Source organism: Echiichthys vipera (genome assembly GCF_963691815.1).
Source record: "Echiichthys vipera genome assembly, chromosome: 21".
In the NCBI taxonomy this organism is placed as follows: domain Eukaryota; kingdom Metazoa; phylum Chordata; class Actinopteri; order Perciformes; family Trachinidae; genus Echiichthys; species Echiichthys vipera.
In genome coordinates this window covers 824,587-896,675 of record NC_139846.1, presented here as the reverse complement: position 1 = coordinate 896,675, position 72,089 = coordinate 824,587, and the positions used below count along the sequence as shown (strand labels likewise).

General features: G+C 40.6%; 5 protein-coding genes across 6 annotated transcripts; 3 read left to right on the top strand and 2 right to left on the bottom strand.

Moving 5' to 3' along the window:
- The first annotated feature begins 15,012 nt into the window (after positions 1 to 15,012).
- Positions 15,013 to 25,353, top strand: mynn (myoneurin). 2 transcript variants are annotated; one of them, XM_083936283.1, is made up of 9 exons: positions 15,013 to 15,036; positions 16,670 to 16,718; positions 17,290 to 17,563; positions 20,892 to 21,835; positions 22,870 to 23,029; positions 23,169 to 23,347; positions 23,458 to 23,550; positions 23,723 to 23,848; positions 24,249 to 25,353. In XM_083936283.1, exons 3-9 carry the CDS (start codon positions 17,298 to 17,300, stop codon positions 24,647 to 24,649), a joined length of 2,169 nt encoding a protein of 722 aa, XP_083792409.1. In that variant the 5' UTR covers positions 15,013 to 15,036; positions 16,670 to 16,718; positions 17,290 to 17,297; the 3' UTR covers positions 24,650 to 25,353. The 2 variants fall into 2 exon arrangements, with proteins under 2 accessions (XP_083792409.1, XP_083792410.1); XM_083936284.1 differs by lacking the exon at positions 15,013 to 15,036 and adding an exon at positions 15,255 to 15,343.
- Positions 25,354 to 26,655: 1,302 nt separating this feature from the next.
- Positions 26,656 to 40,691, top strand: LOC310963282 (uncharacterized protein; the record flags this gene model as incomplete). The annotated part of the gene is made up of 10 exons (XM_083936024.1): positions 26,656 to 26,851; positions 26,925 to 26,989; positions 27,106 to 27,189; positions 28,016 to 28,144; positions 28,249 to 28,344; positions 30,348 to 30,502; positions 30,614 to 30,769; positions 37,464 to 37,655; positions 38,587 to 38,713; positions 40,449 to 40,691. 10 exons carry the CDS (start codon positions 26,656 to 26,658, stop codon positions 40,689 to 40,691), a joined length of 1,443 nt encoding a protein of 480 aa, XP_083792150.1.
- Positions 40,692 to 41,014: 323 nt separating this feature from the next.
- On the bottom strand, positions 41,015 to 48,980 carry lrrc31 (leucine rich repeat containing 31). The gene is made up of 10 exons (XM_083936560.1): positions 48,825 to 48,980; positions 47,751 to 47,921; positions 47,061 to 47,204; positions 45,805 to 45,972; positions 43,650 to 43,814; positions 43,321 to 43,497; positions 43,054 to 43,221; positions 42,789 to 42,953; positions 42,182 to 42,337; positions 41,015 to 42,018 (listed from the first exon to the last, which is right to left on the bottom strand). Exons 1-10 carry the CDS (start codon positions 48,835 to 48,837, stop codon positions 41,630 to 41,632), a joined length of 1,716 nt encoding a protein of 571 aa, XP_083792686.1. The 5' UTR covers positions 48,838 to 48,980; the 3' UTR covers positions 41,015 to 41,629.
- A 1,074-nt stretch (positions 48,981 to 50,054) lies between these two features.
- On the bottom strand, positions 50,055 to 58,328 carry eif2s3 (eukaryotic translation initiation factor 2, subunit 3 gamma). The gene is made up of 12 exons (XM_083935802.1): positions 58,221 to 58,328; positions 56,781 to 56,844; positions 56,565 to 56,692; positions 55,264 to 55,385; positions 55,061 to 55,155; positions 54,481 to 54,639; positions 53,427 to 53,561; positions 53,219 to 53,313; positions 52,284 to 52,428; positions 52,022 to 52,191; positions 51,693 to 51,865; positions 50,055 to 50,422 (listed from the first exon to the last, which is right to left on the bottom strand). The coding sequence occupies exons 1-12, from the start codon at positions 58,287 to 58,289 to the stop codon at positions 50,359 to 50,361; spliced, it is 1,419 nt and encodes a 472-aa protein (XP_083791928.1). The 5' UTR covers positions 58,290 to 58,328; the 3' UTR covers positions 50,055 to 50,358.
- Positions 58,329 to 62,558: 4,230 nt separating this feature from the next.
- On the top strand, positions 62,559 to 71,459 carry klhl15 (kelch-like family member 15). Its single transcript, XM_083936182.1, has 9 exons — positions 62,559 to 62,572; positions 65,269 to 65,377; positions 66,051 to 66,189; positions 67,323 to 67,511; positions 67,597 to 67,821; positions 68,905 to 69,066; positions 69,160 to 69,369; positions 69,477 to 69,667; positions 69,748 to 71,459. The coding sequence occupies exons 2-9, from the start codon at positions 65,358 to 65,360 to the stop codon at positions 70,541 to 70,543; spliced, it is 1,932 nt and encodes a 643-aa protein (XP_083792308.1). The 5' UTR covers positions 62,559 to 62,572; positions 65,269 to 65,357; the 3' UTR covers positions 70,544 to 71,459.
- The last annotated feature ends 630 nt before the right edge of the window (positions 71,460 to 72,089 follow it).

Here is a 72,089-nt window from a genome sequence, read left to right as displayed (position 1 = left end):
AACAAAGAGACACAACATGACAACAAAAAGACACAAAATGACAACAGAGACACACAATGTACACAAAGAGGCACACAATGACTACAAAGAGACAAATGGCAACAAAGAGACACAATGGAATGGCCACAAAGAGACACACAATGACTACAAAGAGACACAACATGACCACAAAAAGACACACAATCAACACAAAGACACACACAATGACTACAAAGAGACACACAATGACTACAAAGAGACACACAGTGATCACAAAGAGACACATGACAACAAAGAGACACACAATTGCCAAAAAGAGACACACAATGACTACAAAGAGACACACATGAAAATAAAGACACACACATTGACCACAAAGACACACACAATGACTACAAAGAGACACAACATGACAACACAGGGACACAACATGACAACAAAGAGACACAACATGACCACAAACAGACACACAATGACTACAAAGAGACACATAATGACTACAAAGACACAAAATGACTACAAAGAGACACAAAATGACAACAGAGCCACACAGTGACCACAAAGAGGCACATGACAACAAAGAGACACAATGGAATGGCCACAAAGAGACACACAATGACTACAAAGAGACACAACATGACCACAAAAAGACACACAATCAACACAAAGACACACACAATGACTACAAAGAGACACACAATGACTACAAAGAGACACACAGTGATCAAAAAGAGACACATGACAACAAAGAGACACACAATTGCCACAAAGGGACACACAATGACTACAAAGAGACATATGATAAAGAGACACACAATGAACACAAAGAGACACACAAAGACTACAAAGAGACACACAATGACTACAAAGAGACACATGACAACAAAGGGACACACATTGACTACAAACAGACACACAATGACTACAAAGAGACACATGACAACAAAAAGACACACACTGACTACAAAGAGACACAAAATGACCACAAAAAGACACATAATGACCACAAACAGACACAACATGACCACAAAAAGACAAAACATGACCACAAAGAGACACAATATGACAACGAAGACACACAAAATGACAAGAGACATAAATTGACAACAAAGAGACACAACATGACAACAAAAAGATACAAAATGACTACAAAGAGACACACAATGACTACAAAGAGACACACAATGAACACAAAGAGGCACACAATGACTACAAAGAGACACATGGCAACAAAGAGGCACAATGGAATGGCCACAAAGAGACACACAATGACTACAAAGAGACACATGACAACAAGAGAGACACATATTGACTACAAAGAGACACACAATGACCACAAAGAGACACAAAATGACCACAAAAAGAAACACAATGACTACAAAGAGACTCACAATGACTACAAAGAGACACACAGTGACAACAAAGAGACACACAATGACTACAAAGAGACACAACATGACCACAAAGAGACACAAAATGACCACAAACAGACACACAATGACCAGAAAGAGACACACAATGGACACAAAGAGACACACAATGACTACAAAGAGACACACGATGTCCACAAAGAGACAAAAAATGACCACAAACAGACAAACAATGATTAGAAGGAGACACAAAATGACAAAAGAGACACACAATGAACACAAAGAGGCACACAATGACTACAAAGAGACAAATGGCAACAAAGAGACACAATGGAATGGCCACAAAGAGACACACAATGACTACAAAGAGACACAACATGACCACAAAAAGACACACAATCAACACAAAGACACACACAATGACTACAAAGAGACACACAATGACTACAAAGAGACACACAGTGATCACAAAGAGACACATGACAACACAGAGACACACAATTGCCAAAAAGAGACACACAATGACTACAAAGAGACACACATGAAAATAAAGACACACACATTGACCACAAAGACACACACAATGACTACAAAGAGACACAACATGACAACACAGGGACACAACATGACAACAAAGAGACACAACATGACCACAAACAGACACACAATGACTACAAAGAGACACATAATGACTACAAAGACACAAAATGACTACAAAGAGACACAAAATGACAACAGAGCCACACAGTAACCACAAAGAGGCACATGACAACAAAGAGACACAATGGAATGGCCACAAAGAGACACACAATGACTACAAAGAGACACACAATGACTACAAAGAGACACACAGTGATCACAAAGAGACACATGACAACAAAGAGACACACAATTGCCACAAAGGGACACACAATGACTACAAAGAGACATATGATAAAGAGACACACAATGAACACAAAGAGACACACAATGACTACAAAGAGACACACAATGACTACAAAGAGACACATGACAACAAAGGGACACACATTGACTACAAACAGACACACAATGACTACAAAGAGACACATGACAACAAAAAGACACACACTGACTACAAAGAGACACAAAATGACCACAAAAAGACACATAATGACCACAAACAGACACAACATGACCACAAAAAGACAAAACATGACCACAAAGAGACACAATATGACAACGAAGACACACAAAATGACAAGAGACACAAAATGACAACAAAGAGACACAACATGACAACAAAAAGATACAACATGACTACAAAGAGACACACAATGACTACAAAGAGACACACAATGAACACAAAGAGGCACACAATGACTACAAAGAGACACATGGCAACAAAGAGGCACAATGGAATGGCCACAAAGAGACACACAATGACTACAAAGAGACACATGACAACAAGAGAGACACATATTGACTACAAAGAGACACACAATGACCACAAAGAGACACAAAATGACCACAAAAAGAAACACAATGACTACAAAGAGACTCACAATGACTACAAAGAGACACACAGTGACAACAAAGAGACACACAATGACTACAAAGAGACACAACATGACCACAAAGAGACATAAAATGACCACAAACAGACACACAATGACCAGAAAGAGACACACAATGGACACAAAGAGACACAAAATGACTACAAAGAGACACAAAATGAACACAGTGGCACACAATGACTACAAAGACACACATGATAACAAAGAGACACACAGTGACCACAAAGAGACACACAATGACTACAAAGAGACACATGACAACAAAGGGACACACATTGACTACAAAGAGACACAAAATGACCATACAGACACATAATGAACACAAAGAGAGAAAAAACATGACCATAAAAAGACACACAATGAACACAAACAGACACACAAAGACAACAAAGAGACACATGATAACAAAGAGACAAACAATGACCACAAAGAGAGACATTACAACAAAGAGACACACAATGGCCACAAAGAGACACAAAATGACTACAAAGAGACACATGACAACAAAGGGACACACATTGACTACAGAGAGACACACAATGACCACAAAGGGACACAACATGACCACAAAGAGACACAAAATGACCACAAACAGACACACAATGACCAGAAAGAGACACACAATGGACACAAAGAGACACAAAATGACTACAAAGAGACACAAAATGAACACAGTGAACACAATGACTACAAAGACACACATGATAACAAAGAGACACACAGTGACCACAAAGAGACACATGACAACAAAGAGACATACAATGGCCACAAAGAGACACACAATGACTACAAAGAGACACATGACAACAAAGGGACACACATTGACTACAAAGAGACACAAAATGACCATACAGACACATAATGAACACAAAGAGAGACAAAACATGACCATAAAAAGACACACAATGAACACAAACAGACACACAATGACAACAAAGAGACACACAATGACTACAAAGAGACACATGATAAAGAGACACACAATGAACACAAAGAGACACATAATAACAAAGAGACAAACAATGACCACAAAGAGACACATGACAACAAAGGGACACACATTGACTACAAAGAGACACACAATGACCACAAAGGGACACAACATGACCACAAAGAGACACAAAATGACCACAAACAGACACACAATGACCAGAGAGAGACACACAATGGACACAAAGAGACACAAAATGACTACAAAGAGACACAAAATGAACACAGTAGCACACAATGACTACAAAGACACACATGATAACAAAGAGACACACAGTGACCACAAAGAGACACATGACAACAAAGAGACATACAATGGCCACAAAGAGACACACAATGACTACAAAGAGACACATGACAACAAAGGGACACACATTGACTACAAAGAGACACAAAATGACCATACAGACACATAATGAACACAAAGAGAGACAAAACATGACCATAAAAAGACACACAATGAACACAAACAGACACACAATGACAACGAAGAGACACACAATGACTACAAAGAGACACATGATAAAGAGACACACAATGAACACAAAGAGACACACAATGACTACAAAGAGACAAATGACAACAAAGGGACACACATTGACTACAAAGAGACACAAAATGACCATACAGACACATAATGAACACAAAGAGAGACAAAACATGAAAATAAAAAGACACACAATGAACACAAACAGACACACAATGACAACAAAGAGACACACAATGACTACAAAGAGACACATGATAAAGAGACACACAATGAACACAAAGAGACACACAATGACTACAAAGAGACAAATGACAACAAAGAGACACACAGTGACCACAAAGAGACACATGACGACAAAGTGACACACAATGGCCACAAAGAGACACACAATGACTACAAAGAGACACATGACAACAAAGGGACACACATTGACTACAAAAATACACACAATGACCACAAAGAGACACAAAATGACCATAATGAGATACATAATGAACACAAAGAGACACAACATGACCAAAAAAAGACACACGATGAACACAAACAGACACACAATGACAACAAAGAGACACACAATGACTACAAAGAGACACACAATGACTACAAAGAGACACATGACAACAAAGAGACACACAATGGAATGGCCACAAAGAGACACTCAATGACTACAAAGAGACACATGACAACAAAGGGACACACAATGACAACAGAGTCAAACAATGACTACAAAGACAGAAAACGACTACAAAGAGACACACAATTACTACAAAGAGACACAAAATGACAACAAAGAGACACAACATGACAACAAAGACACAAAATGACTACAAAGAGACACACAATGACTACAAAGAGACACACAATGACCACAAAGAGACACAAAATGACCACAAACAGACACACAATGATTACAAAGAGACACACAATTACTGCAAACAGACACACAATGACTACAAAGAGACACACAATGACTACAAACAGACACATGATAACAAAGAGACACAGAATGAACACAAAGAGACGCACAATGACTACAAAAAGACACACATTGACTACAAAGAGACACACAATGACCACAAAGAGATACAACATGACCACAAAAAGACACACAATGACTACAAAGAGACACACAGTGACTATAAAGAGACACACAATGTCCACAAAGAGACACAAAATGACCTCAAGCAGACAAACAATGATTACAAGGAGACACAAAATGACAACAGAGACACTCAATGAACACAAAGAGGCACACAATGACTACAAAGACCACATGATAACAAAGAGACACACAATGAACACAAAGACGTACAATGACTACAAAGAGACACATGACACAAAAGAGACACACAATGGAATGGCCACAAAGAGACACACAATGATTACAAAGAGACACATGACAACAAAGGGACACACATTGACTACAAAGAGACACACAATGACCACAAAGAGACACAACATGACCACAAAGAGACACAAAATGGCCACAAAGAGACACATAATGACTACAAAGACACAAAATGACTAAACAAAATGACAACAGAGACACACAATGACTACAAAGAGACATATGATAAGAAAGACACACAGTGACTAAAAAGAGACACATGACAACAAAGAGACACACAATGGCCACAAAGAGACACACAATGACTACAAAGAGACACATGACAACAAAGGGACACACATTGACTACAAAGTGACACACAATGACCACAAAGAGACACAACATGACCACAAAGAGACACACAATCACCACAAAGAGACACACAGCGGCCACAAAGAGACACACAATGGCCACCAAGAGACACATTACAACAAAGGGACACACACTGACTACAAAGAGACACAAAATGACCATAAAGAGACAAATAATGACCACATAGTGACACAACATGACCACAAAAAGACACAAAATAAACACACACAGACACACAATGACAACAAAGAGACACACAATGACCACAAAGAGACGCATGATAAAGAGACACACAATGAACACAAAGAGACACACAATGACTACAAAGAGACACTTGACAACAAAGAGACACACAATGGAAAGGCCACAAAGAGACACACAATGACTACAAAGAGACACATGACAACAAAGGGACACACAATGATTACAGAGTCACAACATGACCACAAAGAGACACAAAATTACAACAAAGACACACAAAATGACAAGAGACACAAAATGACAACAAAGAGACACAACATGACAACAAAAAGACACAACATGACTACAAAGAGACACACAATGACTACAAAGAGACACACAATGAACACAAAGAGGCACACAATGACTACAAAGAGACACATGACAACAAAGGGACACATAATGACCACAAAGAGACACAACATGACCACAAAAAGACACACAATGAACACAAAAAGACACACAATGACAACAAAGAGACACAAAATGACTACATAGAGACACATGATAACAAAGAGACACACAATGAACACAAAGAGACACACAATGACTACAAAGAGACACATGACAACAAAGAGACACACAATGGAATGGCCACAAAGAGACACAGAATGACTACAAAGAGTCACATGACAACAAAGGGACACACATTGACTACAAAGAGACACACAATGACCACAAAGAGACACAACATGACCACAAAGAGACACAAAATGACCACAAAGAGACACACAATGACCACAAAGAGACACAAAATGACTATAAAGAGACACACAATGACTACAGGGACACACAATGACTACCAAGACACAAAATGACCACAAAGAGACACAACATGACTACAAAGAGACACACAATGACTACAAAGAGACACATGACAACAAAGAGACAAACAATAACCACAAAGAGACATACAATGACTACAAAGAGACACATGACAACAAAGGGGCACACGTTGACCACAAAGAGACACACAATAACTACAAAGAGACACAACATGACAACAAAGAGACACAACATGACCACAAATAGGCACAAAATTACCACAAAGAGACATAAAATGACTACAGAGTCAACAATGACAACAAAGACACAATGCGACTACAAAGAGACACAAAATGACCCCAAAGAGACACACAATGACTACAAAGAGACACAATATGACAACAAAGAGACACAAAATGACAACAAAGAGACACACAATGACTACAAAGAGACACACAATGACCACAAAGAGACACATAATGACCACAAAGAGACACACAATGACCACAAAGAGTCACACAATGATTACAAAGAGACACACAATTCCCACAAACAGACACACAATGACTACAAAGAGACAAACAATGACTACAGAGAGACACACGATAACAAAAAGACACACAATGAACACAAAGAGACACACAATGACTACAAAGAGACACACAATGACTACAAAGAGACACACACTGGCCACAAAGAGACACACAATGACTACAAAGAGACACATGACAACAAAGGGACACACATTGACTACAAAGAGACACACAATGACCACAAAGAGACACAACATGACCACAAAGATACACACAATGACTACAAAAAGATACACAATGACTACAAAGACACAAAACGACTACAAAGAGACACAAAATGAAAACAGAGACACACAATGAATACAAAGACACAAGATGACCACAGAGACACAAAATGACCACAAAGAGAGAAACAATGACTACAAAGAGACACGTGACAACAAAGGGACACACATTGACCACAAAGAGACACACGATGACCACAAAGAGACACACGATGACCACAAAGAGACATAACATGACTACAAAGAGACACAATATGACAACAAAGACACACAACATGACCACAAAGAGACAAAAAATGACCACAAAGAGACACAAAATGACAACAAAGAGACACAACATGACCACAAAGAGACACACAATGACCACAAAGGGACACGATATGACAACAAAGACACACAACATGACCACAAAGAAACACAAAATGACCACAAAGAGACACAAAATGACAACAAAGAGACAAAAAATACCACAAAATGACAACAAAGAGACACAACATGACCACAAAAAGACACAAAATGACCACAAATAGACACACAATGACTACAAAGAGACACACAATGACCAAGAAGAGACACACAATGACCACAGAGACACAAAATGACCACGAAAAAGAGACACAAAATGACCACAAAGAGACACAAAATAACCACAAAGAGACACACAATGACCAAGAAGAGACACACAATGACCACAGAGACACAAAATGACCACGAAAAAGAGACACAAAATGACCACAAAGAGACACAGAATAACCACAAAGAGACACACAATGACCACAAAGAGACACACAATGACCATACAGAGAGACAAAATGACCAGAGCATATATATAATAATGTAGTTATTTATCATTTGACAATATTTTATTTTAATAATCTGAATCAGCAGAGTAACACATTTGGAAACACATGTAGTGGAGTAAAAATGACATTTCCTTCCAAAATGTAGTCATGGAGAAGTATAAAGTAGAATCAAATGGAAATACTCTTCTAGGTTTGTATTCAGTATCAAGAGGAACATTAAAGTATTTTATCCATCTAAAAACAACACAACACTATGACCAGGTTATAAAACATGTGTCACCGACTTCTTATAGCCTCAAATTTGATGCAAATGTGACTAAACCACTGGAGGGCAGCAGAATCTTAATCTCCACAGATTTGTTGTTTCTTTGTGATTCAAGTTGAGAAGTTTGGCTTACATAAGATCTACATGTAAAATAAAAATAGCTGATTAGAATTTCCTTATATTATTATGATGTTTTATTTGTTTATTTTGTGTCCCTATTTAGAGAAAAAGGGAAACAAAAAAACAAAGTAACTAACTAGGTTTGTACTTGATATATTTTCTGAACCAAAATAAAGTGAAAATAAAACAATTCTGTGGCAGTTTTCTCCTAGTTTCAACATGGATTTGGAGTTTTTTAAACTGCAGTCTGCAACAAAAGCTGTTACACAGTGTATTACATCAAACTCTTCCTCTGTACTCAGGATCCTAGCTGCATTAATAAGTAAATATCAATATGTTTTATATTTTACTTCTTCTGCATGCAGTAACTGACTATTTTTGAAAAATTATTCTGAGAAATCTGTTCAAGTGTGCACCAATATGTAATAAAGCAGTTATTGCAGCTATGCAAAAAAATACACAGAAATAAAAACACTAAATAAAATACAGGTACTGCAGACCTATAAAAAAGCTTTAATTTCTTCTGTAAGCATTAATGGAAATATAGTTTTATTTTAAAAGTGAAGAGTTCTAAACTCTTCAACCAATGAACAAAAGATGCACCTTGACTTTAATTTTGCTCCTATTGAAATAAGCGAGGTACGTGAGGCTCTAAAACGGATAAACACTAAGAAACCTGCTGGCCCGGATGGATTAGATCCTCATTTATTACATCTCAGATTATAGCAGAACCATTGACATATATTTTTAACCTGACCATTGTAAGTGGTAAAATACCTTAAGTCTGGAAGTCTGCACATGTTGTCCTACTTAGGGTGGCGATCCAACAAACCCTAACAGTTGGGCCTCAGTGCTTACTAAGGTTTAGTAATCAATTAAAGGAGTTTTTATCTAGTGATGGCATTCTAAATGACTTACAATCTGATTTTAGAAAAAAACACAGTACTGTCACTGCTTCAATGAAGGTTTGAAATTATATTATTAATGCAACTGATAAGAAAGAGCATTGTGATGCATTATTTTTAGACTTATCCAAAGCTTTTGACACAGTCGACCACTCGACAAACTTAGGGATGGCCTCTAAAACAGTTAAATGGTTTGAAAATGACTTGAGTAATGGGACACAATGTGTCCAAGCTGACAGTTTATTTTCTGACTTCATGACTATACAAAATGGTGTCCCCTAAGGGTCTATTTTGGGACCTATTTTATTTACTATCTATATAAATGATTTGTGTAGTAATGTCATAAATACAAAATCTCGTTTTTATGCAGATGATACCATTATTTATAGCTTTGCCTCATCTTCAGAAAGTACAATTAAGCACCTTCAATCTGCCTTTAATGTACTTCAGAAAAATCTTTGTGGATTGAGACTTGTAATAAATGTTGATAAAACTAAAATTATCTGCTTCGCAAGACTTAAGACAGCTGTATGTCAGTCAAATGTAAAGAACTTACAGATTATTACTCTCAATAATAAAGTGATTGAGAAAGTCTCAACCTATAAATATCTGGGCTTTTTCCTTGAGGAAAATCTGTCTTTTAAATACCATACTGAGTGTCTTACGAAAAAAGTATAGAAATAAATGTTGTTTTTCTTTTAGTGCTAGAAAAAAGAAATCCAAGCCGTTCTATTATCTGTTATTGACTATGGTGATATTTTGTACATGCACGCAAATATGCCATCTTTAAAAATGCTGGATTCTGTGAACCCTGCTGCTTTAGCATTCATCTCGTTCTGGTTTCCGAACACACCATTGAACTCTGTATGAGAAAGTTGGACTGTCTTATTACACGCCTGTAGAATGGAGCATTGGTATGTTTTTCTTTATAAGGCTATTTCACACCAACTTCCACAAAGAGGACCAACTTAAAAAAAAAATATATATATATATATATACAGTATATATATATATATTTTTTTTTTTTAAATCTTCCCCTCACCCTCCGAGGGTGATTGACCCTCTCTAAGCTCGGGTCCGCTACCAGAGGCCAGGGAGCTTGAGGGTTCTGCACAGTATCTTTGCTGTTCCAAGCACTGCATTTTTCTGGACCGAAATGTCCAAGGTTGTTCCGGGAATCTGCTGTAGCCTCCTCCAGCTTGGGGGCCACTGCCCCTAGTGCTCCGATCACCACAGGCACTACTGTCACCTTTGCCTTCCAGGTTCTCTCCAGCTCCTCTCTGAGCCCTTGGTACTTTTCAAGTTTCTCATGTTCCTTTTTGCAGATGTTCCCATCGCTTGGTATCGCCACATCCACCACGGCTTTCCTCTGTCCTTTATCCACCACCATGATATCTGGTTGGTTTGCCATCCTGTCAGTCTGTATCTGGAAGTCCCACAGGATCTTCGCTTGCTCATTCGCCACCACCTTTGGAGGAGTTTCCCATTTGGATCTTGGGGTTTCCAGTCCATACTCTGCACAGATGTTTCTGTACACTATGCCAGCCACTTGGTTATGCCGTTCCATGTATGCTTTCCCTGCCAGCATCTTGCACCCTGCGGTTATGTGTTGGATTGTTTCAGGTGCCTCTTTGCACAACCTACACCTTGGGTCTTGTCTGGTGTGGTATATCTGGGCCTCTATCGCTCTGGTGCACAGGGCCTGCTCCTGTGCAGCCATGATGAGTGCCTCAGTGCTGTGTTGTAGGCCAGCCCTCTCTAGCCATTGGTAGGACTTCTTGAGATCAGCCACTTCAGTGATGGCCGGTGGTACATGCTGTGTAGAGGCTTGTCCTCTCATGTTGGCTCCTCCTCCAGCACCTCCTCATTTGCTCGCCATTGTCTGAGCTATTCACTGAATACGTCATCCATTGGGGCCTTATCCTTGATGTATTCATGGATCCTGGATGTTTCATCCTGAATACTGGCTCTCACGCTCACTAGTCCACGGCCTCCTTCCTTACGGCTTGCGTACAGTCTCAGGGTGCTGGATTTGGGATGGAACCCACCATGCATGGTGAGGAACTTCTGGGTCTTAACATCTGTGGTCTGTATCTCGTCCATCTGATTATTCCCGCAGGGTATCTGATCACTGGCAGGGCATAGCTGTTTATTGCCCGAGACTTGTTCTTGCCATTGAGCTGGCTTCTTAGGACTTGTCCTACTCGCTTGAGGTATTTGGCAGTTCCACTTTCCCCGTTGCCTGTTCGAGGCTGCCATTTTGCCATTTGCCAGTGGTATTCCAAGGTATTAGTAACTGTCCTCCACGTCTGCTATTGTTCCTTCTGGGAGTGGGACCCCTTCGGTGTGGACTACCTTGCCTCTCCACTTCATCATCCTACTACATTTCTCGAGCCTGAATGACATCCCAATGTCATTGCTGTAGATCCTAGTGGTGTGGATCAGGAAATCGATGTCCCGTTTGCTCTTAGCTTACAGCTTGATGTCATCCATGTAGAGGAGGTGACTGATCGTAGCTCCATTCTTGAGGCGGATTATTTGGCTTAGGGGGTTCAGACCTATGCAGAACAGCAGTGGGGACAGAGCATCTCCTTGGTAGATGCCACATCTGATGGATACGTGTGCAAGTGGCTTACTATTAGCCATTCTGGGTGAGTTCCATCTCTCAGCAGCTTGTTCATTTGTGCTGCAAGGCGCGCATGGAGTGCTGTGAGTCTCTATACCTGAGACTTGTTCTTGGATGTCTGCCGCTGTGATGGTCACTGGGTTCTGTTCAGGGAGGTTGCTGTGCTCCTCTCTCAGAGAGACCATTGTGCACTGTTGTTATGTGCTGTCTCCTTCTCCCATATGCTCTTCCAGAACCGTTTAGTTTCCAGCCTCGGTGGGTCTGCTCTGCTGTTATTACCCTGCCACTGAGTGTACACTTTCGCAGGTTGAGTTGCGAACAACCTGTTTATTCGTCTGGCTTCATTTTACGTTGTGTACATCTGTAGGCGGCTGGCCAGGGCACCTCTCTGGGCTGCTGTCAATTGGCTCATTTCCCTCCGAGTTGCCTTGATCTTAGCCTCCAATCGTCTTTTCCATGGCGGGTATTGTTTCTCATGGCTCCCATATAGCCCACTGCCTATAGTCACTGCCTTGCTCAGCTTTATTGGTTCCATTGGGGCTATGTACCCAATCTCTGTTCGGGGATACTGTGTTTCATCTGACTGTGGGTTTTGATGTAACTATTCAGCCTACAGTATAGCATTAAGAGGATCGAACCCTGGCCCCCCATGTGGAAATCCTATCTCCTACTAACTGAGTGGGAATTGAACCCCGGCCACCCATCTCTCCTACGAACCGAGCTATCCAGCTCCATATATATATATATATATATGTATATTTATTATGTTCAATGTTCCTTGAACCAACACTGCCTTTGGTGAAAGTGCTTTTAAATATTTAGCACCCCTGTCTTGGAATAAACTACAGGAGCATTTCAAAAGCAGGATTAAGGACTTTTTGAATACAATTTGCACATGTACTGTCTCTGAGCACTGATCTGCTATTTTATTTTTAATGTTGTTTTACTTACTTTGTTGATTTTTCATGTTTAGTTGTGTGTTGTGTTGGTTTTATATGTGAAACCTGTATGTTTATGCTGCTGTCTTGGCCAGGACTCCCTTGGAAAAGAGATTTTAAATCTCAATGGGAATATTCCTGATTAGATAAATGGTCATACAAGCTGATTTTGTTTTGCTTAATGATGCTGCTATAGGCCTAGTCTGCTGGGGGATAATCTGAGCGTCTCTCTTCTCTGTCTGTATCAGTCATGTCTCATTAATGCATGTCACTAATTCAACTTCTTCCCCGGAGTTGTTTGTGCTTTGTCGTCTCTCAGGTCTCTGCTGATCGTGGTGTTGCCTGCTGTCGTGGTCCTGCATGATGCTTCCTGCTACTATTATAACTATTACTCATATAAAATATCATTAGTCTTATAAATTGTAACATTTTTAGCCATAAAAACATCATCAGTAATATATCTCATTTTATCACACTGTTATCACTGTTATTACCACTACTCATCACTGATCATATTTACCACTATAATTATTATTGTCATATTCTATCACCTTGACTGTGCTTGTTTCTACTATTCTGCTATATTTACTGCCATAACATATAAGTCATATTAACATTACTATAGATATTATTATAGTTACTGTTATTTTTGTGGCTTCTTGCATCTCTGGAAGTGTGTCTTTGTGTCTGTCTTTGTCTTTCTCTGTCCACCTGTCTGTCTTTTCTCTCTTCTTTTCTTGCTCCCCAATTGGTGCAGACAGATGTCGGTCCTCCATAGAGCTGGGTCTGTCTGACGTTCCTGCCTGTTAGAGGGAAGAGTTTAGACGCCACTGTGTGCACAAGATTGTTGTTGATGTAAATCACAAATAAGTCATAGAGTGTGGTCTATACCTACTTTATAAAGTGTCCTGAGATAACTTTTGTTATGATTTGGCACTATAAATAAAATTGAATTGAGGACGAAAAGTCATTTTGTATAACTTTTATTTATTAATTGTATGCACTTTTGTAATTACTATTATATATATTAGATCTAATTGCATTCATATACAGTAAAAATATACATTTAAAAAAATAACGGGACAAAAACGTAATAGATTAGAAAACAGGCAAACTAACAAAAGATAAAAAGGATGATCTAAATATATCACATTTCATTTGGTTTACATAGTTACATATAAATAAATATGTACATTCTATGCACTTTTAAAGTTGATTTGTAGCCTACTGTATCCTAAAATCAAAGATGAAAACGCTAATTACAGTGGATTAATTCAGAAGGAAATCTCTTCTTTTTATCAGTAATCCCAATATCATTGAGTAAATTCCACATTTGTGTTATAGTAGTCATACCTCACTCTCGTCCAATTGTCCGGGCGTGGCGTTGTTCATCTTGACCCAAAAGAGTATCTCTGCTCATTTTGGTGGTGGGGAAATCTCGCGAGAACTACTGACGTGACGGAATAATGCTTGGAGATCGCGGATATTAAGAAGGTACTTTTTTCCTGCTTCTTTTATTTACTTTGTGCCAGATTAAAAATAGTACATTTACACCTGTACTATAACATAATTGATGACGCGTTTGCAAGTCTCGTCGTTGAATTAACCGTTTCTTACGTTTTTGAGCCAACTTACGTCGACACCGCCGGGATAAACCGTCGAACCTTCGAAATAAGAGCACAATGTTTTCCGCGCTTTTTACCACCAACAAACCAGTTAGCGTCAGCTGCACACATCACCCGCTCTTGTTACAAACTTAAACACTATCAGAGCTTCTGAGGCGGCTTGCAAAGTGCACGACGTATGTATGCATCTACCTGAACCGATAAACCAACATCTCAAGTCATTTTAACCTACCTACGACACTGATGCTAACATTAGCCTCACCGTCAGGCCTACTCAGGAAGCAGGCGGGAGCTTTTATTTTCCAAAACTCAAAGCTTTTCCATCTCAACTGTCAATCAGAGAATTATGTGTTTTCATAAGTGTTTATTATACTTTGTAGGACTAAACATGACTTAAGTCTCCATAGGTAATTGCAGCAATGCATAAATAAATAAACGCATGCCTAGATGTATAAATGAATAAATGCTTAACGTTTATTTGTATATTTTGTTCACCTACATTTATTTATTTCTGTGTCCATATGTATTATATGGAGGACTGAACATGACTGAAGCATCAATGAATAAATGCATACGTACATACGGGAATGAATATATAAATGATAAAATTAATGAATAACGTACAAATGCTTACATTTATTTCAATATCTTTGCTCACCTACATTTATATATTCTATGTCCATATTTTAAAGTATGGAGGGCTAAACATGAGTCTCGATAAATGCATAGATAAATGTATAGCAAAATGCTTAACATTTATTTCTACATTTTTTCACTTACATTTATTTATTTCTGTATTTCTGTGTCCATGTGTTAAAGTATGGAGGATTACACATGACTTAAGTCTAAAAATAAATACATGCAGGAATAAATAAATAAATAAATACATGAAAAAATTCCCTCCTACTTATTTAACATATAGACAAAGAAATACAGAAATAAATAACTAAAATGTAGAAATAAATGTAAAGCATTTATTTATTCATACATTAATTTGAGCATTTATTTATCCATTCCCATGTTTATGAATGCATTTATTTATTGATACTTACGTAATTTTTAGTCCTCCATATGTTACATATGACACAACTTAATACATACATTCGAACAAAATGTAGAAATAAATGTAAAGCATGAATTTATTTATTCTTTTATTTATGCATTTAGTTATTTTTAATTATTTATACATGCATTTATTAATTTATCCCTGTATTTATTTATTTATGCATTTCATTTTTAATTATTTCCTTTTTTTGGTTTCCAAGAAAATAGTTTTGTAATGCTATTTTCGAGGGTTACAAATGTGATAGATGTATTTCCTTGTTTCTTTACATATTTCTTGTTTTTCTAATTTTTGGAATTTACACTTTATAATTATTGTTTTATGATGACTCAATAAACAACATAAAGAAAAAAAGTGTTTATATAGATGGTACCTGTGTTTTTAGTTATTATTATCCATGGATTGTCTTCTGACTCGTTTAATTCACAACTAACTGCAGCAGAGAAAACGACGGTTAAAGAGGAGGGGAAGCAGACACACCACTGAGCGTGAGTTTGACTTTACATGTTTATATATTACGTTTTTCGTGTACTTTAAAGCCATATTTAGTATTATTTTAATATCATATAAATATTCTGTTTTTTAGCTCTGACATTGGATTTTTTCACTAAGTTAGTAATATACACAGATTATTAAGTCTTATTAAATTAAATTTGTATTTGTTTGTTTTGTGTTGTATTGTATTTGTTAAATCAGTTCAAGACCTGTACAGTTATTAGGATAACATATATTTTATTGATCTCACACTTTAAAAAAAAACTTTTTTCTGCAGCTCAGGAGTCGCTGAGTGATAAACAAATATGCAACAAGACAGCATTTAATTTATGCAGATATGTACATGATGGATAATTGCACCCATAATTTGAAAACACACACATGGTGACAGAGGTGGAAGAATAACTCAGATATTTGTAAAAGTAGTAAAAAGTACAGTCCTGCATTCAAAATTTCTCATTATGCAGAAAGTCCTGTGCAGTTCGTGGTTCATGTTTTAAGCAGCTCACGGCACCCCCCAGAGGACAATATCTGATATAAAACAGTGTCATTAATGTTAACCAGCTGCAGAGATGGCTCATGTCACCAACCACGGAAAGCTGCTCCTGCATCGTCTCCACCAGCAGCGGGAGATGGACTTCCTGTGTGACATCACCATCATGGTGAGAGACGTGGAGTTCAGAGCCCACCGTAACATCCTGGCCGCGTTCAGCAAGTACTTCTCTTCCCAGGCGGAAAAGGGTCAAGAGATCACAACCTTGGACCCCGACAAGGTCAGCCGCTACGCTCTGGAGAAGCTTCTGGAGTTTATCTACACTGGACAGATGAACCTCAGCAGGTAAAACTGCGTTATATATACAAGTTAAAGATATCACAAGCTGTGTTTTATATATTGTTTAGTTGTGTTCTTACATCAACCGCAATGTTCAAACAAAAAAACGGCCCGGCATCCCAAGTCTGCAACAAACTGACTTTTATCCAGTTTCTAGTCTTATTTTTACCAAATACTTTTTAGATCTTGGTGGTTTTTAACTCTCCATTTGAACCAAAGTGTTTTAGTCAGCGTCAACTGTGGATCTGAGGTTATCAGAGAAACAAGACCAGCAGCTCTGGCTTGCTGGCAAAAGGAGCTGCGAGCAAACGGTGTCAGAGAAACACTTTTTGATTTGTAGGGGTCCAAGCCCGAGGGGGCTGGGGCCAGCAATGCAAGCAGCAGCGTGGCTCCCAGTACCAGCAGTGCTGGGAACCCTATTGTTTTCACATTGTTGTTTTGCCCATCGGTAAAACTCATACTGCAGCCTACACCGTACAAGTTATGGAGGTGAAACTTTGATCTTTGGTTCACACCCCTGCACGTACGGCAGACACCAAAAATGACAAATGTTTACCAGCAGGCGGCGCTATAATAAAGTTGAATGCCTTTTTGCCTGTAGCTCCCACATCGTACCTCGCACATTCAAAATTCTTAAATTCAGGCGTTCCCTGAACCTACGTGGATCTCAGGATTTCCACCTACTTTCTTTCCGCAGGATTGTGATATATGTAAACGCTACTTTTTCAATCTCCTCATAGACCGAGTGTCCGATCAAGATGAAACTCAGTACACATTATGTTTAGATGGTCTTGGCCAAATGTTATCAAAAGAATTTTAATACTTTTATAAATGCGAAAGTTATAAAGGAACAACTTTCTGTAGATTACAGTCAAAACAGGAAGTGCTGTGTATCTTTCTCAAATTGTGTCTGATTGACACAAAACTTGCTAATCTAGTTTCCTATGTCTTACTGAGGCCTTCAACAAAATTGCACACCAACCAACCACTAGGTGGCACTGTTGTGCAGAATTAATTATATTTTAGCAATTATAAGTCAGATTAACAAGAAACTTAGAACAATAGTTTCTGATGCTCGTCTGAGGCTTTGAGAAAAATATGACATCAATCATTCAGGAGGTGGTGCTGTTTTGAATATCACTCCTACTGGAGCATTAACCATACAAGTTATGGAAACAAAACTTTCAGGGAGGTATAGACTGGTGCCTCCACTGAACACACCACAAATGACACGTCCACCACAAGGTGGCGCTTTAATTAAGGAAAAGCTAGTTGGCCTCTAACTTCCACATTGTATATTGCAAATATAGATTTCTTACATCCACATGTTCTCTGAAAGGCCCTGAATCTTTGGATGTAGACCACGGCACATACTGCTGAGTATTTTTGCACAAAATTGCAAGGAATGAAGAACCTTTTTTTTTCAAACTCCTCCTAGGCTGAGGGTCCGGTCACCACAAAACTTTGGAGGAATAATCCTTTAATAATCTTAATGAAAAGTTATCAAAAGAATTGAAATAGTCCAAAACGTGTATTTTACGAAGAAACAGCTTCCTGTATTTTGTACTCAGGAAGTATTGTATATCTTCGCAAAAATTAGTCCGAAAAACATCAAGCCCGGACTGCTAGTTCTCAATAGAAATTTCAGGCTCTGTGCAAAATTTGAGGTCAATCAGACATTAGTTGGTGTTGTTGCACAAAATTGAAAAATAGACAAACCGTGCGAAAAATAATCAAACCTACTTTTGCGAACTCGTCCAAGGCCAAGAGTCTCATCAGCACAAAATTTTGCACACATAATCTTTCTAACACTACGATCAAGTTATCAAAAGAGGAAAGACTTGGTACAATGTAGTCAAAACAGGAAGTGGTGTGTTACTTTGAAGTAGTTTCCCTGATTATCACACAACTTGGAGAAGTTATTTCAAGAGCTGCACTGAGGGTCTGTGCAGAATCTGAAATCATTGACCACAAGCTGGGGCTGTTATGCAAAATTGAGTAATGCATGCATTGTGTGAACAAACGCAATATCTACTAACTAAAATACCTACACTTTCTTTTCAAACTACAATCTGTGCTGCGTTCAAGCTGCGATTGCATCATGCCCATGGACCTGCAGGTCCGAATTGCATCGCCTCTGCAAGTCGCTAGGTCCGAGTTGCATGGGGGGCTTGGACCCCGTTGATACCTTCTTGCAGGTCTAGTTAACGTGAAAACTACTTTATTCAGTATTTTTACTTGTTTCAGTCACCAGGTCCATAAAGAGACCTCTGCAGATATAACAGATAACAGATTCTGGTTAAAACCTCCTGAACGTCTAGATCTAGCAAGGGTGGGGGAAATCAGGGGAGGTCATCACATGTTTGTGTTATGTTGAAAAGGGGCAGACAAATATAAGAATTGTATTCTTATCTGCTCCTTTCCATTCATGTAAATGTTTAAATGTATGCAACTGTAATTGTGAATTGAATTCATCATTGTGGGTACAATGTAATGAACAGGCATTTTCATGAAAGGAGCAAATAAATACAATACAATACAATACAAAAAAATCTTGGTCCGAACAGCTGAAAAGCTTCAGAAAAACACAGATTCTTAACGTGAAACTACTTAATTCCGTGTTTTTACTGGTTTAGTTTGGAGAGGAGGAGATCTCTGCTGCCTAGATTAATAATAAGAACTGCAACGATTAATGAAATAATCATTTAGTTGTCATTTATTGAAATAATTGCCAGCTATTTTAATAATTAATTAATCATTTTTGAGTCATTTATTAAAGAAAAACAGTCAAAATTCTCTGATTTCAGCTTCTTAACTGAATATTTTCTGGGTTCTTTCCTCCTCTGTGACAAAATATCTTTAAGTTAGGAGCATCTTGAGCTTTGATCCATATTTTATAAAAACAGTTTTTAACATTTTACACATAAATGATTAATTGACGTAATAATTGTTGGCTCAGGGCGGGACAGTGGTGGTTAGCACTGTCGCCTCAAGGGTTCCTGGTTTGAATCCCAGCTGGGGCCCTTCTGTGTGGAGTTTGCATGTTCTCCCCGTGTCTGCATGGGTTCTCTCCGGGTTCTCCGGCTTCCTCCCACAGTCCAAAGACATGTAGGTGTTAGGTTCACCTGTTTGTTTCTATGTGCCCTGTAATAGACTGCCGTCCTGTCCAGGGTGTCAGCAGTTGAAGATTGGTGGATGGAATTGTTTGCTCCATCCATAATCTTAGGACATTTCTCTGTGTTTTGTTTCTGTGTTTGGGCTGAGAGACCCCTTACATATTGTAAGAAATTGTTTTTTAACTAAATGAATAAAAGGTTTGTTTTGTTGTTTCCAGCACCAGACAGGCAGCGGTGCGTCGAGCCGCTGTGTTCCTGGGGATGTCTGAGGCCACCAAGTATCTGGAGGACACCCCGCACTGGTCCGAGCTGAGCGAAACGTCCCCGTCAGAGATGGATAAAAAAGCCGGTCTCTCTCCTAGCAGTCTGGCCTCCCCCGGCAGCCCCAGCTCGCCAGTCCCCCTGTCTATTGTCTCCATTACGGGGGAGTTTCAAGAGGATGGGAAGGCAGAGCTGGGTGAGGAGGACAGAGACTTAGATGAGGGAGAGAGGAGTGATGAAGAGTACACCCACGCCTCCCTAAAGAGTGTCGGAAGAGGAACAGGAAGGAAGAGAGGCAGAAAGCCTAAAAGCTTCGGCGGCCAGGAGGCGGAGCCGAGCAGCTCGACTGACGGAACACTCAAAACCCAGGGCTACAGGGGGAGGGGGAGAGGCCGAGGGAGAGGCAGGGGGAGAGGGAGAGGGAGAGGAAGAGGTGCGATTAAAAGAGAAATTCAGACAGAAGACTCTGACGGGAGCGTGAAGGATTTCGGGGACAAGTCTGAAGACTGGAGCCCGTCTCTGGAGGACGACGTTCCCGCCAAGAAGCCTCGCCTGAGCAGCGGAGATGGGCGGAGAGGGCAAGGCCGGGGGAGGGGGAGAGGCAGAGGGAGAGGCCGGGGGCGAGGCAGGAGGAAGATCCTGGATATGGACGAGGAGGACAGCGACGTGTCTGGGGCCGATGATGACCTGATGGAGGAGGGCGAGCCAGGCGAGCAGGACCCTTCGGAAATGGACGAGATGTCGCTGTCGTGCACCGAGTGCGACAAACTGTTTAAAGACGTGAGCAGCCTGCGCAGACATGAGAAGATCCACAAGGGCCTGAAACCGTTCGTCTGCATCTTCTGCTCTAAAAACTTCAGACAGGCGACTCAGCTGAAAACACATCTGCGCATACACACGGGTGAGCTGACAGAGGGTGAACACATCACCTGTGAGGGGGTCAGGAGGACGGGCACGACTTCTTTTTCTTTAACGTTTGAGGTAGGACAGAAGAAATTACACGAGGGATATGGAAGTAAATCGGTTTCACCGGATTTTGAAATTAAAAAGCCATTTATTTTTTGCTCTGAATATTTATGCATTGAAAATATGAATAAAAAAGTTCTGACGTACTTTAAATGTTAAAAAATTTCGACTTTAAAAATGTCCATATACCAAACTCAGATGCAAAATACAATGTTTACAATTCAATTTTATAAATTTAAAGTTTTCAAAATTCAACCTTAAAAAAATGCAATTTGACTTTGACATTTGTAACGTTTAATTTTTTTGCCTTGATTTTTTGAACCCTAAATCCTAACTCCTTGAACTTATGAACATTGAAAAATAAAAAGTTTTATTCAGAGTCAAAACATTCAAATACATATTTTCAATGCATACATATCCAGTTCTCAAAATTCAGTAGCTTTTTAATTTCAAAATCCAATGATTTACTCCCATAGAGGGATTCTGTCAGCTAACAACAGGGTTCATATGTGGGTTGAAATCCTTGAAAATACTTTAAATTTAATGTTTAATGTGTTTTCAAGGTTTGAAAAGGCTTGAAATTATTTTACTGCAAATAGCTATAGAGTAGAAATAAAAAAGTTGGAGAGCCTGAAATGAGAATGTGACATAATTATTTTGAGTATGTATGTATTCATAGAAATATGGGATTTTCCTATAGCTGTGGGGTGCTGGAAAAGCTTAAAATGGACCATGGAAGTGCTTGAATTTGACTACGGAAAGCCTGTAATGATGTTTTATGTTTTATTTGATATTTTATTATCAGTTCATTTGTCTGTTATTTTTTAGACGTATTCATTAATGATTTATTCTGTAAAGGCTGTAAGAAAATCTAAGTTTCAGACGCACAAACCCCTGTTAGTTTTTATAAAGTGGATCAGGTGGACTCTGAACTACCTCACGTCTCTTGTCTCTGCCATTTTGTTGCAGGCGAGAAGCCGTTCACTTGTTCCGACTGCGACAAGTGTTTTGCTCAGAAGTGTCAGCTGGTCGCTCACCGCCGGATGCACCACGGGGAGGAGAAGCCTTACACCTGCGAGCGCTGCGGCTTTAAGTTCGCAACCTCGTCCAACTACAAAATACACATCAGGTACACAACGGTGCATTAAATGATTCGATGATAGAGAAGCTTTTAGTTTGTGTTCCTAATGTTTGTTTTAGCATTTATCTGCAGACATTGAGTCAGATTATTATTGTTTGGGCATTTCAATGTTCTCTGTTCTCCACAGACTGCACAGCGGCGAAAAACCGTACGTCTGTGACATCTGTGGTCAGGCGTTCGCTCAGTCCAGCACACTGACCTATCACAAGCGACGACACACCGGAGAGAAACCGTACCAGTGTGATCTGTGCGGCATGTCGTTCTCCGTCTCCTCTTCTCTCATTGCTCACGCACGGAAACACACAGGTGAGATTCCCCCCTGCGGTTATTAAGATATTAAGCAGCCAAAACGAGTCTTCTTTTGGCTCAAAGTAGCTGTTCTGAATATATTATATATTATAAATATTGCATTTCAGGTGAGACTCCGTACAAATGTTCACAGCTGCAGTGTGACTCGAGTTTTGTGACGTCTTCCGAGCTGAAGAAACACATGAGGCGACTTCACCCTGGTGAGTTTATTATTACAATAAATACAGTTTACTGGCAACAACACTTGAATACAGTCAATAAAAACCTTGTTTATTTTTGTTCTTGTGTAACAGAACAACTTTTTTTAAAGTAACATGACGCCACTGAAGTAAAAATAAAGAAGTGTGTGTGCGTTTGTTTGTTTGTGTGTAGAGGGGAACAACGGCGTGCAGTGTCTGCTGTGTGGAAACCGCTTTGCTAGTGTGAAGAACATGATCAAACACCAGGAGAAGGCTCACGCTGATGAAGTGCGGCAACACAAGGAGAGAGCCAGAGCAGGTGAGCGTTTTTTTTTGTATTTGTACAGCTATTTTTGTGAGGACCAATTTTAGAATTTTCCCAACAAAGTGAGGACAATAGGCGTGTTTCCACTGGCCCTATAGAGTCATCTCCCGGAAAGTTGCAGGGTCAGAGTGGGTTTACATCGCCGGTGATCAGCTGATCAGTGATACAGCAGCGTGTTCTTCCTGTGTGTGTGTGTGTGTGTGTGTGTGTGTGTGTGTGTGTGTGTGTGTGTGTGTGTGTGTGTGTGTGTGTGTGTGTGTGTGTGTGTGTGTGTGTGTGTGTGTGTGTGTGTGTGTGTGTGTGTGTGTGTGTGTGTGTGTGTGTGTGTGTGTGTGTGTGTGTGTGTGTGTGTGTGTGTGTGTGTGTGTGTGTGTGTGTGTGTGTGTGTGTGTAGTGGTCCTCCTGGCGTCCAGTCATCCCGTGGCATTTGTCCAAGGCAAACTCACGCAGGAAAACAAAGGTATGGCTTCCATCCCGGAAGGCGAGCTCCCAAACCCCGAACCGACCACCCCGGACCCCAAAGCCACAGCGCCATCGGCACACGCCACCGGCAATGAGGCCGCTTCTACCGCTGCCATCCTGCAGGACTTCAAGGCGGAGCCTATTCACCCCCCCGTCACTACCGCCGCCGACCAGGAAACCTTCGAACCCGACCAGGAGCAGAGCATCAACTCAGACACCCTCCACGCTCTGGTGGAGCAGCTGCGGCCACCGCCTTCCCCGGCCCAGAGCCTGGAGCAGATAGTCATCATCAGGACGGTGGACAACGCGGAACACAACCCTCCGCAGCAGTGAGGCCCCAGTGCGCAGCGGCGCCGCTGTGATGGAACATTTTTTACTTTCACACCACTGTCACACACATGCAGGCGTAAACCTATCCACAGGAAATAGACTTTAACGGACATTTGATCTTCTGTAACTGACAAATAATTCTGTTATATTACAAACTTATTTTGGAGGAGAGAAAAAAAAAAGGATAAGGTAAAAGGTAAGGTAAAATATCATCCAAGACCAACAAGATTTGAGTTGTAACAAACGTTTTTTAAAGGGTTTCCAGCTTCAGATAAATCCACTGTAGCTGATGAGTTTCAGTCATTTTCCAGTCTATTAAAGTGCTGGAAAAGACCATGGGAGGATTTTGTGCCGGGATTACACTTTAACAACATTTTCTCTGGTTTTGGTGAGCAGCTGGAGTTACTTTTCTGTTGTAGCTAAATTATCTGATGTAAAGAAATGATTATCACATCTGAATTTTGATGTCAGTACAACTCCAGCATTGTTTTAATAGATAATGTAGTCAGTTGAAGCCCTGTTATCGGCACATGGTATGATTTTTTTTTATCATAGGTGTGATGGTGGCTTTATTCATGTGAACATAACCCTGTTCAAAACAAAAGCTTTTTGTTTCAGTGTAATATAGTTCTTTTTAAAAGCAGCTGTTTTAGGTCTGAGCAAAAGATGTGTTTGTGCTTTAAAAACTAACCTTTGTGTTTTTTTGTTTGATGCTTTCTTTTTTTAAATTTCTGGATAAAATGTCTGTGTTACTTGTACAGAAATGTGAATTACATAAACACGTTCACTGCTGTAGTAAAAACTGAACAAGGAAAGAAATTAAAGAAAAGAAAGGACTATCAGATGTGTGTTTCAGTGATTATTGAAGATACAATGTTGACAAATTATTGATTATAGCTAAAGAAAGTTTTATCTCTTATTTATTTCAGTTTCTGTTTTATGTTGGTGGGTTATACAAGGACTCATTTAGAATGTTTGTTTACGTAAAGCAAAACAGTCCGAGTTTATTTCCTGTTAGTGTATGTAAATGACATAATCTAACAGGAAGTTACCAAGGACCAAAGCTGTTGCCAAGCAATGTAATTCCGTTTAAAAAGGTATATAAGTACGATATATAATTCGTATTATTAAATCAAATAAATAAAAAAGACAATATATTCAAAAAACAATTATCTCTTTTTTTTAACAGTTATTTTCTCTTCTGTCCTTCGTAAGACGCCGTCCTCCCTTGTTGCCATAGCAACTCAAACCTCTAACGTAAAGATGGCCAGCGGTAATATGGCAGGGTTTTACGCTTCTGTCTGCGGAGAACATGAGATAGAAATTAATCCGCATGTTTTAAAAGTGTTAGAGGAGACGACGGCGACGGAGTAAGTGGATAAATGTAAACTAGAATGACTGAAAGTTAATATGTTGAGCTTTAAAAAAATAAAAGCTAACTGTCGAGGCTAACGGGTGCTGCACGTTGATATTGACGTTATCGGTAATTTACTACTTGACTTTATGGATGACTCAACATGACTTAAGTCTCAATAAACAAATAAATAAATGCATAAATTAATGTTTAAATCAATAAATGCTGAAATAAACGAATAAGTGCATTTATAAATGGTACCCCCTATCTTATTAACATGTAGATACAGAAATAAATAAATGTAGTTGAACAAAAATGTATAAATAAATCTAATGCATTTATTTTTTCTTTTATTTATGTATTTATTTTAGCGTTTATTTATTTATGCATGTATGTATTTCTGTATTTATTTAGAACTGAATTTATGCAGTTATTTAATTATTAATTGAGATGTAAGTCATGTTTAGCCCTCCATTATATCTTGACTTACTTCTTGTATTTTTAAATTTTTATTTAATTAAATTTTGTTTTATTTAGTTGCATTGTTAGAAATGAAGCTAGTCAAAAGTAAACAAAGTAGTTAAAATTGTGGCTACCAATAGTACAACTATGCACTCTTAGTTTAGTTTCAGTGTTTTTGCAAGGACTACTAAATATGGAAAATATAACCAGACCTTATGCAGTTCACCTGAAGGCAGCATGGGTTGAATTCAAGTGTTGTTGTTGTTGTGTGTTTGGGAATTACACCTTAAAACTGACAGGAAACAACCGCCTGAGATGTGTTCAGCAACTTGATGACAAAGACGTTCTCGCTCTCTCAAAGTGTCTGACAAACAACAAGAATGTGACAGGTGAGCAGTCACATGTAGGTGAAGGACATATTTTTTTTTAACAATTTAAAACTTGTTTTCTTTGCATCAACAGGCCTTGATGTTGGGTACAATAACATAACAGATGAAGGGGTTGGACACCTCGTTGACCTCTTACAGGTGAGCAGGAAATGAATGGTAATTAATCTAAATGTGCCAGGTGTATTAGTTTTGTCATATTTCATATTATTCATGTTCCAATTGTATTTTTTTTTTCTATTTTCCCCGGGCAGGAGGACAGCTCCGCTCTTCTCTCTCTGGACCTGAAGTTCAACAACATCCAGACAGACGGAGCTGAAGTTCTCGCCAAGAGCCTGCAGGTTCATATCCATCTCTCAAACACACACACACACGACTTTACTTATTGGCAACAAATCCCCAGAAAACTACTGTCACTATTGTCTGACATCCTGTCTGTAGCTCTTAGCTCCGAGCCCACTGGTTCCTCCTTGAATCTTTAAATACGCCTCACAAATATAGTTTAATAGGAGGAAAATAGTGGCCTCATGAGACCATCCTTATATTGCAATCTCCATTGTATTTTACTCACAGATTAGTCTGGTAACTTGTTACAGAGAAAATTTGGAGCCGTTTGCCAAGCGAACGTCCAATTAGGGTTGGTTTTGAGGCAGGTTTAAGTGTGACGCAACGCATGCAAATCTGACATATTTTCAGACAGCGGTAGACCTAATTTTGTTAGGCGCTCGCTAACGCTTTTTTCTCTTTGATCCCTCTGTTGGAATATGGACTAGGCACCTGCAATTGTGCCTTTTATCCGTAAATTCACGTTCCACAAACAGCAAATATCCTTTACCCACATATTGTTTACTTTCTGAGCTTTGCCTCGACGCTGTTAGTACGTCATACGCTTTGTTGATTTGATTGGTCGATTTGGCCCGTATGTTGGTGATAGACAGGAAAATAGGGCATTTTTGGGGACTATTTTCAGCGGCGATTTAATCATTTGGTGCTCTAGTGAGAATTTGTGTCAGCAGGACGGTGTGTGTGTGTGTAAGTCAAAATAAACTTCAGTGTGTGTTCATGCTGATAAAGGAAGAACAGCGTGGCTCACTGATCTCTCTCTCTCTCTCTCTCTCTCTCTCTCTCTCTCTCTCTCTCTCTCTCGCTCTCTCTCTCTCTCTGCAGTGTAACAGCAACTTGCTCTCTCTCAGACTGTCGGGCAATAAGATGGAGAACAGAGGAGCCATGCACTTGGCCAGCATGCTGCAGGTGAACAACACCCTGAAGGAGCTGCAGCTTGCTGACTGTGATCTGGTAAACACACAAAAACACTACTGTCCATCATGCAGGTTTGAGTCTATAAAACATTACAGTGATAACTTAAAAAGTAACCACACGCCTGCTCTTTGTCCCTGCAGGCCACTCAGAGTGTGATAGCGTTCGCTATTGTGTTGAAAAGCAACCGGACTCTACTGTCGGTGGATATCAGCCGACCTCTGCTCTTTAGCCTCCAGGTACAAACACACAAAGCATCACACTGGTGTTGTTTTATACACATTTAAGAATAAGAATTACTTTATTAATCCCGCAACGGGAAATTTGATTTTGACTGTTCATCACAAGGGACATGGATTGTCTATATCAAACACCATGTTCGAACATGAGGATGCCCATAAGTGTACGTGGTACCAGAGCACCCTAGGCCAAAGGTCGATGACCGTATCATCTGATCTGAGGCCGTATGTTTTGGACACTCAGAGGATGAGGGAAGATTCTGGACAGACCGGGTAAGCCCAAACGGATAGTGCGGGTGAACTGGGAACGTCTGGAGGAGGCCCGTATCCGAGAGATCTTCAAATGGAGCTTTTCTGGCATCCCTGTGGGGGTTGGGGGCATTGAACTGGAGTGGGCAATGTTCAAAGCTGCGGCGGTGAGCTGTGGCCTCAAAGTCTTAGGTGCCTCAAGGGGCGGTAACCCTTGAACACCGTGGTGGACACCGGTGGTCCGGGAAGCTGTCCGACTGAAAAGGGAGTCCTTTCAGGATATGTTATCCCAGAAGACTCTGGAGGCGGCTGCAAGGTACTGATGGGCCATAAGGGCTGCAGCCTCTGCTGTGTCAGAGGCAAAGCAGCGGGTGTGGGAGAAGTTCGGAGAAGTCATGGAGAAGGACTTTCGGGCGGCACCAAGGTGCTTCTGGAAACGTAGTCGTGGTGGGAAGGGGTTGCAGTTCGGTGAGCTGAGGATCTCGCCTCTGCTTTTTGCAGATGCCAAGGTCCTGATGGCGTCGTCGAAGGCCATGGCTCTCAGCAGGAAACCGGTGTATTGCTTACTCCAGGTAGGGAATGAGTCCTTACCCCAAGTGAAGGAGTTCAAGTTCCTCGGGATCTTGTAACACGAGTGTGGGGACGATGGAGCGTGAGTTTGGCCGGAGAATCAGAGCAGCGGGGGAGTGGTTTTGCAGTCGCTCTACCGCACCTTTATGACGAAAAGAGAGCTGAGCTGGAAGGCAAAGCTCCCGATCTACTGGTCAATCTTCGTTCCTACCCTCACTTATGGTCATGAAAGCTGGGTCATGACCAAAAGAATGAGGTCGCGAGTACAAGAGGCCGAAACAGGTTTTCTGAGAAGGGTGGCTGGAGTCTCCCTTAGAGATAGGGTGAGAAGTTCAGCCATCCGTGAGGAACTTGGAGTAGAGCCGCTGCTTCTTTGCGTTGAAAGGAGCCAGTTGAGGTGGTTCGGGCATCTGGTCAGGATGCTCCCTGGGGAGGTGTTCCAGGCACATCCAGCTGGAAGGAGGCCTCAGGGAAGACCCAGGACTAGGTGGAGAGATTATATTCCACACTGGCCTGGGAATGCCTTAGGATCCCGCTGTTGGATCTGGTTTTTGTGGCCTGGGAAAGGGAAGATTGGGGTCCCCTGCTAGAGCTGCTGCCACCGCGACCCAACCCCGAATAAGCAGTTGAAGGTGAGTGAGTGTGAGAAGTGAGATTCATTCATGATAGCTTTATAATATTGGCGACATAATGCTTTTAGCTTACAAACAGCAACATTGAATTGAATTAGCCATTCTGTAAAACGGTAGCCTTGGTGTCACGATGGCTCATTTGATGTATGTAAGTGCTAAAAAAGACCATGGGATGATTTAATCCCGGAGTTACACTTTAAGCAGACGTATAAGTCATAGAGTGTGGTCTTGTGTCCTGAGATAACTTTTGTTATGATTTGGCACTATAAATAAAATTGAATTGAATTGAATTGTATATCTGCTCTTAATTAATGTCTCTACTTAAAATATAGTGTGACTATTAAGTGTTAAACCCTGCTCTTTGTCCCAAACACCTGCACAGAAACTGTGAAAAGAGGCTTTTGTGTACTCTGCATCCTGCTTGGAACATGTTGCAGGAGGACTGGAAACTAAGGGAATTTAAAAGCGTGTTAAAAGCTTTTAAATCCAAAATGACAGACGTGGAGGCCAGGCAGGTGTATGACTGAAGCTCTCTGTATGTCTGTGTGTCAGGAGGAGTGGGCGGTGCACTTCTCCGACATGCTGGCAGTGAACAGCAGCCTGGTGGAGCTCCACCTGGGGAAGATGGGGATGACGGACAGCGGGATGGAGCGGCTGACTGAAGGCCTGCAACTCAACCGCAGTCTGCGATACCTGGACCTGCGCTGGTAGAGACAAAAACACCCTCCACATCCACACGCCTTCAAATCATTCTACTGATTAATGGAGAGAAACTGGTGAAGTTTAGTCGTCCTGATCTTGTGTTCTATCGTCCGCAGTAACAGAGTGACTCGTGACGGCATGCGTCATCTGGCCGAGCTGCTGAAGAAGAACCCGACCCTGGAGATCCTCAACCTGTCGGCCAATCGGATCGAAGATGAAGGTGCTGAGTACCTGAGCAAGGCCGTGGCGTGGCCCAGCTGTGTCCTGAAAGAGTGAGTCCAGCACACTCACACATGCATCTTCCTCATCAGATAACCACAAAGAAGTTAAAGAGACAGTACATCCGTTTTCTCAAACATGCTCCTGCTTTTAAGAATTGTTGTACTTAAGGCTGCCTTGGTGTGCTTTTTAACTAATTTTATGGATTTTTACAAGTCTGAGGAGGATAAAATAACGTTTTTTCTACTTTTTTACTTATTCAAAAGGCATTTTAGAGGTCTGAAGAAGAGAAATAACACATTTTTACTTTTAAAAAGATTTTTAGAGCATATTTTAAGGATTTTTAGAGGTCTGAGGAGGAGAAAATCTATTTTTTTTCTACTGTTTTACTTATTTTATTTACAATCTGTTTATTGAGTTTTCAGCCATATCAAAAATAGCAGGAACAATATTAATGTATGAGTCCCTTGTTTCCAAGAAACAAGTATACAAACAAATATTTGAGGATGATGGCTCAAACATACATATTAAGTATTCAAGATAAATGAAGATGTATCTTTGTAAACTTAGGTTTGTAAATATAAAAATAAAAAGGTTAAGATATAGTCTGTTTGATTAAACAACATCAACAGTAAAAAACAAACAAATAAACAAAAGAACAAAATACAATTTCATCTTGAAGGCAGCTTCTGAGGACCTACAACGAGTACCATTAAGTGTTTTGTAAATATCAATAAATATATTGTGTAGGAGATTAAGCCTACTTTTGTTATGGCTAAATATATCAGTCGCTGAATTAATTATGAATTAACTCGACTTGTTAAAATTTAGGATTTATTTTACCTCAAAGTAAGGGCACCACACCAAATTAAGACAGGATGTTTATTAAACTTTGGTGAAGGTTTAATACCTGTTAGTTATTTAAGTAATTGATTGTTAAATTTTATCAGTCTCGTCTTGAACGCATTAATTGGTACCACAGCCTTATCAGTGACCAACACTTTCTGCACAGAACGGAAGACTCTCACAACGACATAAGGTTATAACCATTTATTTGACTACATAATAAGGAGATTATAATACAGTATAGTGCAACATTGAATAGACAAGTGAAAAAGATTAAATGTGGATATAAGAAGCTTGAGGCTCGAGGGGCTTGTTTATAAAATCACTGGCGGATACAAAAACTTGCTCTAATTAGCCTGCCAGCAGAACTCGGATCAGAATCTAACTGTCACCAACGTTTAACCAAGAGTTGCATTAAAAGGCCAACCTTACTTTGCCGTTGATGTTACAGTCGCCCTGGCATCTTACAGTACCGATGCAGTTTTCCGTGGGTCCGCGTCCCGGTGTTTGGCGGAACCACGGCTCGGTTTGTAGACTGGGTCAGCTGTGTGGTTGGACTGGCGGCTCTCGTCGAGCCCCGTCGTGGCCTGGACTTGGTGCTTCAGGTGGCTGCCTCTGAAGTGGTTTGTGGGTTGACAAAAGTTCTGATCGGTTCTGTGGGGCTGGAGTCGCGAGTTCGATGCAATTTGCCGGCCGGACAACAAGGCAAAGACAGCACGAGGGGTTTAACTATACTTATAAAAGATTAAAAAAACGTGTTGTAGAAAACTTAAAAAAGGTCACACGATAAAAATAGATTAACAAACGAAAATACTTTAGTAAGAAACAAAATATAAAGTACGTCTCTTGCTAACTTTGGGTTAACAAAGGAACGAACAGCAGGAGGGGAGGTCAAGAGAGGTGAAGAGTAGAAGATATGCAGAAGAGTAGAGAGAGAGGAGAGGAGACAAGAGAGATGACAAGAGAGAGAGCAAGAGTGACAGCATTCTCTTCCTTTTCTACTCAGCAAAGGGGGGGTGTCTCAGGGTTTAACCCATCCCTTTGACTCTGAGCGAATCAACTGCTTTTTACGCCAGAATTCTAATTCTTAGATTAAACTATCTTTGGTTGATTTTCCATTATTAAGCTTTCCGATATCCAATTTAACCAAATCTTTAGGCAGACAGTTTTAACAGATACAGATACTACACATCACCACACTCTCCTGGATATAGTGACAGGCCTATTATTAAAACACAAATTATTTCAGGAATTAGACAGAGACTTTGCACTTCTGAAACCACATAAACATAATCACAACAAGATACAAATAATGCATATACTGTTACACACTTGCAAAAATGTCTTTGAACAGCCTGTTGCGATAAAACATCGAACTTTAACTGTTTTTCCAAACATCTACACAAAGTTCTGTTTTATTAATGAAAGTCCATCTGTCTCACAGAGACAGCTCCTCCAGTTCGAAGTGCGGTCAGATTTCACGTTGATTTAGATTAAAAGGGGGTCCTGAGACCTGGAGTTCTAGGTTTTATTACCCCAGGAGGGTCCGAGGTTGTAAACCACCTTATCTCCTATAGACACCAGTATAAAAATGTCTTCATCTAGGACTCCCTTACTGGGACACTTAGCAGACCAACCAGACACAAAAACTCCTTGAACAGCACTTTCCCATGAGGTCCTTCAATTGTTTAGTTGCAGAGGTAGTGTTTAATCTCCCCTAGCTGTGTCCAACATACTAGAAAAGTCTTTTTCTCTAAGAAACTTTATAAATGGGCCCCAGATATGTTGAAACTGTTCTTGCTTATCTTAAATTGTGTATGTGATTTTTTCCAAAGGTAAACATCTTGACATTTCCTTGAGCCAATGTCCAATGTTTGGTCTATCGGAAATTTTCCATGTTAAAGCTATTGATCTTTTGGCATGTAATAGACACAAGTCTATAAATATCTGTTCTCTACGTTTTATTTTATGTCCCTTTGGATAAATGCCAAGAATGAAGAAGCTAGGATCTGCTACTAAATGGATTGATAGTATCTCCTGAATTGTACGACACACATCTGACCAAAACTCCTGAATCTTTGGGAACTTCCAAATGCAATGAAAGAGTCTTACTTTCTCTCTACTACATTTGGTACATTAATCTGGAAAATTATGATTCAATTTGTTCAGTTTTTCTGGTGTGTAATATACTCTCATTAACCAGTTGTATTGCAGGAGTACCAATCTTGTATTGGCAGTTTGAGTTTGAGCCCTCCCACATGCCTTGTACCATTATTCAATTGTCAGTTCGCCCTGAAATCATTTTTCCATGCTTTAAACTTAGATTCTGTGGATTCCAGTGAGTTAGTCAACAACAAATTGTGCACTTCTGGTATGATTCCCCTATCAAAAGGGTTCTTAATTAAAACTTTCTCTAATAAGGATAGAGTAGGTATGCTGATGACTTGCTTTTGGATAGAACCTATAAAGCTTCTGGGCTGGAGGTATTTAAAAAAATGCTTACAAGGAATAGCATGAATATCAACCAGCTCTCCAAATGATTTATTTTTTCCCTCCCCTGAGTCAAATATGTCACCTATTAAGCTTAATCCTCTGTCGGCCCACAATTTAAAGCCACCATCATCCCTCCCTTGTATAAAAATAATTATTTCCCCATATTGGGCTGTATTGAAAAAGAGTTTGCGTTTCCTTTAAGTATTCTTGCACATCATACCATACAGCAACCATATTTTTAACGATGGGGTTCTGTGTTTTTTTGATTCGTTTTTTGGGATTATCTGAGTATATGTATGCTGGTAGCTGAGGCTTTAAAGAAAGCGATTCGATATCTTTCCATGCTAGTGAGCTGTCTGATGAATAATAAAACCTCATAGACCTAATTTGAGTTGCCCAATAGTACCATAACAGGTTTGGGCATTTCAGCCCTCCCCTGTCAAAAGGTAAGTAAGGAAGGGATAAAAGGAGTCTGGGGCGTCTATTTTTCCACATAAAACTGTGAAACACTTTTTGAAAACTACAAAAAAAAAATTGAAGGAGGCGGCAAGGGGATATTCTGAAAAAGATACAAAAATTTTGGCAGGATATTCATTTTTAAAATATTAATTCTACCTATTACAGAGATCGAAAGAGATGACCATTTATCAATCGATTCAGAAATGGACTTCATCACTGGTGTATAATTGGTTTGTACAATTTCCTCTAGCTTGCTGGTTATTTGAATTGCCAAATAAGTAAAGCTGTTGACAATCTTAAATTTTCTCATTTATCGTTTGACTTGCCTGGTTTGGGAAGCAAAATAATTGATGCACCTCTTAATGAGGGTGGTAGAATTCCTTTTTGGAACGATTCCCTAAACATTTCTAAAAGATTTAGATTCAAATTTTTTATAAAAGTCTGAGGGTAGACCGTCACGGCCTGCGGCTTTGCCAGATTTCATGCTTTTTATTGCGCTTGAGATGTCCCCTAAGGATATATCGTCCTCCAACTGTAATCTATCCTCTGCTGAAAGTTTTGGGAAATTAATATTATCTAGAAAAAAATTTTGGTCAGGGACTTCTGGATCTCTTTCAGAGGTATACAAAATTTCATAATACCTTTTGAATGCATCGTTAATTTTGATGGAATCTATGATAATCACACCATCTCCATTTATGAGACTAGTGATGGCCCTTTCAGTCTGAAGCATTTTTATGCGCCACGCCAGAATTTTTCCAGATTTTTCCCCTTGGTTGAAAAAGGTTTGTTTAAGTTTTAGAAGATTATCCATAGCTTTTAATGAGGAGATTTCATTGTATTGCGCCCTTAAAAGCACTATTTCCTGATGTAATTTAGAACAAGGATTCCGATAATATTTTGTTTCCAGGAGCTTAATTTTGGATTCCAGCAAGGTTAATTTTTGTTTAGAATTTTGGGACTTGATTTGGCCCCTAATAAAAGCTCTAAATGCCTCCCACCGAATACTTGCTTATGTTTCTGATTTATTAAATGAGAAGTATATGTCAATTTGTTCCTCAATAAAAGAGATAAATTCTGGGTCCCGCAGCCATTTTTGTTGTAATCTCCATTTAAGCGGGTCCCTACTCAGACCTGGATCCATATACCAAAGATGCCATCATAATTACAATCTCTGATTTTAGACATCAGTCCTGCAGAGACTAAAATGTAATTGATTCTGGAGTACGACTTATGAGTGTTAGAAAAACAAGAATAAACTGGTACGTCAGGGTTTCTGTCTCTCCATACATCACATAAATTTATTAATTCATTCATCTTCAACCGCTTATCCCGGGGTCGGGGTCGCGGGGGTGCTGGAGCCGATCCCAGCTGACATCGGGCGTGAGGCGGGGTACACCCTGGACAGGACGCCAGTCTATCAAAGGGCACATAGAGACGTACAGAGACAGACAACCTTTCACACCTACGGGCAATTTTTTTTTTTAGAGTCATCAATTAACCTAACACGTGCATGTCTTTGGACTGTGGGAGAAAACCGGAGTACCCGGAGGAAACCCACGCATACACGGGGAGAACATGCAAACTCCGCACAGAAAAGCCCAGGCCGGGATGCAAACCTTTAACCATTAATAAATTAATGTAGAATTTCTCTACTTTTGTTATGGGAATTGTCCACCTTTTATGACCTGTCCTTATTGGGGTTAAGGGTACAGTTGAAATCTCCTGCTATTATATATTGACCTGGAAGGGCTGACAAATTAAGAAATAGGTTGTTAAAGAATTCAGGATCGTCCTGATTTTGCGCATATATGTTGACCAAATTAAGAAATTCTGATAAAAGCACACCCTGAACTATGAGGTACCTGCCTGCTTTATCAGCAATCACGTTGGTGATTCAAAGGAATGGATTTGTGAATGAGAGTCGCAACCCCTCTTGCTTGGGTGTTAAAAGGAGCCGACAAAACCTTACCTTGCCACCTCCTTTTTAATCTAATGTCTTCATTAATAGAGAGATGGGTTGCCTGAAGACATTTTTTTTGAGATTTAATGCTTTTCAACCTCCCCTTTAACTGTTGTAGCTTTCTATAATTTTGTAAGCCTCTGCAATTCCATTAAGTAAATTTAATCTCAAATTCTTTAATCATTACTAAAATGTGTCATCACTGTTGGTACCAGAGGGATAAAGTGCAAATCCTTCCTCCAGATGCAAACAAACGAAAAAACAAGCCAAGAAAAGTCATTCAATACAAACCAGATGAAACACATCAACATTTTCCTGTGAACAAACCACACAAACCCTGTTGCTCTAGAATCGAGCTTACCCCCTCTCCCAAATGTACACTTCAGCAACGTCGAAGACCACACCACACTTGGTGAGGAGTGATCAAGCAGTGCTACTTAATAGTTGCTTCTTACAGAAAAAAAAACAAAAAACAAAACATAGATATCCTCCCTCCACAAATTTTGACAAAGAGAGACCTAAAGCACAACAAAAAGGGTCAGTAAACAAATAACCCACCACAGAGTCTCTGGAGTATACATTTCAAGTATCTGGTAAAGTGCTAACTTCTCCAAGGGCTCATTTAAATTATAAGTGTGCATTTTCTTATGATTAGAAAATAAGAAGAGAAAAAAGTGCAGTAAAGAACAAAAATGCAAAACGCATTTCTTCCTATCTCCTCCCTCCCCTTTAGAACTGAAAACTTAAGGCTTGATTTGACCTTACCTAGATATTGATAATCAGAAAATTAGAGATGTGCGCACCTGATAGTAGCATACTTAGTCACCCATACTAACCCGGAACATAGTATATATAATAATGACATAAGCCTTAAAAGCTACAAACTTTCCGAGGGTAAATGTTCATTCATTACCATTTTCCTCTTGGATTTGCCTGATGAAAGCCTCTGCTTCGGTGGGTGTTTTAAAAGTTTGTGTGTCGAGCAGGAACCAGGATGCCATGCCTTATTCCCATATTGCGCAGCGTTTTTCTGACACCATCAAATTCTTTCTGTCTTTGGTGGACTCCCGGTGCCAGGTCTCCAAGGTGAAGTTGTTTGGAGCTGTGATTCCCAGCACCTCCGTGATCCACTGCTCAAGAAACATGCAAGCGTCTTCCCCTTCCTCTTTCTCCGGAAGGTTAACCAGTCTTAGATTTGAGCGTCTGGACAGAGCTTCTAAGTCTATCACTTTATCTTCCAGCTCCCTTTTCTTCTCTTCTAGTACAGAATCTTTAGCCTGAAGATTAGCTACATCATCCTCAGTATTTCAGATGCGAACCTCAGCGTTAGCAATACGTTCAATACACTCACTTATTTCCTTACTCACTCCATCAATTGCAGTCACTATTCCATCAAATCTGTTTGAGAAGTCAACCTTCAGATCTTTGATGGCATCGAGAATCTCCTTGTTCATATTTTCTCTGGTGTTTCCAGCAGCCTCGCTCTGCATGTCGTTAGCTTTAGCTTTAGGGCTAACTTCAATGCTATTCTTAGCAGAGCCGAAGTCGGAAATCCTTGGTTGTAGACTTTTTGTGCGATGCCTGCTCAATTTTCCAAGTGCCAACGACATGAGAGACCTTGTGAAATGCAGCGACTAAGTTAATATCTTTGCCAGTTTAGGTCATTTGCTGATTTGCTGATTTTGGTGGAGAGGAGGGATACCACGTCTGTCTAGCACTCCACCATTACCGGAAGCCCTGTTTTACTTATTTAAAAGAAATTATAGAGGTCTAAAGAAGAGAAAGTTTCAAATGTTTACTGTTATAAAATATTTTAAAGCTTCAAAGAGTTTCTCCTCTTAAAAGCTTAAAAATCTTTTAAAACAGATCTATTGTGTTTTTTAAAGAATTTTAGAGGTCTGAAGAAGTGAAGTGATCAAATTGTTACTTTTAAAAAATATGGTTAGAGCTTTAAGAGGCTAAAATATCCTGTTCATTTTGTATTTGAATGGTTTGTAGAGGTCTGAAGAAAAGTGTGTGTGTGTGTGTGTGTGTGTGTGTGTGTGTGTGTGTGTGTGTGTGTGTGTGTGTGTGTGTGTGTGTGTGTGTGTGTGTGTGTGTGTGTGTCAGGCTCTCTGTCTGCAGTAACAGCATCAGGACGGAGGGTCTTCTGTCCCTGGCTCAGGCTTTGACAGTGAACACAACCCTGAACCACATCTACATCTGGGGGAACCACCTGGAGGAGCCAGTGTGTCAGGTAACACGTCCCCAACCTGACAGACCCTCTTACACCGATATGGGAATTGTAGGGTTTTTAGACAGGCGTGCAGCCATTGGACACATGCAGCCATCTACCCAGGGCATTGGTCTATAAGGCTGATTTTGACAGGGTATACTCCTAAAGGACCAGTAAAGAACACACGTCTCCAAAGTTTCAATAGATTTGACCTTTGACCTAACCTCACATCTATTCAAAATCCCAAGTGCTAAGGAGCCAAGAGCTGGCACTGATATATGTTGATGCCTGGGACGCCAGAAGTGTGCACTGGTAATTTCAGATTTATAACCCACCTTATGGGTGAATTGGTAATATCCCACTATGGCATTGGGTTATATGTCTAAAATTAATAGGGAACTCTCCTGGGGTTTCAGGGACCAACTAATATCAATACCAACTCTGGGGTCCTTAGCACTTCTGATTTACACTAGATTTACTGTTAGGACAAAGGTCAAACCTGCCAAAACTTAAGAGTTGGCAGCCGGGACTGACATATGTTATTCAATGGGAGTTGAGGATATATGATATTTTAGCTCTAAGTTGTCCAGGGAGCTTACGTTTGAGTGGGGTATTCGTCTATAAGGCTGAAATTAACAAGGCCCACTCTTGGAGTCCCAGGGCCAACATATACTGTATCAATACCAGCTTTGGTATAGTTAGCACTTGGGAGATTGCCCACTTCCCACTTCACATACGCTTGAACATGTAAGGTGTGTGACATGGACAAGGCTGAATATTTAGATCAGTGTGAGCTAGGATGCTGATACTTGGGCAATGGTATCCTCTCTTTGTCTGGATTCAGCCCTGAAAATATGGAGCAGATTGGACAACCTTGGATTTTGTCCAAAAATTAGTTTCACGGCGCACTCACACTGTCCTTCCGCACCGCGCCCCGTGCTTTAGGGTACTTGTCTGTGTTAAAATAGCCAGCCATAAGCCCAACCCACCAGAGTCGCCCTGCAGTCAGCCTGGGCTTCATCCAGCCTCCCTGCCTTGCCCTGGGTCTCCAAAGTTCTGGCAGGTTTGACCTTTGCCCTAACAGTAAATCTAGTGTAACTCAGAAGTGCCAAGTATCCCAGAGGTGGCACTGGTATATGTTGGTCCCTGGGACTCCAGGAGTGGGCCTTGTTAATTTCAGCCTTATAGACTAATGCCCTAGGGAGATGTTACCACTGTCCACCTTAAACACTCAAACCCCCTTCAAACGTATTCTCCCTGGACATCTTAGAACTAACATGTGTGTCCAATGGCAACACGCTGACACCTGGTGGGTCAGGGCTCTTACGCAGGGATTTACTCAGCGCGGCATCGAAGGGGGGTGGGGGGTTGGGGGGGGGGGGGGTGATGCAAAAACCCCACGTTTTTTCCAATTTAGACTTATTGCCACTGGACACTTTCAGTCGGCAGAACCCTTAGGTAGACACATCTACCTCAGACATCTGTAACTCTCCTGACAAACCCTCTAACACCAACACATCTACCTCAGACATCTGTAACTCTCCTGACAGACCCTTTAACACAGACATATCCACCTCAGACATCTGTAACTCTCCTGAGAGACCCTCTAACACCGACACATCTACCTCAGACATCTGTAACTCTCCTGACAGACCCTCTAACACCGAAACATTTACCTCAGACATCTGTAACTCTCCTGACAGGCCATCTAACACCTACACATCTACCTCAGACATCTGTAACTCTCCCTCTCCAGGCCTTCAAAGAATTGATCTCCAGCGGACGCCTGCCTCCGAAGCAGACAGACGTCAGCGCGTACGAGGTGGACGGTCGGGTGTTTCTCGCTGAGGTCTTCCACCGCCTGAGGAGACGTTACAGCTCCGGTACACTAGATACATCCTTCACCTCCAACACTGCAACAGTACACGCCACTTGCCCAGACTCCACCTCTCCACCACACACTGACACTCAGCGGCTCGTTCCCCTGCAGTCCTGTTAGTCCTGCCAGTGTCCCCACCAGCGTCCCAACACACTTAAAGACGATCTTTAAAAGAGGCACACATGTCAAATGAACTAAATAAGACTAATGTTGTTGGAAAGATATTGTGACTCTCAAACGTGACGATAAAATACCTGATAACAACGTGTTGCCTGTGAGATTTTTTATTTTTTTAATCGGTGCATCCAAAATCATATCATTTACATGTACATTTTAAAAGTGTGAGGAGGAAAAAGTATATATTTTTTACACATTTTAAGAATCTTTAGAGGTCTGAAGAAAAAGTATCAAAGGTTTACTGTTTTAAAATATTTTTAGTGGTCTGAAGAAGAGAAAATATTCAGTGTTAACTTATTTTTAAGACTTTTAGAGTTTTGAAGAGCGTAAAGTATCATTTCTTCTACTTTTTTATTTATTTAAAAGGAATTATAAAAGTCTGAGGAGGAGAATGTATAATATTTTACTAAATTTAAAGATTTTTAAAGGTCTGAAGAAGAGAAAGTATTCAGTTCTAACTAATTTTTTGAGACTTTTAGAGATTTAAAGGGAGTAAAGTATCCAGTTTTAACTTATTTTAAGGATCTTTAAATGTCTGAAGAACAGAAAATTTACCGTTTTTACTTTTGAACAGGGTAAAGTATCCAGTTTGAACTTATTATATGGATTTTATTTTTTATAAAGAGAAGAACATATCTTTTATAATTTCAGTGATAAGTTAGTTAAAACAATTAATGTTAGTTCATGTTTCGTCCAGACTTTCCATACGTGAGAAGAGACTATTTCATCGTGTTTTGAGAAAGCTGTTCATTACAAGATTAAAAAACAAAATGTGACTTTCATAAAAGGCGCCATGTGTTTAAATTCCAGAGTGCTGCTCATGTTTTTTATTTTAAGTGTCCTTCATTATGGACTTAGTTTCTCTCCAGGATGTTGAGTCTCTACTCCTCAGGACGACTCTCCTCTGGACTCTCTTGATTGGTCGCCTTCAATAATGAATCTGGGTCCTTCTTTGGCGGATCCCACTCCAGCAGGACACCCCTCTTCCTCAGGCTGTGTTTCAGCTGCTTCCTGTCCCTTGAGCCAATCGTCCACCACTGCATCGCCAGGCGAGTCAGCGCAGGGAATCGGGGCAGAGCGCAGAGCAGCGCTGGCAGCCAGGCAAAACAGGGCGCGAAGGTCAGAGGTCGCAGGCTGAGGTCGATGTCCTCCAGCGAGCCCAGGCCTCCCGCTGCGAACAGGGCAGACCAGCCATCATCACCTACTGAGCCGTTGTAGGACACGTCCAACAATCGCAGGGAGGACAGACAACCACGTCTGCACACGGCACCTGCACAGGACAGAGAGTTAAGACTTAAGTACAGGTGAGATCTGACTCTTCGTATTTCTACTTGTCTGATTGTCTACAGACATCTTAAAGTAAATTAATGTCTGCACACACCTGGATGCATCATAGAAGGAAAAGCACAGGTGTGTGTGTGTTTGTGTGTTACCTAGGTGACGCAGGTCCTCTGTAGTGAGTTCGCAGCTGCTGAGGCGGAGCTCGAGGATGACTGATAGCTGCAAAGCATCCAGGAGCAGGGCTAAATGACCTCCAACCACTTTACACCAGGACACATCCACACTGCGCAGGTACGGCATGGCCAGAGCTGACACACACACACACACACACACACACAAACTACCTGAGACACAAACTTATACAGAAAGGTATGCATCAGAAATATAATGAGATTAGAAAATGATTTAATATGTTTAAACTGGTGTCAAATGGAGCGTTCTTCCTTCCTTTTGTTTAGTTTTGTTTTTCTTTTTGTTGGTTGTTTGATTTAGTATCTAATAAAAAGGGCAGATCAGCCCCGAGTGGACGAGCCCCCAGCATTTCAGAGAAGAGGGTACTGCTTAGTTTCATTTTCAAACCTTCTTTTTTCATACTTTTTTTCATACAAATTAATAACACATTTTCTGCAGTGTGACAAATTCAGATCTGACACTGCTTTCCACGGTCTTTAAGTAATCTGATAACTTCTACTCTTGCAGATTTAGTTTGTACTAGTTGTAGTACTCGCTTTAGTCGTATCAGTCGTAGTATGTGCGTACCCAGAGCAGTGAAGGACTCCTCGTTCAGGCTGCATCTGTTGAGCGGCAGACGCCTCATCTGTGTCAGAGGGAGGGCGGAGACCAGCGGGTGGACCACGCCCCCCACCTCCTTATTGGATGACACGTCAAGCTCCATCAGAGCCGTCAAAGAGGGAAGTGCCTGGACTGGTGACAACGAGACACATGATTGATGACCTTACAGCTCACTGTCATTCACATCAGTTCAGACACACACACACACACACACACACACACACTCACTCACTCAGGGCTTCCAGGTCGGTGTGTGTGAGGCAGCAGAGGTGGAGGTGGAGGCTCTCCAGGTGTATGAGGTGAGCCAGGTGGAGCATGAGGCGGTTCAGTCCTCCAGATAGAGTTTTGTTACAGGACAGGTCCAACTCTCTCAGTAAGGGGAGGCAGCGGAGCGAACCACCTGCAGGACAGCGATGAGTCCTACTGTCATCATGAGACACAGTAGAGACAGTGAGAAGCGTAAAGACACAACATCAACAGAAAACGGTGGATCTCCTACTGAGAGCGTTGAGGCTGTCCATTGTCAGACCGCACGCCTGTAGTCGCAGCGCGGTGAGAGAGGTGGTATGAGAGAGAGAGGAGGCCAGCTCTCTGAAGGCATCAACTTCCTGCGTGAGCTGAGGGTTACAAGAGATGTCCAACACACATAGTCCGGAGAGAGCGGACCCCATTCCTCCTGAGACACACAACAGACGCGTTTCCTCATGATCTGTCTCCAGTGGCATTATGGTAAATGTAGGAAATCTGACACAGAAGTATATAAAACGAGCTTGCCTTATTCCTGACTTATGAAAGTATATGTATGTTTATATATGTTAAAGTCTGTACCCAGTACAGAAGCATCAGCCGCAGTGAGCTGACAGGCAACCAGGTGGAGCTCCCTCAGCGGTGGGTGAAGTTTACCCAGCAGGCCTTGCAAAGCGCCGCCCCCGACGTGACCGTTCCAGGACAAATCGAGGATCTCCAAGAGAGGGACGCAGCCGAGAGCTTCGCCTGCACAAACACATTGGCCCTTATTTATCAATCTTGTGTGAAAACGGGCGCAGATCTGAGCTCAGAGTTGGTCGTATGACAGGACCCACGTGTAATTTATGAGACATTCGTATCCGACCAATCTCAGCGTACGAATGAGCGGTCCTTGATAAATGCGGCGGCTGAATTCGATCGTCATTGACATGTTACGCCCTTAAATATTCCTGGTTTGGAGGCCTCGCCCACTGAGGTCAAACATGGAGAGGAAGAACGCTGGTACAAAAAGAAACTTTTACTACACACAGATCGGCATCCTGACATCCGACATGGAGCAAAATAAAGATGTGCTTTTTGGCAGTCTTAAGAGTGGAATAGAAGGGGCCCTTAAAAACGCTGTATGGAAAAGAATAACGGAGGCAGTCAACCCGAAGCAGCGCTCCACTGTGACCCGTGTGCGTGTGTGCGCACTGCTGAACCCGGCTCCTGCTCTGTAGCGGGGTTTGCCAGCGGGGTTATTAGGTATTCCTTTAGAGGATAACCTTTGTCACCATCTGATACCTTGTTTGATTTAATGCAATTTATCGAGGCTAGCCACTAGCCGAGGAGATGACTTTGCCTCTGCAGTGCGCATTCCTGCAGCCGCGTGCCAACACATTCATTAATTCATTCATCTTCAACCGCTTGTCCCTGTCAGGGACAGGGGCAAGCGGTTGGAGCCAAGCTGTTTTAAAATATAAAAGAATCGTGTGTGTCCCCCGGCCACCTGGCCGTTTAAAAGCTTGGCATCACAAATCACCTGTACATTTATGGTGTGGTAGTTTTTGCGATTGATGAATGCGTAATCATTCATGAATGGTGCCTTCAGACGCACATGAGTACAATCAATTGCTCCAACCACAATTTTTATTTATTTTATTCGTTTTAAGAATCTGTTTTGATCTGTTCTTAATATGTGACCGCTTATGCTTGATGACAGCTGAGGTTTGTTAATTATTTTCAGCCAGATTTTGCTGTGCTGCACCGCAAATCCACACACTCAAATGTGCGTACACGATCTCAGACCAGACGTGAGATTTGATCGTAGCTCCCGCTCACGTCCAAATTGATAAATGCCGAAGTTTGCCAGGAAATTGTCGTACGCATGTTTTTCTGCCGTACGTTCGTTTGATAAATGAGGGCCAATATGAGGGAGACATAAAATACTTGTTTATTTAACATAACATTTCCCACACGAAAATCAGTCTTGTCCGGGGTTGTGTCTTGATGGCAACCCAAGATTTGTAAAAGTCTTTGGGGAAGGTTATGGTTAGCATAGGTTGTTAGAAAGCGCTTCTCTCCATACCATCTAAACACGACCAAGTAATTGTGTTTCGGCCTGATGTAATGCAGCAAATCAGCTTCCTGTAAGGAGCTACTGTTGGTTGAGGGTTCAAAACAACAATGGCTAGCGTGGGGTAGCGACGATACAAGAGGCGACCACTCATTCAAAACAACAATGGCGGACACATCTAGACGTTAGCTTAGATGCTAAAAAAAGCAAGACTTTTATCAGAGATTAGAGATTTTCTTCCATGAGAGAAGAGAACGACAGAGGGTTCGTCTAATCACCGTCCAGATATGTTATGGAAGCACCTGCTCTTTCCATATCAGTTTGTAATGATGTCCTCTTGAATGAACATGAAGCACAATATCAAGATTAGAGCTGCAATCTGCCATTGCTATATTCTACAAAACTTGCTTTTTCTTCACTGATTTCACACCAAAACTCACTGTTTTTTTATCACATAAAACAAAACAAAGAAAAACAGCGGGTTTTAACAATTAGGACTCTGGAACGAGCTCATGTTTGGTGTTAAATGCTGTAAAAATGACGTCAACAAATTGATTATCAATACTACACTTGCACGTATCTGCAAGTGTAGTATTGATAATCAATTTGTTGACGTCATTTTTACAGACAGAAAACAGCTTGACTGTAAAACAACAAGCGTTTCTGATAATAATGACCCACCCAGAACAGTGACGTCATCAGCGTTCAGCCTACAGCTGCAGAGCCTCAGCGCTCTGACTCCGCCCACATGCTGGAGGTGAGAGGTCAGCACGCTCAGACATCCGCCAATTAGCTCGTTCCAGGAGACGTCTACCTCCTCGAGCTGAGGGAGGAACTGGAGCAGCGTGGCTGAGGAGGGCGAGAGGACGGACATGCATTTTATGTCCCTTTGACTTCACTAACTTTATCATATGTGAAGGTTTTACATCAATGATCTCATTATAACTGAAATAAAGATATACTATGACATTATTGTACCTGCTGTGTGAACCCCAAAACTCTCAAAAAGTCATGAGTGGAGACACTGCAGGTGAATAGCGTCAAATATTTAACTAACAGATTTCACCTTGAAACTTCCCCAATTCATTACTGACATTAACACTACTATTTTTTTACATCACAAGTTTTCTGAAATGTGATGTTTAAATATGCAAATGAGGCATTGTTTAATGAAATATGAGCATATTTTCAAACAGTTCCAGAACATAAATGTGAACATTGGATAAAAGCAGGTTCAAAACTCTTGTTTCATTTTGTTGAATAGAATAGAATAGCCTTTATTATCATTGTATTGTTAACATCAAAATTAGAGTGCATAAAGAAAATATTTAAGGACAATTAAAACAGTTAAAGGGGTATAAAAGTATTAGAATACAATAATAAATAGAATATATACATGAGAAAAAGAGGGGGATGAGAGAAAGGGCTTGAATTACTGTGGTATTTATAATTATGCTAAATATAAATAATATGAATATGATTGCACTTTTATGACATAGTCATAGTTTTTACAGATATCTCTTGTTATCACTCCATAAATCAGATATGTCTTTAGGAAAAACTGTTGTCTAAATGAGGCTGTGAATGTAAGAATATAGAGAGGAGTGAAAGTGTAAAGGTTGGTGACTAAGTGCTGCTGAAGTGGGCATTTAAAAACATTGAAACACATTTATTGGAACATTCACACATTTTCAGAGACTGCAGATGAACAAGATTTATAGATATCATCATGAAACTTCCCCACTTCATTACTCACATTAACACTGTTATTGTTTATATTACAAGTTTTCTGAAATGTTCTGTTTAAATATGTAAATGAGGCATTATCGAATGTTAACTTTTGGTGAATTTAGGAGAGATCTACAGACAAAAACAGACAAAGTGAAGTCAAACAAATGTTTTCTTCGCCCAGAGTGTAGGTCAGTAACCCTGCTCACCTAGCTCCAGCAGGTCAGTAGCAGTGAGGTCAGAGTGAGCCAGGCTAACGCTCCTGCTGTCAGCTTTCTTGCCCAACCTCTGCAGGAAAACACACACTCGACCCCAGCCGATGTCCCGCTCACTCTCTGCTGCCTCAGCAACACCTGAAACTCCAAACACACATTAACGAGGCTGTTTCTTTCTCTGCACCTCTTAACTTTAATGCCTTCAAGATCATTCCTCGTGTCCTAACTGACTGTCAAGAGATCATTTTACATGCACTCTTTCTCCGATTTGTATTAAGTGCTGCACATCACTAATGGAGAACTAAACATGACTAAATAAATGAATAACTAAAGAAATGCATTTGTAAATGAACAAATAAATAAATGTGTGAATAAATGGGACCTCCTAACTCATTTACATATGGACACAGAAATAAATAAATAAATGTAGCTGAAGTAAAATGTATAAATAAATATAGAGTATTTATTTATCTAGTCTTTTATTCATTCATTTCTTTCAGCATTTATTTATATATTCACACGTATATTGTAATTATGCATTTATTTATGTATTTTTATATGTGTTTATTCATATATTTCAGCATTTTATTTATTTATTTATACATATATTTTATTTATTGATACTTGAGTCATATTTAGTCCTCCAGTAGCACATTTCCCTTGGGAGGAATAAAGTTTCATCACCTGAGCTCGGCCCTCTCTCCTCTCTGCTCTCCGCCTCTCCGTCCTCAGGGATCACCGTCCGGTCTCGGGACAGGAAGCGCCCCAGAGGCTTCCTGTCTGCGGCCGTGCGCTTCCTGCGGATCTGGTTCATGATGACGTCAAGAGTGGAACGCCGCTGACCAAGTCTCGTCTCTGAAAATGTCACCATTAGAATGAGCTTTTTTTTTATCCTTTAAATGTCCTCAACTCCTTAATTAAATTCAGATGAATTCATTACAAATATATGATTAAAGGAAGGAATATTTTACTACTTAATACTTTAATTAGTTTCTAATGGTCTTATGCCTAAGTGCATGTTTACAGGGTTATGGATGTGTAATTATTAATGACCCCTCTGAGGTCTCAATAAACACCTAAAATGGGAAGTTATTTACTAACATGCAAGAGAGAATTTATTGATCTGAAGATGATAAATTATTTGTTAAACTGAGAAGAGGAGAATAAATGGGAAGATTTTAAGAAAAGAAATATAAATTTATTAGTGTTCAATTAAATTAGATTAATGTAATTAAGGCCTTAAAGTGCTTAACGTATTAGATCTTCCATAAATCAATCCACTAAAAATATATTGATTCCCATTAAAAACTGAAATGATGGTATTTTAATAGATTTAATTATAAAGCACCTTTCAAACAAACATGCAGCCTATATATTGCAAAAATAAAAAATAATAAAAACAAAAATAAACAACAACAAATTGCAATTTTGCAACAATTACAACATTAAAAATAAAAATCATGATAAACAAAACAAGTCAAAAGAATAAAATAAAAATAATACAATATTTAAAATCAATAAATAAAAGTAAAAAGCATAAAAACACCAGGGAAGAAGATAATATGAAAACTAATGTACACATTTAAAATTACTACTGATTAAAAAGTCTAATTTAAATTTCCTTTAAAAGAAAAAGAAGTTATGAAATAGTTAAGACATAGAAAGTTAATATATACGGTATATATATTCTCTCTGTGGTTCCACTTGTCCATTTACTGCGGTAAAATCTTTTTTTATTAACAGTAGACGTCATATTACCTGCAGACTCCATATTTGAAGAGCTGAGTTAAAAGCAAACCGCAAATAAGATTTAAAAATAAAATCAATAAAAACTGCTGGTGATGCGTTCACGGTCCGTCCGAACATGAAGACCCGACACAGAAAACAGCTTATGTAGAAACTTAAATCTCTACTTTGATCAGCTCCTGTTTGACTGACTGACTCCTCTCTGCTCACAGTTTAACACCTTGGTGACGTCACGTCCCGTGCTCGTCAGGTGGATCATCCCGGAAGTGCGACAACACCTTCAGTAAATGCACGAGGATATATCTGTTCTTCAGTGGCTTCTTTGAAATAAACATCAAGTGTAAATGTAGTACGATCACAGCGCAGAAATAAAAAGTGTCAGCATCCAAATACACTGAAAGTAGAAACACAGAACAATATCATTTATATTATTGGCTTATGATTATGTGAAAAGGAAAAATTAGGAAACGTAATGTGTAATGTTTTGCCTTTAGTTATTACCTATTAACCAATTTTTCACATTTTTTGCTAATTTATATTATCAAAATTGTACTTTTCCTATTCTTGTCTTTTTCAATTTTGCTTTGTAAAGCATTTTATTTCTATGAAGAAGACAAATACATAAAAGTTACTTTAATATTGCAGCTGCTAAATGTGGAGCTTTATTTATATCTATGTGTTACTAACATATGTACTTATTTTATTCATTCACTAGTTATATTCTATTATATATTCTTGTCTGTAATCTTTTTTGTAACATTTCTTAAAGGCATAATCTATTTTTTTTTTTTTTAATTGTATTATTTTATTCTATTGTTTCAAGTATGTATTGGTATGATGTCATGCAAGGAAGGGTGAGCTGGGGATTTAAAAAAAAAAAAGGAAAATTGTAATACTCATGCTGACATTTTGTTGTTTACACTGCCCAAGAAATAAATAAATAAAAAGTAAAATTCAAGTACTTTCAAGGTACCTAAACCAAAGATTTCGAACTCTGGAAGCTTTTATCATCACATCTAAACTGTTGTAAACAAAACAATTAAGTGAGATTGCTTCATTTCAAATAGAAAAAGCTTTTTTGTTGCGTTTGTGCTGGTGTCGAAACACCAGAACTTTCAAGCCTCTGTATGAACCCTGTTGTCAAGACACAGGTACATGACCTCAAAGTTTTAGTTATCTGCACTTAGTTTCTATTTACAGGTCAGACTAAATGAAACTGGAAAAACAGACGAGAACTTTTCTTTCAAATGTATTTTATTAGATCGCACTGAAATCTGTACGGGATCATTTCTGTACTCAATGAAGTTTCAGGTGTTTCTCTGGAGGGATGTAATAAGCGTCTAAAGGGCCTCCTCTGCTCTTCTTCTTAACAACAGGTAGAAAGGGTAAACTCTTCATGTCGCTGCTGAGGAAGAAGAGCAGATGTGCTTCCCTTCTGTCCACCGTGTGGAACAAATAAAAACAGCAGAAAAAGGAAACAAAAAGCCAAGAAGAGAGATGGTTGTGACATCCAGCCGATTGGGGCGTGTGTGTGTGTTTTCTCTCCTCAGTCGTCGTCCACAGTTGGTGTGATGGTCACTCCCCTCCTGATCTGTCCCCATCCAATCAGACTGAGGAAGAAAACGGAGAAGGAGCCAGTTAGACGACAATATAAAAGTTTAGACAGTTTAATGTGAGCATAATTGCCGCGATGAATATGAAAATAATTCATTCATGAAGGCTTTTTGTTTCTTGAGGCCTCATGACAAGTTTTCTATTTTTTTAAACAGTATTTATTTCCCTGTTACAAAAAACAAAACAAAAAAAACTCCCGTTCCCAGAAAAAATCTCAACACTGACCCCCACTCCTGTCTATCTAGTAGCGTGTTCTGTTAGCCTAGCTCTCTGGCGGTGGAGATAATGTGGCTAATTCTGTAAACGTCACCCAGACGGATGTGGCTACCTCCCCCCAATGTCACATCAATGCCCTTTTTTGGTAAGAGGAAATGAGGAGGAGTCAAAGTCTGACAAGATGGCGGCTCCCAGAGGCGAATATGATTGGATCAAGTTGAGAGAATGGACCCCGGCGGAGAGGCTTATTCCATTTTTTATATGGTTGATACCCAATACTGATCGGATACCATTGTTGAATTAATAAAGTGTACACCTCAGGCTTCACATTATATTACTTTCCTAACTTTGTAAAACAAAATGTAACAAATGAACACAGATACAAATGTACTGAACTGTTATTTATTTATTAATTTGTTTTAAGAAAAAACAATTGTGCACAACAATTGAATGTAACATCTGAACCTGAGAATAAAGTAACTTAAATAACAATGTGCTGCCTCTTTAAGAGAGTTGACAAGTTCTGACAGCGCAGCACTGTTTGTCCACACAAGTGGCAGCTGCTGGTCTTTCAAGGAGGGGAAGTTCATTTTTTAGGGCCTACATCATAAATGTGTTTGTTTATTTATATGGAAATTCTACCCTTCGTTCCTTTTTAGTAAAATGATCTGTGACCTTGTCGTACCAACTAGGCATCTTTTCCAGGGACTTGACCCGTATCCTCTCAATGGCAGCAGAGCTAGGATTTCAACACATTTTCTTTTTTTTTTTTTGGGGACATTTTATGGGAAGCTGAGCTTCCCTTGTAGTCTTAGAGCAATCGCCACTGGTCCACTCACACTTGCCGTAGTTGTTGTGATGTTAAGGCAAAGCTGTGGTGTTACCTTTTTCTTTTATTTTTCTCAGCTGTACCTTAAGGAAAACATGTCTATAAGTAACCAGCTATATTTGATTTGAATATGTAACATTTGGACTGGTGAAACTCATTTTAAAGTGTTTTTGGTTCATGTGGGAAAACATGAACCAAGTTAGATGCTAATTGTTTCTTACCGCCAATGTTTCTCCACACGTCGACTCAGAGCGATCTTCTCTCCGACCTCTGTGCACACGGGGTTGGTGAGGACGATCTTGGCCAGATCAGCCTTCACCGCACTGACGCGGCCGCCTGTCGACAGTGAGCCGATGTTCACCATCAGCACCTCGTTCTTAGACAGTTTCTGGACCTGCAGAGGCACGAGGAGGTTAAAAAAAAAAAAGACGTCATCATGACACAGTTAAACCCACACAATTTTAGATAACCGTTTTAAATGAACCCTTTCAGTATCACGACTTATATTTAAGACATTTTTGTACTACATTTCCCATGCTGCATGTCTCACCTTCGCAGCCTTCTTGTCTCCCTCTGTGCGGACGCCCAGCAGCCTCCTGAGCAGGAAGTAGGAGATCTCCAGCTCAGTGAAAATCTCTGGCAGCGCTCCGACGGCCCCCAGAACCTGACCGACCATACGATCTGCCCGGCACAATGTCGGGTCGATCTTAGTGCCCACACCTGCACAGAAAACATCAGCGTCACATCTGCAGCTTCGGTTTGCTTCTTCAGTGGTCTCGGGGTTAAATCGAGGGTGAGGTGTGTGGACGTACCGATGAGGCCTCCGGGCGCGGCATACTGCAAGTCGTTGTGCTCAGCAAACAGAGACACGATCTTGGAGAATATGGGTTTGCACATAAGCTTTCCTTCGTGGTCTTTTGACACAATACCGGGCCGCACCTCGATCTCTTGACCCACCTGGAGGTCACACACAGGAGAGAAAAAGTCAACTCAAGTGACAGATAACTCCAAAAAGACTGTAAATAAAAACTGAACACATCTGTTTTTGTGAAAGTTTGTTGCAGGAGAAAATAAATCATTTTCCAGGAGTTTTTCTTGAAAATACAGGTCAGCACTTGCTCACAAGCAGTCATATCATTTACAGTGAAAGCCTAATACTGGCACATTTAACCGACTTTTGCTCTGGAAGATATAAAGTCGCTTGCTGCAAGTCTGTTCCTTTCTGCAGATTGACTGACGGGAGCAGAAAATAAAAAGGGAGCGCTCCGTTTTGCGTCTGGTAAACCTGCTCTGAAGCGCAGTTAACCCGTCCATCAAGTCGAGTTTCAAACTAAATATAGGTCTCAGTGTGGGGCTATAAAACAAGTAAAAATTTCAAGGACAACAGAGATTATTTTCAGGATATTGTCTCATTTGAATCTATTCCCTGGTGTTTCCATGACTGGAAAGCTATTGTCTAAATGTCCAGGTTTCCCAGGACGCGTGCTGACTAATCCTGTAGAGCAGTTGTCTATTTAGTTTATTAAACCAAGTCAGGGAGCAGGTGCATAAACAAATATTACACAAAGATGAATTCTGTTATTATTCACACTCAATAATAAAATAATACAAACAATACACTTATTTATCCATCTTCATCTTTGAAACAGAAGCCACATTTCTAACCAGAGGAACTGCGTATGTTTTTGTGCTGGAGTTTAAGCAGTCTGAACTGTGGATCTGCAGAAGTGTCCGGATCAAATCTGACCTTAAGCACGCCCTTCAGGATACTTCCTCCCGCCACGCCTCCTTTCAAGTCATCCACTTCACAGCCGGGCTTGTTCACGTCAAAAGATCTAATGACTGGAACACAGAAGGGTTTCATTGAATGCCACACAGATTCACTGAGGGTGTTGAATTAAAGATCATGACAGGGAGAACAACAAAAACACGCAGCAGCTGAGGTTTCTTCTTACCGATGAGTCTGGGCTCAGAGATGAAGTCTCTGACTGGCACTGGGATCTTTTTCACAATGTACTCACAAACCACCTCGATGTTGTACTTCAGCTGCGCCGAGATAGGAATGATGGGAGCGCCCTCTGCCACCGTGCCTGCAGGAGAAACACACAGAAACAGAAACAAACACAGTTTAAAGTCGGGGTTGGCGACAAGATCGTAGTATTGTCTATAGGGCACATTTTATCCACTGCTGTTCTACGCTCTGCAGACACATGAGGGTCTAGATAAAAGATAAATGTCCCATGCACCATCCCAGCTGACATTGGGCGTAAGGCTGGGTAGAGAGAAAACCCACACAAACACGGGTAGAACATGCAAACTCCACACAGAAGTGCCCCAGCCGGGATTCGAACCAAGAACCCTTCTCTACCTCTTACTGTGAGGCGACAGCGCTAACCACAGCGCACCACATCACCGTGCCCTCCCAGCGGACTCCTAATGTGTGTAACAGGGAGGCAGTGCCGGCACTTCACAGAGATCAACTTCTACCAAAACCTGCCACACGCAGTCACACACATCAGATGGTAACAAAACAAACCTTTTCAAGATCTAAAGAGACAGCATCCTAAACAGTCTGCTGAGAGTTAAACTGCGAGAAGACCATCCACTGCAGCCAGCAGAGGCAACAGGCAGCTTTAGGGAGCTCTTTGTTAAGTTGGAAAAATTGCACAATGATTCAAATCTTTTTAGAAAGGTTCTTTGGTCTAAATGCTTTGTTATATATTTCCTATTTTAGGGCTATATTTTTACATAGGGAAATCCTTTGGTTGCTCTGTTCAGTAACTTGCAAAATAATTAAAAATCAGTGTAAAAAACGTGACAAAAATCGTTATTTTCCTGCAGGAAACTTTACCTTCTTTGACACTCTACATTTGTACTCTGCATACACACAGACGGTTGGGAGGTGTACTCAGACTTCATGAGATGTTTTTCTTCTTCTAAAAAAAAACAAAACAGGAAGACTTGAACGTCTGACCTGGCTCTTCAGAGTGCAGGTTCATGCAGACTCACCCTGGACGAAGGCGAGGATCTGCTCGTACTGCTCCTTGGCCTGGCTCTCCTTTACTAGGTCGATCTTGTTTTGCAGGATGAGGATGTGCTTCAGCTTCATGATTTCGATGGCGGCCAGATGCTCTGACGTCTGGGGCTGAGGACACGACTCGTTACCCGCTGACAGACAAAAACAATAAAACAGATGATTTAAGAGGAAACCAGAAGTAAATAACATGCAAACTAAGTTTGTCCTGCTGGTTGGAGAAGAGTTGTTCCGATATTAGTGTTGAAAATGCTTCTGATACTTCCTGAACTGCTGGACTAGGTATCTGAGAGTATGCAAGTCAATACTGTAATTTGTTAGCAAAATGTGATTAATTTGGCAACATTTAACACTGAAAAATACTGCAAGGCTTCCGTTTGGAGGGGAGGTGCTAATGTTGCCCATTTCTGATGCTGTTGCATAACTGTTTTATACTGTTAATGTACTATTTCAAAATGTAAATGTGGCTGCAGTTAAAGATTTAAAGTGAGTAGACTATATTTGAAATGGTGTTTTCAACATCTTACCGTGAAAGTTAAGCAACCAAAGACTTACCAATAAGCAGGAGGGCTGCGTCCATGACGGCGGCTCCGTTCAACATGGTCGCCATCAAAATGTCGTGACCAGGACAGTCAACAAACGACACGTGTCTGGAAGGAAAGATTTTGTAAGAGTCTGAATGTGGACTTTGGGACCCCACCAAATAAATGGTCTCCCTCCCTCCCTCTCTCCCCTTCTCTCCCTCTCCTCAGTCTTACCTGACCAGTTTGAAGTTGCCCTTGGTGCCGGTGATGTCTGAGGGAAACTCATCAGGAGTGCTGCTGCCACACGACCTGTAGCACTCTGGCCGGGGACAGCTGGGGTCATCCAGCTTATAGACCTGCAAGAACACGGACAAATCAAGTTAGACTTGACGTGCAAAGAACAAAACTCAGTTTATGCCCTGTTTAATATGTACTGGGGGATGAGCGGGTCTGATCCATTCCTCGAGTCGCCCTGGTTTCAAATTAACTAGACTGGTAAAATATGGCACTCAAGGTTTTTGTGTATGGATGCAGCACCTCTTGCTTGTGCGTTTGACCCGAGACACAAACACCTAAAATTTTTGGAACCGGCTCTTCTCCTCACCAGAGAAGTTGTGTGACCTACATGATGGGGTTACTGTGCAAGGCCCAGACGACATGGAGGGGGAAAGCAGTGACATTCAAAGCCGCAACGACGAGGCACTGGACGTCCTCTTCAGGAGGACTAGTTTGAAAATATGGATGTGAACGAGCCGTGCATTGGTCCTCAAAAACCCATTGAAGTAGAAGTCCAACAGGCACCAGGACAAAAAAAGTGTCTGTGGCAGCAGCTGCTGAAACCTGCCACCTCTGTGCCAGAGGAGCACCAGCACAGCAGGACGGATCATTGGGAGCAATTGTACCTTTTATAAGGAAACAATGTTTTAAAGTTGTAGTTGTGTAAAATAAATCCTTAAAGGAGAACTGTGGCTGTTTTGATTGAGAATAAGCATTAGATGTTGGGTAGGCTGTATTGCTGTGCATCATTATTCCTGAAGAAAGATTAATTTTCCGGACTATAAATCGCATTATGTGGGTCCGGGCTCTGATAAAAAGGCGGTTGCCTTGCATGAAGCGGTAACAAGAAGGTCCTCCCGGTTCCTCGCTCACTCCAAACTTTCTTTCTGCTGCTCGATTACCGTTTTCCATTTTAATGAACATGTGAAACTATATATTTGAAAATATAAGTTGCACCTGGGTATAAGTCGCAGGACCAGCCAAACCATGAAAAAGTGCGACTTAAAGTCCGAAAAATACAGTACTCGATAACCCCTTGGAGGAACTGATGCGATCCCTCGATCTTGGAATTAACTCGTGCCCATCCCTAGAATGAACCGAGCATTAATATAGTGCATGCATGAATAAATCCTATTCTAACTTAAAATAGAAAAAGCCATGATCATACAGGTCAAGCTCTCTAAAATCAAAGAGGACAAGGTCAGGTAGACAGGAAAGGTCCGGAATTTTTAGAAAAATGAATCCCCAGTGCAGCTTACCTTAGCATTAGCATATCCTAGCTTGATGGTGATGTTCCTCTCTAGCTCGTTCTTGAACCTGACAGTGTGAACACCAGAAATGGCCTTCACTACTGTGGACTTTCCATGGGCCACATGACCGATGGTGCCTGGGAGAGAGAGAGAAGGGGAGGACACAAGTCAACACAAGCAGTAAAAACACAACAGCTGATGGATGATTGCCCGATTCACACGCACCGATATTGATGGTGGCCTGTCTGCTGATGATCTCCTGAGAGAGCGGCGTCAGAGTGGACACATCCTGCCGAGAGAAAAACACACATAAGACTCATTGCACACTGAAAAACAACACAGGGCAACGCTGTGAGCAGAGCACAGCTGCCTCCCTCTCTTTAATCCTGGAGGTAAATAGAAACAAAGGGAGCCGGCGTTCAGACAGACATGAAAACATTGTCCCACAACTGACTCTGTCAGGTGGACACTCAAAGTTAAATCAAATCGAGGCAGAGACTGGTCTAGTTTCATGCAAAACTTGTACTGCTGTCTGTTGTGTACACATTTTAAAATTTCCCCTTAAGATTTTATACTCTCTTATCTGATTATATAATATATAAAATGTATATGCTTTGCGGCAACATGCTTTACTGCACCTTATTTTTATTTTTCACTAACACAGAAGTATACAAAATAGACTTTAACATACGGCTTTTTCGTATACATTATTTCTTTATGGAATTTCCCGAAAACATGCTGAACTGTGATATATATCATTATCCAGATAAGAAAATGTCTTATTTTGGGATAGGAGATTTTGGCCATATTGCCCAACCAACCATTATCACTTTACCTCATAACTTTGTATTAAATTGCTCTTGTAGAGTTTCCATTTTTAATTCTTCTGTTATTCTCATTGTAAATAGTCTACCTCATAATATTACATATAGATTTTTCTCCATCTATCTGTACTTGTTTAAGCCTTCCTGAATTTTTGGACCAGTAAAAGATTATCTTATTTTGTATCATTTTTGGCTATTCCAACTGGTAACTAACATTAATAAATACATTTTAAGAAAAGAAAGAACATATAAAAAAAGCTTTATAGTTCACAAAAATGCACTTAACTTTATTGTCTTCTGACTCCCATATCCTGCCAACACCATTATCAACACATTCATCTAACATCTAAACACTTCATAAATGTACTATCAAATGCTGATGTAACGTTTGGAGGTTGACAAAAGGTGGGATTATTCTGAACCACACCTCTACTTCCATTACCATCACGAACATTATTGACATTTTCATAGATTTTACTCTTACTTTAATTTAGCTTAGGATGCTTACTTTTTGATCCAGTTGGGCTAAACATACACTAATGAAACATAAAAAAGATGGGGAATAATTCGGCGCTATAAATGTACAATATACATTCAACCTTTATTCTCATTTTGACATATGATGGAGTGTAACGTCGTTATAAGCGGCTGTATGAAGGATCGCTCTCCGCCCCGCCGGGCCTGGCCTGGCCTGCCGTCATGTGCCGACTGGTGGCGGCGCAGCACCGGCGACCGTTAGCGTTAATAATGTCCTTCTGTTTGACCGTTCTGGCAACACGACGAACCGACAACCACCGATATTGAACTACAAAGCTATGAAAACCGTCAAACAGACACTTACCAGAGAACTGAGGTCTTGTCGAGCCAGATGAGGTTGACCAAGCGTTGCTCCAGACTCGTCACCCGCCATCTTGAATGAAAAGGGAATGAAGAAGGCGGCTCCGGCAAATGCCTGATTAACAGCTGAAAACGGCTATTTCTCTTTTTACAAAAGTCAGTTACTACATCAAATTATGTTCCCTTTCTGGTGTTGGTAGATGATCGCATTATGTTTCAATAATTTTTATTTATTTTCTCAAATGACAAAGATGTGATTTGCAACGCGCGTGACTCATCCAAGTAGAAGAAACGGGGTCCTTTCCCAGAGTGAGTCCTGAGTGAGTCTGATGCAACTCGTTTTATTTTTTTTACTTTAAAATGTATTTCATGTAATAAAATTGTTGTTCATCGCAGATTGGGCATATTTTGAGTATTTTTCTACTCCAAAAAGTAAATATATATATATATATATATATATATATACGTGATCCATGCGTTAGGTCCGTCGTGGTTTAGTGGCGTCATCAAAAGGCGTTTTGTAAGTTCTATATCTGTAGTTCTGTAACGAACCGTAACAGATATTGGGCTACCTGCCCTCACGTTTAATGTTGTGTTTAAATGTGTCTAAATGTAAAGTCATATGTGAATATGTATAAACACAACATTAAGTGAAACAGAGTCCACTGAAATATATGAATAGATGTGAAACTATGAAATAAAAGTCCCCTGATATACCCGTAAATATTTTCTTTCTTTTTTCCCCCCTATATTTCACATATTTTTATATTTTTCCAGATTTAACAATTCCCAGCATTTAAACGGATACAAATAATAATAATAATAATAATAATAATAATAATAATAATTCAACAGATGAAAAACAAACAAAACAAAAAATAAGTTGATAATTGGAAACACAAAACATTTCTCCTTTTCCTACAGTGGTCTTTCACTAATTACATACATTTAAAAGCTCATAATGTATGTAATTATTGTGTGTTGAAATACTTTATTGATGTTGTGTATGACTCTGTAAGCAAAGTAATGTTTATATTGATATATTGAATCATTAAAAAAAAAAAAACATAAAATAAAACAAAAAAACTACAACAACAAAAGACTACACGTTTGATAGTGACACATCTTTCACATATACCATCTTTGCTGCAACGAAACAACGCCCTTCAGTTCCGCCCAAAAGGGAAATGACGCCGGTGCAGAAGATGGCGTCTGCAAAGCCCGTGCACCGCTGTGTGTGTTTGTTACCCGTTTAATTTAAAGTGTCTATCGGTGAGGGGGTCTGACGGACGATAACATGGCAGAGCACCTCTGCTGCCGCCCGCTCTCCTGATCCCGGAATCAAACCCGCGACTTCCATGTCCGACGGAGCCAGAGCTGCCTGGTCGAAGAGGTGTTGTGGGGATTCGCACCGCCGAGGTGAGACGGCTGGATCTGTGCAGCTAAAGCTGGTGCCCGGTTGTTTCCCCGGTAGCTCCTGTCCCCACAGCCGAGAGTCGTGACTGTTAATGATCGTGACATTTACTTTTTAAACATCATCCACATTATGATCTGACATGTGGAGCAAGGGTCTTTGTTTCTGGGCTCTGATCTCAGCATGTCAGGTCTCTGTAGCATCATCATCATCAAGCTGCAGGAGCTTCTCCAGTTATCCCATTGTTGTTACCGGTGGTGTAGTGGTTTATGGAGGACTAAACTGTAGCATCATCATCATCAAGCTGCAGGAGCTTCTCCAGTTATCCCATTGTTGTTACCGGTGGTGTAGTGGTTTATGGAGGACTAAACATGACTTAACATGACTCAATAAATGAATGCATAAATACAGGAATAAAAAAATAACATTTGTCCTCCTCCCTCATGAACACACGGATACAGAAAGAAATAAATGTAGGTGAACAAAAATGTAGAAATAAAAGTTAAGCATTTATTTATTCTTTTATATATGTATTGAGACTTAAGTCACGTTTAGTCTTCAATACCCATCATGGTCAATGTGGTTTGTTTTTTTACATATATGGAGGTCTAAACATGACTTAAGTCTCAATAAATACAGGAATAAATAAATATATGCATGAATAAATGGGAAGTCTGACTTCATTAACATATGGACACGTAAATAAATAAATGTGTGTCTTTTATCTATTCCTTTATTTACGTATTTATAATTTATTTACACATTGATTTATTAATTCATTTATTTGTGTATTTTTTTATTTATTCCTGTATTTTTTGATTTATAAGTTTACTTATACATTTATTTATTTATTGAGACCTAAGTCATAAATACAGGAATAAATAAATATATGCATGAATAAATGGGAAGTCTGACTTCATTAACATATGGACACGTAAATAAATAAATGTGTGTCTTATCTATTCCTTTATTTACGTATTTATAATTTATTTACACATTGATTTATTAATTCATTTATTTGTGTATTTTTTTATTTATTCCTGTATTTTTTGATTTATAAGTTTACTTATACATTTATTTATTTATTGAGACCTAAGTCATGTTTAATCCTTTATATTTAACTGACCTGGGAGCAACATGCTAACATCAGCTGTTGACCAATTTAACGGTGGACTTTTTATATTATTTCAGTACAACATAACGCATGTTGTTGGGGTTTCACCCTGACGTGAAATGATATTTTTTGCAGGCGTTAAAAGTCAGTAGTATGTCCCAGACATGCAGAGGAAGTGAAAATACGATTCTCTCCGACTCAGAGTGCCATAAGTACAGGAGTAACATATACAATAAATAAATCAACAGTGCAAAAGGAATAGAAAACATAGAGACTGAAAGTGTGTAATGTGAGTGACACACTGTACAATATGTGGACTATACAGGTAAATACATAAATGGAAAATGTACAATTTAAGGACATAAAAGACTCAATATAATAAATGTTAAAGTGAAAGTAAAGCACTGATGAGACTGTTTTTGTAAAGTGAGTAGGTTTATAAAGCTTTACGGTTATCTTTAATCCTGTAATGAAGCCACGTTTTCTTTCTCTCATGATGAAAAACATTTTGAATTAAAGGAAAGTGACCAACCTGGATGCATACGAACAATTTGGAGCCCGTTCTCAAATATGATCATCCCTAGGAACGTGAAAATAAATGCATTTCTGCTTTAATGTATGGCATATAAGTTTATGTCCTGACTGCATTACAGCTGGTGTTTGCACTTACAGGTGCTGGAAATCCTTGAAACACTTGGATTTTGTGCGGTTTTCAAAGTTTGAAAAGTGCTTGAAACTGCTTGGAATGTTCTGTTCTATGATGATGTCATTAATGATATCACACAGAGAAAAGAGATTGAAAACAACATTTAGTGACATTTTTTCATGAAAAATCACCTTTGCTGATGAACAGATGATCAGAATAGTTAGTGATTATATTTCTGTGGAGTTATGATGTGTCCATTTACCTCGGAAGTCGGAGCTGGAAATGACGTCACACCCAAGTAATCAGCGTTTCAGTTACAAAGTCGGAAAAAAGGAGCCAGAGGAAGAGGAAACGAGGTTAACCGTATTACAGGAGCTTCTACTTACTGTTTACAACTGAGGCAGCCATCTTTAAATGTCAACTCGGGGGTTGTGTGGATCGTCCAACTTTTCGAGTCAGAAATCAGACCTCGGGGGTCATTCTAGTTGAAAGTTCCGACTCGGAGCTCGGAATTCCCGACTCCTGAGTACAACTGGAAAGCACCATTAGTTTTCCTTTCAATTCAATTCAATTTTATTTATAGTGCCAAATCATAACAAAAGTTATCTCAGGACACTTTACAAACTAGGTAAAGCCCACACTCTATGACTTATTTATGATAAACTTAGACCCAACAATTCCCCCGTAGAGTACGGTGGCAACGAAAACCTTCCCTATTATAGGCAGGAACGTCAGACAGACCCAGCTCTGGTCTTCATCAGCTTCATTGTCGTGCTTCTGTAGAAAGCTGTCTCCAAACATCATGTTGGTTGTTTATAGGACAATAACATCTAATTTAATGTAATGAACAAGTGACACAATAAGTCTACTGAATACCGAGGATTGTTCTGGATACAAATATGGAGTTTACCACTGCTGGAAGGTGCTGGCAAAGACTGGAAATGCACCTGGAAATGCTTGAAAAGTGCTTGAATTTGAAGGTGCAGGAACCCTGTGTACTGTAACCTGCAAACCCCTGAATGTGTCGTCAGTCATTTGATTGCGTTTTTCTTCCTGCAGTATCTTATGTGTCTCCTTCTTGTCTCCTCTGTCAGAACCAGGGAAACACAAACACAGGAAATGCGAGCGGCCCCTTAGTGCTCAGCCGTCAAAGCCTGTGATTGTTCGCCCGGGCTCCAAAAGGTAGGACCTTTGTTTCTCTGCAACACTGCATGATAAAACATAAAGCTATTTACCTCCATTTTTTACCCATCATTCCTCTCTTTCTTCCTCCAGACCACCTGCTTCTTTGTATTCTGGGCTGACGAATAGTTGAAGGCTAGAGGTTTTTGTTGATGACTAATGTTCTGTAGCTGAGCGTTATCTCTGTGCACAGAGAAGAGGGTCGACAGAGTATAACACCACTCCTGTCACCAGTTAAAGAAAAGGAGCTAAAACATATTTAAAAGAGGAATCTATTCATAAAAAGTCCAGTTTGACCCACATTAGTACAGAAAAGTTGTCATAATCTGTTCTACATTTAAAGTGTAATTCCGGCACAAAATCATCCCATGGGCATTTTCAGCACTAACATCAAATAAGCCATAGAGATCTATTAACAGAGAAATCTGGTGGAGTCGCCAACAGCCGGATGTGGTTAACAGTGATTAGCTCGAGGCAGCACGGTGAATGCCTTAAATCGTCTTTTTTAACCAGAAAACAAAGCACCCACAACGTAGTTAGTGAATCTGGAGTTTATTAAAAGAGTGTTTTAGAGACTTACCTACTGGCCCCTGTACCAGCTCCTCTCATAGTAAAGTCCATTCAAGTGGATTACCAAAGTCAATCCAAAAGGAAGGAGCCCATTGGTGCTTTGTTTTCTGTGTAGGGACTCTTCTCATGCTGCTGCAGAGGTTTGCTGTTATTTTCAGCAGTATTAGTGGTTAAAAAAGACGTTTTAATACCTTCAACGTACTGCCCCGAGCTAAACACTGTTAGCCACGTTTGGCTGTTAGCGACTCTACCGGATTTCTCTGGTAATAGTTGTTACACGTGCAGAAAAAGACCATGGGATGATTTTATGCCCGAATTACACTTTAATGTCCTAACATCCTTTTTCATGAACTGCTCAAATGGTCATGATAGTTAACAACATTAAACTGTTTTTCATAGTTTTTTTCCATTGTTTGGTTTTGATAACATTGTACCAACTAAAGTCAAAATAAAAGCAGAGGTCTGGGAACACGCCACATAAAGCCATGTAAGCAGTTAGATTGTAAAAAAACCCCACTATATCTTGAGGTAAAACCGACAGTAGTGTGACTGAAGAGCTGGTAATAAACCCTCAGTAATCCAACTGTGATGGACAGTTTGGGTGATCATTCAACCTTAATTCCAGAGGTGAGGTACATTTTTTTATTCTGTTGTATACATATTATACACACAAACAAACAGGACTTATATCCATGCATTGAATGGACAGATGTCAGAGGCAGAATGCTGCTGCCTCGAGCTGTTGGGGGTTTGGTGCTTCAGTTGAGACAGACCTAACTTTTGGAGAAACGTAACTGGACATCACACTGCATCACAGTTTGTTTGAGATGGTGTGAGAGTCCCGTTCAGTCAACAGTAAACATCCTTGATCAGTCTCTCCTAGATGTCTCCTGTCACAGGCTGACACACATTTTCTTCTATATATTCTCCTAGATTCTCTTCTACATTTTCTTCTATATATTCTTCTACATTTTCTTCTACATTTTCTTCTATATATTCTGCTAGATTTTCTTCAAGATTATCTAGATTTTCTTCAAGATTATCTAGATTTTCCCTAGATTGTCTTCGACATTTTCCTCTAGATTTTCTTCGACATTTTCTAGATCGTCTCCTACATTCTCTCTTAGATTTTCTTCTAGATTTTCTTCTAGACTGTGACAGACAACAGAGTCAAGAGGAGGTGCAGAAGTCTACTTTTCTCTCAGACCACTTTTTTTTTTTTTTAAATTGCCCAATAACATCCAATAAACTGCCTACCCCATCTTTAGGTCATAAATCTGCTCCTAAAATGTGACACCGGAAGACAGTTGAGAACCTAAACTCACTGTATGGTAGAAAATAGTTTTGGCAACGTAACAAAGTTTCCTTAACTTCCATTTAGCTCTGTTAATGGAAACAACTCTTCTGTATCAAATTAGAACATGTTTTATTTAACTTTACAGCTCCCTTGTGCAAAGCTAAGAATATTTTCTGCCACCCCTTGAGTCTGTATTTTCCAGATGTTTGTGTAACAGCTGATTATTTCCTGCAACAAGCTCCTGAACAGTGTCTCTGTCTCTTTTATTTCACTTTCTCTGAGTGAACTGAAGCTGCCTTCAAGTGCGGTTGGAAATGTCCAAAATCAACAACAAGCTGACTGAAAACAATAAACATAAAGTCTGCTTGTGCTGCATTAATTAGGGGGTTGAATAACACAACAGGTCCTCACACAGACAGGCTATAAGTGATGCTCCCACTGTCAGACAACCCTGCGGCGAAATTCCGGATCTCTTAAGTATTCCTAGATCTCAGTGAGAAACTTGAGTACAGCGGTATTATTAATAAACTGGATTAAATCCTTTAACTGTAATTTTATGAGCACATCATGTAACATTTGCATCTTAACATGAATTTGAAACAATTAGAATTTTCCTCCAATTAACACTATTTTTCTGCTTCTTGTAATCACATCTTAGAAGTGAAGAGATGACCTGTGTTGAAATACACAATCAGACCAGAAGTATGTGGACACGCTTGGTTAACATGAGAAGTTCGGATGTCCACATACTTTTGCATTCTTGTTTCATGATTGCACTTTGCATACGTCTATGCTTTAATGTGGCGGTTGTGTTGACTTTGTCGTCCAGGTGATTAACGCTCAGAAAAGGGACATTGTTAGCATCTGCTGGACACAAGGGGCACTGTCCTCTGATTGGCTCGGACAACCCCCTCTGACATGCCCGTGGCCAATCAGAGGTGAGTGTGCTGTGTTTTTCATCTGTTAATGTGTGTGTTTATGCAGATGTGCAGGTGATGTGTGTGTTTTTTACCCTTTTTTGTTTGTTTGTATGTTTGCAGAAATTAAGTGAAAGTTTTGTTTCACGTTTTAACTGTGTGTGTGTTGTTGGATGATGATGATGATGATGATGATGATGATGATGATGATGATGATGCAGGAATTGCTCTGTTTTTCTTTTATCTCCCGGTGTTGCAGTGGAGCAGGTTGTGTCAGCACAGGCACACACACACACACACACACACACACACACACACACACACACACACACACACACACACACACACACACACACACACACACACACACACACACACACACACACACACAGTCAGAGAGTAACAGCCTGTTAGGATGCGGCAGCCAAAGTGCTGAGCTTTTAATGCTGAACGCCCTATTGAATGTCCTTTCAGTCACACACTTACTTTATTCAGCAGAAATCACACACACACACACACACACACACACACACACACACACACACACACACACACACACACACACACACACACACACACACATTATCTTTACCTTGGGGACTGGCAGTGTTTATTTCTGAATACTTCTTCTCTGCTGTAGTTAAGTGTTGTGGTCTCATGTGTCTGTTCTAACCCCTCTCCATCATGCCCCCAGGTGTGTTATGTCAGGGGTAGATGTGGAGGTGTACCTGTCCCAGGTGCACGATGGGAGTGTGTCGTCGGGCTTCAGGGCGCTGTACGAGGAGCGTCTGCTGCTGGACGTCACACTGTTGATAGAGGAGCACCACTTCCAGGTACGCAGATACAGTATATGTGTTGGTGTTTCATAGAGCTCATCCCAGAACACATACTACATATCACAGTCCTGCATGGATATCATGACATTTAAAGCTGGAAGAGGTTTAATCATCCCTATCGTCATTGTGGTCCTGGTATCGATAGATCGCTGCAACTCTCTGAGAATCATTGTCCTATTTTCAGAAAAATGAACTTGAATTATCTGCAGCTGGGAGCCTTTGGCTTCAGTTAGCTGGAGGCTCAAACTATGAGCAACTTTTTCTCTCCATCTCAGAATCAGAAAGGTGTTCATTGCCAAGTACGTTTTCACATACAAGGAATTTGCCTTGGTGTTCAAGTGCACAATAAGAAATAATCAATAAAGCAAAGTACTGCCGCCAAGAGCATTATTAGAAAAATTATCATAAAAATATGAAAAAATACTACAACATATATAACAAATTATGTATCATGTTGCAGTTAAAAACAACGCAAAGTTGTTCAGTTTTGTGCAGAAATGCTTTGACTCCTGTTTATTGTCAGACTCTCTTTGAGACAAGAGACTTATTTTTTTGAATCGGTCTCTCCTAATTGAGTTGTAATGGCCAAAGTCTCCTGTCTCAGGCTAGTTTTTCTTCTCAATTTGCTCTAGATTTTCTTCTACATTTTCTCCTAGATTTTCTTCTACATTTTCTCCTAGATTTTCTACTACATTTTCTCCTAGATTTTCTTTTAAATTCCTTGTATGTGTTCAACCTAATTGGACATTAAAGCTGATTCTGATTCTGAAACAAAACTTCCTACCCCAGCTTTAAGTTACAAATGTTAAGAATCTAAACTCATTGGATGGTAGAAAATTATTTTAGCGACGAAACGAAGTTGCCCTAACCTCCATTTAACTCTTTTAATGGAAGCAACTCTCCTCTATCAAATTAAAACATGTTTTATTTAACTTTACAGCTCCCTTGTGCAAAGCTAAGAATATATCCTGCCATCCCTTGAGTCTGTATTTCGCTTACTGTCACAGATTTTAAGAAAAAGTTTCATGAGATATCCATGCAGGATGTGTAGAATAGAGCTCTGGATCAGGACTAAGATTGGGGGAAAAGTCAATAATGCATGTCCATTTGGTGTCTCCGTCCTCCTCCAGGCCCACAAGGCGCTTCTGGCCACCCAGAGCGACTACTTCCGTGTCATGTTCACAGCAGACATGAGGGAGAGGGACCAGGACAAGATCCACATGAAGGGGCTGACGGCCGCTGGCTTCGGCCATATTCTCCGCTTCATGTACTACGGCTCTCTGGAGCTCAGCATGCCCACTGTCCAGGAGATCCTTCAGGTAACCCCACGCACACACTGACACCGTTTTATAAATCTTCTCTATCTTGCTTCCTCCTCTTCCTCACTTCCTGTCTCTTGGGCAGGCGGCCATGTACGTCCAGCTGACGGAGGCAGTGGAGTTCTGCTGCTCCTTCCTGCTGGCCAAGATCTGTCTGGAGAACTGCGCCGAGGTCATGCGCCTCCTGGAGGACTTCAGCGTGGGCGTGGAGGGCGTCCAGGAGCAGCTTGACAACTTCCTACTAGATAACTTTGTCCCCCTCATGAGCCGACCCGACTTCCTGTCCTACCTCAGTCTCGAGAGACTGCAGGTACGGTTGTTGTTTGTAGAGGGAAAGGTATTTAGTATCTCAGGATTTGATTCAAAAATTAAAGGCAGTGTGGCAAAGTTTGGCATGAGAACAGAGTAGTGTGAATCAACTGATGGAAAAGACAAAAAGGCAACAATTATTCATCCTAAACTTGCAAAAAATAAACACTTTTTACTAAAAAAGTTTTAATATTTTTCAATTCTCAGTGACTTCAAGACTAACATGTTCAAGTTATGCTGTGTGTATATAAATGAGGTCAGGCTGCTTATTTAAAACATTAATTGCACAAATTGCGTGCGTGCGTGCGTGCGTGCGTGCGTGCGTGCGTGCGTGCGTGCGTGCGCGCGCGCGCGAGAGAACTGTTTCTGTAAACAGCCCCTCTTCTAACAGAATGGTATTCATCATGTGTACAAAGAGTATGAGTAACCGGAGTTCTCTGTGCTTATGTAAACACCATATCCTGAATATGATCATAAGCCTCATAAACTGGATATTCATGTCCATGTAAACACACTCATTTGTGAATGTGCAGCTCCTGAAAATATAGATATGCTGATATTCTTTTAAAAACATGTCCATTCCAAACAAAAAAAACAATACAAATTACACTGTAAGGATAAATGTGTTCATGACTGGAACATTGAACTTCCATGGGATCAGCATAAAGCAGAAGATGGTGTGTTCCTGTGCAAAGTGTGCAGTACCTGTTGGTTTGAAGTGGTCAGGATGTGAAGGGTAAGGAGTGTTTACATGTAAGAGACATCTCTTGCTAAATGGTATAATTAAATTATACTCATAGTTTAACAGGCTTTTGTATATATAATATACATAATACCATATATAATAATAAAACCAGTCCCCCTTCCCTGTAGAATTTCAGAACATTTTGGCGTAATTTCGTCGTGCTTTCTATCATCATCTGTTGTCAGTCTGTACAGGTGAGAGGTAAGAGCCCCTGCCCCTCAAAAGGTCTCTGTACGGCCCTATACCACACATTGCCATCTGCTCTGTAGGAAACACTGACCTTGTTTGACAGCCACACCATAAAGTTAACTTTCTTCTCTCTGTCTTCCTTTTAACCAGGCGTACTTAAACAGCGACGCTCTCAGTCGCTTCCCAGAAATCGAGCTGTATGAAGCCGTCCAGTCGTGGCTGCGACACGACCGGCGGCGCTGGAGGCACACCGACACCATTGTTCAGTCCACCCGCTTCTGCCTCATGACTCCTGCCAACATATTTGAAAAGGTTGGTGCTGCTTTCTGACGAGGAGTCCACAGGTGCACCGATGTTATGGCTGGTGTTCTGTTATCAACCTCTTCCTCTTCTTCCTCGCCGCAGGTGAAGACGTCAGAGTTTTACCGTTACTCCCGGCAGCTGAGGCAGGAGGTCGATCAGGCGCTTAGCTACTTCCATGATGTCAACCAGCAGCCTCTGGTGGAGACGCGCTCCAACCGCATCCGCTCAGTCCGCCCGCAGACTGCCGTCTTCAGAGGGATGATCGGTCACAGTATGGTCAACAGCAAGATCCTGCTGCTCCAGCGCCCAAAGGTGTCTGCGCATCCCTCTGCCTGCAAAAGCATATGTGACAGGTTTCTGGTGTTTGTACTGAAACTCTGGTCATGTGACATTATGTAAAGTGTGTTCTGACCCCTCAGGTGTGGTGGGAGCTGGAGGGGCCGCAGGTGCCGCTGCGACCGGACTGCCTGGCGATCGTGAACAACTTTGCCTTCCTTTTGGGCGGCGAGGAGCTGGGGCCTGACGGGGAGTTTCACGCCTCCTCCAAAGTATACCGCTACGACCCTCGACAGAACTCCTGGCTACGCATGGCTGACATGTCCGTGCCTAGGTGAGAGGAGCCCCACGCCAACTTCATGAGAATGAGTTATTCATTTATCAATGCACGTTCGTGGTGTTTGTTTTTTGCAGGTCAGAGTTTGCTGTAGGCGTCATCGGCAAGTTCATTTACGCGGTGGCGGGCCGCACTCGAGACGAGACCTTCTATTCCACGGAGCGCTACGACATCACGGAGGACCGCTGGGAGTTTGTAGACCCGTATCCCGTAAACAAGTATGGTCACGAGGGAACGGTGCTCAAGGGGAAACTGTACATCACCGGCGGCATCACCTCCTCCTCCACCTCCAAACAGGTGTGTGTGTTCGATCCAGGGCGGGAGGCAGGCGGTGGAGGGGGAGGAGTAGGAGGAGGAGGAGGAGGAGGAGGAGGAGGAGGAGGAGGCTCAGGCGGGTCAGACGCACACAGGACACGTGCCAGCCGTGGCCCGCTGCTGCCCGGCACCCACGCCAGCTGCTGGGAGAACAAATCCAAAATGAACTATGCCCGTTGCTTCCACAAGATGATCTCTCACAACGGGAAGCTGTATGTGTTCGGAGGCGTGTGCGTCATCCTGCGGGCGTCCTTCGAGTCGCAGGGCTGCCCGTCCACCGAGGTGTACGACCCCGACACCGACGAGTGGACCATCCTTGCCTCTATGCCCATCGGGCGCAGCGGCCACGGGGTGGCGGTGTTGGACAGGCAGATCATGGTGCTGGGTGGTCTGTGTTACAACGGCCACTACAGTGACTCCATCCTCACCTTTGACCCAGACGAAAACAAGTGGAAGGAGGACGAATATCCCAGGATGCCTTGCAAACTGGACGGTCTGCAGGTGTGCAGCCTGCACTTCCCAGAGTACGTGCTGGAGCACGTGAGACGCTGCAGCTGAGGTCGGCCTCGTTTTTATAGAAATGGGAAATGCACTGTTCACGGGCCTGAAGTCTCCCGCTGGAGGTCAGGCGTTGACAGGCGGAAACTCTACTGACGCAGGCTTTTTAACTGGAGACCAGCACTTACCTTCAGGTGAGGTAAACATGGCCCCAGGGCCGTTATCGCTCTTCTTAACCAAGCCAATGGAAGCGTGGGCGTGAGACGTCACCCGTCAACCATCTCTCAGCTTTGAACATTTTCAGAATTAGCTTTCTCAGAAAAAATACAGGGAAAAAACGATCGGTGGTGAGAAAATCTGGTTTATTTCTGCTGGTTTGTTTTTTGGACTGAGGTCAGTTTCCAGTTCTACTGCTCACCTCCTGTATTTAGGCTGTCTAGTCAGGATTGCAGTAACGCACTGGAAGCGTCAGATGCATTTACAAAGGGACCTTTTTTATTTTATTTCTTTCATTTCACCAGACACAGAAACCTCAAATCCTGTCTCTGCCTCGTGTATCTAAAGACAAACATCCTGTATATCATCAATCAAGTTAATGAGAGATAAGGCTATTTCAATCAATCAAAATATACAAATTAATAACAGTATATACTGTAGTCTAGTGTCAGACTGAGGTTAAACAGACTTTCAGGTTTATTCATTCATGAATTTGCTTCCAGTGCGTTCCAGCTATTTCGTCTTTATTCTGCTATTTTCTCCCAGAATCCACCACAACTGTGCTCATGTTCATATAACATCTCTTGTGTCTTTCTGCATCCCCCTGTTTCTCCTTCTTTGACTGAGTTGAAGAAAATACAACACGGTACATGATTGTTGATTCAGAGGTGCTGTCGTGGTGACAGTAACAGGTGCTCGTACACCACAGGGGCTTTTATTTTGAAGGACAGATCTTTCTCTCAGAGCGTCTCATCACTGGCAGGGCTTTATTTCCCCTCATCTACCTTCCCTCAACTTGTATTATTATTAAAATAATAATAATAATAATTATTATTATTATTGGGGCTGTTTGGGTGTAAATGCACATACTTTTTACCAGCTAACCTTCAAAGCAGCTGCAGTATTTTACAGCATGCATTCATGTGTCTAAAATTAACCCACCGGCGGATTTAATGAGAGATGAACTAAAAACAAATGAACCCTACCATGAAATATGCAGCCAGTTAAAATATTTCAGGAACATTTCTGTATTCGGATCCTAAATTTCTCGTGCTTTTCCTATCCTGTTCTGTAGACCTGAAACAATAACAAAATTTCACCAGAGCAGAGGGGTTGGTGCTCAATGATGTCTTTCTAAAGCAATTTCAGGAATAATGAAGCCGTTTTAAAATCATATTATTCTTAATTCAGTACATTGTTCCTCCAGGATAAATGGTTTCCTGCTTTAACCCCCTGATCAACAGCAGGTGAAGAAACACTTTATTATCAACCGGTTCTAGAAATGAACACTGAGAAGATACAGAATAGAGAGAAATAAAACAAATAGCTAAATGAACGACCAGTCAATTGGATTTAAATAAAAAATTAATACAGATAAATAGCTATGCAA

What these genes read in the sequence shown, in the direction of transcription:
- mynn (XM_083936283.1), top strand. Translation starts at nt 17,298, where the DNA reads ATGGCTCATGTCACCAACCACGGAAAGCTGCTCCTGCATCGTCTCCAC. An exon ending in GGACAGATGAACCTCAGCAG is followed by an intron (nt 17,564 to 20,891) that starts GTAAAACTGCGT and finishes TGTTGTTTCCAG; the next exon opens with CACCAGACAGGCAGCGGTGC. An exon ending in ACATCTGCGCATACACACGG is followed by an intron (nt 21,836 to 22,869) that starts GTGAGCTGACAG and finishes ATTTTGTTGCAG; the next exon opens with GCGAGAAGCCGTTCACTTGT.
- lrrc31 (XM_083936560.1), bottom strand. An exon ending in TACTGACCTGCTGGAGCTAG is followed by an intron (nt 45,973 to 47,060) that starts GTGAGCAGGGTT and finishes CGCCCTCCTCAG; the next exon opens with CCACGCTGCTCCAGTTCCTC. An exon ending in CACCGACCTGGAAGCCCTGA is followed by an intron (nt 42,954 to 43,053) that starts GTGAGTGAGTGT and finishes CGTTGTCACCAG; the next exon opens with TCCAGGCACTTCCCTCTTTG.
- eif2s3 (XM_083935802.1), bottom strand. Translation starts at nt 58,289, where the DNA reads ATGGCGGGTGACGAGTCTGGAGCAACGCTTGGTCAACCTCATCTGGCT. An exon ending in ACAGGCCACCATCAATATCG is followed by an intron (nt 56,693 to 56,780) that starts GTGCGTGTGAAT and finishes TCTCTCTCCCAG; the next exon opens with GCACCATCGGTCATGTGGCC. An exon ending in CTCTGAGCCCAGACTCATCG is followed by an intron (nt 53,314 to 53,426) that starts GTAAGAAGAAAC and finishes TCTGTGTTCCAG; the next exon opens with TCATTAGATCTTTTGACGTG.
- klhl15 (XM_083936182.1), top strand. Translation starts at nt 65,358, where the DNA reads ATGCCCGTGGCCAATCAGAG. An exon ending in TCAGTCTCGAGAGACTGCAG is followed by an intron (nt 67,822 to 68,904) that starts GTACGGTTGTTG and finishes CCTTTTAACCAG; the next exon opens with GCGTACTTAAACAGCGACGC. An exon ending in CTGCCAACATATTTGAAAAG is followed by an intron (nt 69,067 to 69,159) that starts GTTGGTGCTGCT and finishes TCCTCGCCGCAG; the next exon opens with GTGAAGACGTCAGAGTTTTA.